At 52.9% G+C, this 71,057-nt stretch overlaps 1 protein-coding gene and 2 pseudogenes across 1 annotated transcript; all 3 read right to left on the bottom strand.

Annotated features, from left to right (window-relative positions):
* Positions 1-14,887: 14,887 nt before the first annotated feature.
* Positions 14,888-15,875, bottom strand: LOC135975814 (immunoglobulin lambda variable 5-39-like; annotated as a pseudogene).
* An 8,166-nt stretch (positions 15,876-24,041) lies between these two features.
* LOC135975840 (immunoglobulin lambda-1 light chain-like) lies at positions 24,042-30,459 on the bottom strand (annotated as a pseudogene).
* A 2,520-nt stretch (positions 30,460-32,979) lies between these two features.
* On the bottom strand, positions 32,980-42,268 carry LOC135975838 (immunoglobulin lambda-1 light chain-like). Its single transcript, XM_065568524.1, has 4 exons — positions 42,223-42,268; positions 41,812-42,108; positions 33,359-33,738; positions 32,980-33,045 (listed from the first exon to the last, which is right to left on the bottom strand). The coding sequence occupies exons 1-4, from the start codon at positions 42,266-42,268 to the stop codon at positions 32,980-32,982; spliced, it is 789 nt and encodes a 262-aa protein (XP_065424596.1).
* Between the last annotated feature and the right edge of the window lie 28,789 nt (positions 42,269-71,057).

Below are 71,057 nucleotides of genomic sequence, written 5' to 3'. Positions count from 1 at the left end.
ACTTATCAGGTATGCCCATAGCAGGACTGGCGCGAGTGGTGGGGTCTTTACTACTTGGTTGCTCTCAATGTCCCCACCAGGGGGAGCCCCTTCTGTGTCTTGTTTACCCTGGTCATTTTGCAGGCTCGGTTGCTCCTCGTGGTGCTGTTCATATCATGGGCAGGATCTGTTCCTTTCCTACCCTGGCTTTGTTCTTGTGTGTGAAATGCCTGGGCTCTGGGATCTAACACCCAGCTGTTCGGGCTCTGAATCTCACTGGGTTGGCACTGCAGGGTGAGCTGGCATTTAACAGACAGGTGTCTCTCCTCCCATGGCATGCATTTGGGAACGGGACATTGGAGTGTTTTAGGGGGATTATCGCTGGATCTGGGTACCGCAGTGAGGCTCCATAAGGGGTCTAACCCTGGTCCCATGGACAGTGAATGGCAAAATGCCCAATGGGTCAACGGGCCCAAGATTTGGCCTTCAATGTCCAGACCCTGATAATCCTTAGTAGTGCCCCTCACTGGTGACTGGAATGTGCCTAGTTAAATCCCAACACGTCTGCGTGGAGGAGCGTCACACCCAGACCCACACACAGACTGGAGCCACGCGCCGTACGGGCTGCTGGAACACAAGGGTTTTGTCTAAGTTCTCCGTCTGGCTGCATCACTGTGCAGCATCCCACTCCCTGTGCCACAGAAATAACCAGCTCGTCTAAGCAGTACCCATCTTGTAACGGGGCTGGGACATGAGGCCAGTCTCTGCCTACAATTACAGGCTAGGGGAGGTCTCTTGATTGACTGACCCTCCACTTGTTCATCTCACCTTGTATTTCTATGTCTAGCTCCACGGCTGGGCACACTCCTGTCTCTCCATGTGCACAAAAAACGTGCACCAGCAAATGCCAATCTAGTCTGACAGCTGGGAGTCTGCACCCGCGAACTAGCGCCTGCCCGCACCTGGAGTCAATCAGTTCTCTCATTTCACGGCCAGCCACGTTAGCAGTGGAGTGCGCCCCCTACCGAGGGAACATCCCAAGCCACAGACTTGGCTGTGATAGCAATGCAAATACCCGAACCCCAGGAGTGGACAGTCCTTTCTTAGCCGACCCGTCTGACCATACTGGAAACAAACAACTGTGTTCTCCTGACTGATCCCTGGGCTTGTCCCATGATAACTGAGATGCTGCTACCTCCTCCGGTTTGTTAGGTACGGGATTGCCTAAGAATTTCTCTCCCCATATGTTCCCCTCATCTGCCCTTCCTGCTGCATTCGCTACCCTCTCAAAACACCTCTGAGTTGTCACCTGCGCCTAATTTTGCCCGGCCGGGCACTGGTCTGGCAGAATTTTCTTCTCCCAAAACTACCTGGGTCCCTGAGGTCCACGTCCCTCGGTATGGCAGGAAATGTTCCTGCTGAGCCTGTCGCACGTCTCACTGTTGTTGCTGCCGTGTTGGGCGGCCAGCGTGGGGACTACACCCTCCATGTTCCCCAAAGGAGAAACAGAGCCTGAGTCTGTCTGTCTCCCGCCCCCCCCCCACGAGGCAGTATGCCCCTTCCTCAGAGGGGGGTCCTCACAACCCCATTTCTGCCACCAATATGTGGTGGGGCGCACTCATCCTTGGAGTGCCCCTTGCGTTCAGGTGCAACATTGCTGGTTTCTTTGGCTCCCGGGCCGCCTTCTGCCTGTTTGCCTCTGGCCCGGACCTGCTGTGGCTCAGGCCTCCGGCCAAGTCACAAAGTTCAAACCCCTCCCGGGGTATCATGAACATGTGCAAATGAAACTGCCTAATTCCTCTGCCCCCTCAGGCTCCTTCAAAAACCCAATCTCAGGGCTGCCCCTGTAAGAGCCAACCCTGCCCCTGGAGCTGCTTCCCTCCTTTATCCTCCAGTTAAACCCTGGCTCTGGGCTTCTCCCTGCCAGAGACCTACCTCCTCTGCTGTTTCCTTTGCAACTGAGCCCCTTCAGTCTGCTTCTTATGGCTTAGCTCCACCCCCTCAGCCCGGGAGCCAATTGGCTGCTCACCTGCCCACGTGCAGAGCGTGACTCGCTGGGTGCATTCGCTCGCCTTGCAGGTGATGGGGGTGAAGCCCATCACAGTGGACATGCACTTTGCAATGCACTGTGGGGCTGGTTTGCTATCTGACTGGGGGGATGCTGCATTTGGACATGGCTGATGCTTCGTGTGAGGGACGCCAGGAGTGCTCTGGCTGAGAACACGCCCTGCATGAATTGAAGACTAGCTCTGGTCATGGGCACTCAGATCACACCTCCCAGGGCTGAGTGTGAGAAGAAAGGTCACTTGGCAGCTTGATTTCTGGCTTCTGAGGAGGAACATGCTGTGAGTGCTCTGCTGCCCATCTCAGTGCTCAGAACATCCCGTCTGCCAGCTCCAAAGACCTTCACATCCTGTTGCCCAGATGCTCTTCTCTGCTGCTGTGGTCTTCAGTGACCACAGCACATGCCTCTCCCCTGGTACCACTACGATAGCTACATTCCCGCCTCCCCTCATTTACTGGGATGGGAACCAGAGCCCACCTGGACATATATGCAAGGGAAGACGTTTTCCTCTGCCTCAGTTGTAAACCAGACTCTGCAGAGCATCGGTGCCAGAATGCAGGCTGAGGGAAGGGAGGTTTTTGTCTCAGTTCCCCATCTGACTCTATCACTGTGAGTTACGCTACCACTGCTGTACCACATGCTACAGTAATAATCAGCATCGTCTTCTGCTTGGGCATTGGTGATGGTTAAATAACCAACATTGCCAGAGGTGGAACCAGTGAACCGATCTGGGATCCCATCGCCTCTGCTGGTGGTACCGTACAGCACAAAGCGAGGGGCTTGCCCAGGTTTCTGTTGGATCCAGGCTATGGTGTTCATGCTACTGCTGACGGTGCAGGAGAGTTTCACGGTGTTTCCCGGAGACACTGACGCTGATGATGGTTGAGTCAGGGTGGGCTGTGAGTTGGACCCTGTAATGAGAATAAATGACTATAAATTACCTGTGCACACAAGACCGGTTAGCTGCTACTGAAGTCCCACCGTGCTGACAAACTGAAGAGCTGTTCCTGTGCATGATTTGGAAGAAAACACCTACTGCTATTTGTTCCGAAACTTCGGAATGTAATAGTGTCTCACCGGAGCAGTAAGTGAGCAGCGCGAGGAGCAGAGGGGCCCAGGCCATGGTGGGAATCCAGACGAGCTCGGCTTCCAAACGGGTCTGTGGTTGGAACCCTCCGATTCGCTCTTAAACCCCCAGTGCTGGAGATCAGCCCCTTCATGCAAATCTGCTCCCTGGCTGCTGCTAGCACCTCCCTCCCGCTATGCGAGGGGCAGAGGCACAGGGAGAACCTCTCTGTATAAATCACCCTCTGTCCAGAAGCAGGGGGGGGGACTGGGTTTCTTTTTACCTGCGGCGTGGAATGCACAGAGCCCCAGAGATGAGGCGCTCTGGCTGAGCAATCAGGAACATTTACTATTTATTTATCGGCAGCAATGGGCTGGCTGCTGAACGGGTCCCGGATGCAGAGACACTCTCCCCTTTGAAGAGCCTCCCGTAAGGTTGGTCTGCACTGCACAGTGAACTCCGGGGATCTGTACTCCGGGAGCGCCTGGCTGAGAACAGACACTGCAAAGTAACACTGGACTCACTGCCAGCCTAGGCCGAGCTGCTACATCTGCCCTGGAGCTGCAGTCACTGTGTGTGGTGCTGAGACTTCTGGGGACGTCCCAGGGGCCTTAGCGCTGCTCTGTTCATTCTATCCCAGTGCATTGTGGGAGAATTTGTCTGTCCTTTCTGGGCACGGGGTGGAAGTGGTGTGAACATGGCAAAGCATTCAGGGAATTGCCTCCTGGCTGGGCACAGACAGAGAGGGTCACGTCACGTTGGGGGACACACAGGAGCGGGTGGGGAAGGAGCTGGGAAATCATTGCATACCTAGACTGAGGGCAGCAGGGAGTCGGCTCGGAGACAGATGTCGGAGTTGTGGCTAGTGTCACTGGCAAAACAAAAGGGGGGATGGGAGACAGGTTGGACGTGTCGGCTGCAGCAGAGGTGGGCAGGAACAGGTCAGCCTGACACAAAGCTCCTGTGGGATCCCCGGGGGCAGAGGGGGCTGGTGACGGCATTAGAAGAGAAGAGTGATGGGGTTGAAGTCTCAGGAAGGAGGGATGAGTTCAGTATCTGCACTTCGCATCGACTCCAGGTGCGGGACGTCGGAGTCAGGGCGGCCAAAGCAGAGGATGTCACAGGACTCAAGGCGACGGCGGATCAGGGCTGGGTCCCATGTTTTAGCCACTGGGACATGTCTCATATACCGTGTGTTGGGTAAGAACAGGAGGAGATTCCATGTCTCCAAAATTAAACCGGCTCTTCGCTCAGAGAACTAGTTACAGAGACGCTGCAGCTGCTGCTGACGGTTCCAATCATGTGCCCACAGACTGGCCTCCCGGTGCCTCCTCCAAACTCTTCCTCCTGCAGCCTGAGCTCCCCCCTCCAGCTTCCCTGCAGGTTGCTCCAGGACAGGCAGGAAGCATCTGATTGTCTATGTGCTGCGGAGTAAGAGGTGGCGACATGTGATGAGGCTGAATGAGCAGAGGAGCAGGAGGTGGTGGTGGGGAGGCAGGAGTCCGAGATGACCCCCACATGGTTGCTGGCATTGGAGAAGGCAGGAAGTGGAGGGGGCTGAGGAGTTACAATGAGAAGTTTAGGCTTGGCTGTGCGTAGCTGGAGCTGGCAATGAGCCGCCCAAGCGAAGAGTCAGAGACAGCCACGTGCGTGGTGCTGGCTGGAGGGGGGACGAGTCACACGTGGGAAGGGAGATTTGTGAGTCCCGAGCACAGAAATGACATGTGAGGCAATGGGGCTGGGTCGCACACGCAGGGAATGGGGTGGGGGGTGGGGAAGAGGCAGGAACGAGGCCAGAGCCCTGTGGAGTCCCACAGAGAGGGGGAGTGGGGAGGAGACATTGCTGAGGGAGCAGAGAGAAATGGGAGGACAACTAGTCCCCTGTGTCTGCGCTAATGTTCATCGGGAAATCTCCTGCCGTTACACCCCACTGGTGCTAGCAGTAATGGGAACCCTAGTGCAGACAGTGTTTTACCCCCATGTCACCTCACCCTGCTCAGAGCAGGGGGCAGGGCACTGCTGGGCAGGGCTGCCCAGACGGAGGAGCAAGTGGGGCAATTTGCCCCAGGCCCCAGACCCCGCAGGGGCTCCCACGAGAGTTTTCAGGGGCCCCCATGAGAGTTTTCGGAGGGTTTTCAGCGGTAGGTCCTTCAGTGCCGCCGAACACACCCGGATTGAGTTAAGGACCCGCTGCCGAATTCCCGGAGCTCCTTCCACTCAGACCCAGTGCGGAAGGACTTCCGCCGCCAAAGACCCCAGGCCCCCAAATCCTCTGGGCAGCCCTGCTGCTGAGGGGTTATGGAAGGTGCTAGTATCAGGCCAGGCTCTAGCGGATGGGGGTCAGGGAGGAGGGGGAGCTTTGGGACACAGCCACCAACACTCCTGCTTTGGCTAGGACAGCCCCGGCCTTTCCTGCAGCGGGACACTGACTCTGCAGCCAGCAGATGAACTTTTCTATTGAGGTTCTTATGCCGCACCCGTCACTGCGGTACCTGAACACCGAGACTGGCCCACGGGGAACTGGACATGGCCACAGGCCTGTGGCTTGCTGGGCTGCAGGGGCCAGGAGGAGCAGGGGCCATGGAGGCACTAATGAACTTCTGGAGGAGACCAGGGAAGCTGCAAAGCAGCTGGGATGGGGCCAGGGAGCAGGTTCTCGGGAGGAGGGATTTTGATATAATCTATTATCTGATACACCCTGTGTCTGGAGACTTCATCCAACCCTGGCAACTAGAATAGACTAAAGGATCTGATAGATCTTTCCTACATTTCCTCTAACTTCCAGGCCATTCAGTGTGTTGTCCACCTTGTGGGGTAATACAGGGGAACTGGGTCAGGGGAGACGTGTCTCTGTACCCCAGGAGCACGTGGCCATCTGCTCCCAGTTCGGGGATCTATAAGGCAGGAAAAGCTGCTCCTTGTAAAGAGACTGAGTGGAAAACATAGGAGTAGCTGACATCTTCCCCAGGGAGAGTGAATGGGCAGTGCATGGAGCAGCGCCCCCTGCTGACAGGAAGTTGCTTAAATTCCAAAGAAGGAACAATCAGTGTCTGATGTATTGAAGGGAGGAAGCAAATTGTGCAGCCAGTGCAGAGCCCAGGCTGGAGGAGATGAAGACAGGGGAGGTTTTTGTCTCAGTTCCCCATCTGGCTGGATCACTGTGATTCACACTACCAGTTGCCACAGCACAGTAATAGTCAGCCTCATCCTCTGCCTGGACACCGGTGATGGTCAGGGCAGCGTTGTTGCCGGATATGGACCCAGAGAACCGGGCAGGGATCCCGGAGGGTCTGTTGTTAGTTTCATATATAAGCTGCCGAGGAGCAGAGCCTGGTTTCTGCTGGAACCAGGCTGGATAGTTGCTGGTGGTGATGGCTCCAGTGTTCAGACTGCAGGACAGAGTGACAGCCCCTCCTGGGGTCACCGACATCGAGGGCTCCTGAGTCACCACGGGCTGCGAACTGACCCCTGAAATCAACATTACAAACACACTCAGCACAAGGACTCTGGATCCTCACAGACAAACCTCCTCACCTGCAAGTGTCCTTCATATTTTTGTCACTGAAGAAACAATTCCCTCACCTGAGCAGTAAGTGAGCAGTGTGAGCAGCAGAGGGGCCCAGGCCATGGTGGGAATCCAGATGAGCTCGACTTCCTGAGGCAAACGGGTCTGTGGCTGGGACCCTCCGATTCTCTCTTAAACCCCCAGAGCTGGAGAACGGCCCCTTCATGCAAATCTGCTCCCTGTACATTGGCTGCAGGTTTTTAAAAAATCTTAATCCTCAGTTTTAACAACAAAGACACTCACATTTCAAATATAACTTCCAGATTAGTCTTTATTTTAAATAAGATTTGTTATTTTTTTAAAAAAGTACCTCCCTATAAATTTGTACATTTTCAATGATTATTTCAAGTTCAAATTGAAACAGGTTTTGCTAGTATAATTTATTGTAAGGGGTCCTTACTTTAACCTACTCCTTAAATAATATTTAACACAACCAGATGGTGCCATCATACAGACTCACAAGTTCTCTCTAACTGCCTGTGCAGGGAGCTGGATCTCGGAGAAATGTTTATTGTTAGTTATTGGGAAACACACTTTTAAAAGCTGCGCATGTAGCAGAGAAAATCTGATCACTACTCAGGCCTGGTCTATACTACCCGCCTGAATCGGCGGGTAGAAATCGACCTCTCGGGGATCGATTTATCGCGTCCCGTTGGGACGCGACAATCGATCCCCGAATCGGTGCTCTAACTCCACCAGCGGAGGTGGTAGTAAGCGCCGCCGACAAAAAGCGGCAGAAGTCGATTTTGCCGCCGTCCTCACAACGGGGTAAGTCGGCTGTAATACGTCGAATTCAGCTACGCTATTCACGTAGCTGAATTTGCGTATCTTAAATCGACTCCCCGCTGTAGTGTAGATGTACCCTTAGACTCCCTGACCAATTTCTTAGTCTGTAGGCAGCAGTTGCAACTACCTGCATGGATGCAAACATCAATATTACCTGGTGCCAAACACTCTGTAGTGACTGATAGCTAGATCATCCCCTGAGATTGAACAGGAGCGCTGTAGGGCTGAACAGGAGCATCTATATCTTGAGCCAAAGGACTAAGGGGCAGATTTTTAAAGGTCCCTAGTTAAATCTTTATGCGTCAAAATCCCTTTACAAATTGGGTCCTAAGTCCTGTCCTTGGTATCTGCGCCATGTTCTGGACAGACGGGGAAGCGTGAGCCACACTGAATGGGGGGTGATGCTACAGCAGCTCCCTGTGCCCCCTTGTCGCTGGCTTTTCTAGCTACTCCCCTGTCCTCCTGGCCCCTCACAGTGACAGAGAAACAAACTTGGATCATTCCCGCGGAGTCGGCCTCACTGGGCCAAATCCAGCGGAGGGCGGAAGGGGATGTCAGTTCCATGTGGGTACAGCTAGGGGTGCTCAGCTCTGAATTTGGCCTTTACGCTGTGAACGGCCGTTACGGGGCTGCTGGGAGGGGTCGTTAGCATAACGTTAGCGCAGCACGTCTGACGTGTAGAGAACAATGGACGAGCTTTGCATCGCTGGGCACACAGATATTTTCTATCACGTGCACATGGAGAGGGGTCACTGCCGCCACCACTGCAGTGCAGCCGGGCCAGCGTCCCCCATGCTGCCCCTCATGCGTGGACATGTGCCGTGGACACCCCCAGAACTAACTCATTCCCCTCCTGCCAGCCTCCTTCCAGCTCCCCTTCGCCATGATGCCTACAAACATATTGCCAGCAGTCAGGCCATGGGTGCGCTGAGACTCTTCCCATCCCGCTGCCAGGATTGTCTCATTGCTGCCTTCTGCCACCCACAGGCCGGTCTGTCGCCCCGTGTTGTCTGTTGTCTCATACTGAGATTGTTCCCTCCTTAGCCATGACCATCTCTGTGTTCTGTGTTTGTACAGAGCCCAGCACAACCGGGACCTGGGCTGTGACCTGTCCTCCCAGGGGCTACAGAAATACAGATACGCAATAATCACAGTGATGCAGCCACCTCTGAAGGACATTCCAGGGCAACATTTTGCAGAGATGTTCAGCATTAAATGTAACGTTGGTTAAATTGCATGTAATGAAAAAAACACTTTGCAAAGAAATACCCAGCAACGCCATTGAGAAGTGGTTCATGAACCTAAATCAGTAAATTTGGGTGCCCCCGATTTTGTCTCACTCCTCCCCCACCACTCGGTCTGAATGAGGGATCTGAAAGGACGCAGCTGTTCAAACACCAGGGTATGTGCGCCAGACTCTTGAAGACAAATTTGTATTGCAAAGTTACTTTTTTCAATTAGAAACAGTTCAGGATACAAGTGTAAGGAGACAGCGCCCCCTGGAGCCCAGTCGTAACTGAATCACGTCGCCCATCTGCAGAACAGTAGATGGGGAAAATCCAGGTGCGTCTCAAATCACATTTTATTCTCTCCAGTCTCTGGTGCCCAGAGTCAGAGCTGCACCACATCACTGTCCTGCCCCACAGCAGCTGCCCCAGCTGCTTCTCGCATCCCACTGAATTCTCTCCAGTCTCTGGACTTTAAGGAGATTCATTACAGGTCCCAGCTACATCCAGCCCAGTTTGCCATTTGTGAGTGTGGCTGTGTGTTATTGTGTCCCTCCAACTCACCTCCTGGGCTAATATTTGCATGTAGGAATAGCTAGGACTGGGGAACCCCTGAGACTCCTTACATACACATACAGCAGGACTGGGGCGAGTGGTGGGGTCTTTACTGGGAGGTGGCTCTCAATGTGGCTTCTGAGTCTTGTTTCACCTGGTCATTTGGCAGGTTAACCCTTTCCTACCGGGGTTGTTTGTATCATGCCCAGAACCGTCCCTTTCCTACCCTGGCTCGGCTTGTGTGTGCAATGCCTGGGCTCTGGGATCTAACACCCAGCTCCGCAGGCTCTGAGTTTCACTGAAGAATGAGCTGGTATTTAATAGACACAAACTACCTCCTCTCACAGCATGGATCTGGGAACTGGATTTTAGAATGTTTCCTTTAGGATTATAACTGAATCTCATTGCTGCAGCCGGACTGCACTGGCGGGGAGTGGGGGGAGGGGGAGGGAGGATGTGGGGAGGTGTCAAATCCTGGTCCCACTGAAGGTGATGATAAAACTGTTGTTCAGTTCAGTGGGACAAACATTTTGCCTTAAATTTCCAGAACAAGTTAGTGAGCTGTAGTGTGACCAGATGTCCCTATTTTATAGGGACAGTCTCCATATTTGGGTCTTTTTTCTTCTACAGGTGCCTATTACCCCCCATCCCCTGTCCCAAATTTTCACCCTTACTGTCTGGTCACCCTAGTGAGCTGCCATCACAGGGGACTGGGACAGAGCATGGGGACACCTCAGTGCTTTCAGACTGGGTGAATGATCATAACTTAGGGCTGACACATGATGAACTCATACAGCATTGAAGGAGGAAGGGGAAGGTTTGTGTCTGAGCTCCCCATCTGGCTGTGTCACTGTGCAGCACTCCCAGACCACGCAGTACAGTAATAATCAGCCTCATCCTCTGCTTGGACGCTGGTGATGGTTAAGTAGCAGGTTGTATTAGAGGCGTCTTTGGAACCAGAAAAGCGACTGGGGACCCCAGAGCCCTGGTGTTTGTCAGACTCTTTGTTGTACCTCAGAAGGTATCTTGGGCTGTTCCCATCTTTCTGTTGGTACCAGGGGACACCTCCAAATGTGTATCCACTGCTGAGGGCACAGGAGAGTTTAACTGTGTTGCCAATGGACACTGACACTGAGGGCGGCTGAGTCAGAGTAAACTGGGAGAGGGAACTGGAAAGAAAGAGAAACTGCTGCATGATCGTCATGGCTTGGAGTTAACGCCTGCACATTTCCTGCTGAGCCAGGAGTCTGGAAATCAGCAATATGCAGGAATTCAGTCAAAAGTCACTTTAACTTAAATTGAGACCAGAAACCCTCCCCTTTACCAGAGCAGTAAGTGAGCAGCGTGAGGAGCAGAGGGGCCCAAGCCATGGTGGGAATCCAGACAAGCTCGGCTTTCTGAGGCAAACGGGTCTGTGACTGGGACCCTCCGATTCTCTCTTAAACCCCCAGAGCTGGAGAACGGCCCCTCCATGCAAATCTGCCCCCTGCTCACTGCCCGCTGCTGTAGAGTTTGTGTGCACCAGGGTGGTTCTCATTCGCGTTCTCAGCCTCCGCACTGCAAACACCTCCTGATCTGAGCGTTTCCTTCCTCCTATTGGACACTGCTGGCTAGTTACCTTCTGTTAAGCCCCTTTGAGTCCTGGGTTCTTTTCAGCCCTCTCCCTTTTGTGTTTTGGGCTAATATTTTGTAGACCCCACTAAACTGGGGCTTGAACACTACAAATAGGATGGGGCCAAACACAATGACTGACAGGGACAATCTCTAAAGGGACGACTCCTTTGGCTAATTTGCTCAGGTTTGTATCAGGTCTGTATCAAGCCAGCTTGGCATTTTTACTATAAGTTGCCATGGGTGTGGATTCCTTGTTTCCCAGCCCCTCAGCAGCAGCGGGACAGTGATTGTAGCTCCCCCGGCTAGGGAAGAGAGAGAACGTTTATGTGGTAACAGTTAGGGGTGAAAGGTCCTGGGGTGGTCGGGGTTTGTTCTGAATTCAGTGCTGCCGGCTGGGAGGACAAAACCCAGGGGGATGAGTCTGCTGAGCAGCCACGGGGCCCAGCTGAAGGGCGGGAGGTTCCATGGCAGACAGGCGGGAGGTTTGTGACGTGTGACGCACGGAGGACGGGGGGGCTGGGAGGAGTGTGACACTGGAGGCGGGTGTCAGGGGGGTTCTTGGGACCCACCAGGTGCTACAATCTACAAGACCTAGTAGCTGCAGCTCAGCGCCTGTCTCTGAGTCGTGGGCCACCTGGCTCCCATGTGCTGTCCCAGGAAAAGGGTTGGTTCTCACAGTGCTCCAGCCACCCCAGCAGGGGGCGACAATTACACTCGATTTACCTACAGAGAGTGACCTGTAGAACCTGCTCCTCAGCCATCAGACTGTCCTGAGTTAGTGCTGGGGGACAGGGGAGTTCAGTTTTCACGGCCATTTAACTGATACCAGTGGTGGTGTTATTAGAGTCACCAGATGGGCCTATCTCAGCGAGTACTACAAGTTCTGTTGAACTGACTGTTAGATCTCGGCATGGTTCTTTTGTAGCAGCTGATCCTATACCAGAAAAAACCTGTTCACTTCTTCCTCTCTGTAGAGCAAGACAGTAGAGCTCAGCATTATTACACAGAGACATTTTATACTAGCTATAAATGGCCAGGATTACTGCACCCACCACTGCAGTGCAGCCACCTCTGCAGAACATTCCTGGGCAACTTTTTCTTGCACAGTTTGACATTAAATGTACGTGTTAAAAAAATCTTTATAAATCAGTGTCCAGCAGCTACACCAGAGCAGTTATTTATAAATCTCCAACCTAACTCAATGCACTGGGGTTCCTTCAATGCTCTGTCTCACCTCTACCCCACCCAATCTGTCTGCACCAGGGATTGGACAGGAAGCAGCTGTTTGAACACCACAGACTGGTGCACACCCATGTGAAGATAAATATGTGTCAGTTACTTATTTCCATTGTAGACAGTTCACAGTGCAAATGCAGGGAGAGGTCGCCCTCTGGTGCAGAGTCGTAACCGATCCCCGTCACTGAGCTGCAGAAGAGTAGATGGGGAAAATCCAAGTACCTCCCAAATCCCATTGTTTTCTTTCCATCTCTGGAGTTTAAGGAGAGATTCATTGTAGTTCCCAGCTACAGACAGCCCAGATTGTCTTATGAATGTGGCTGTGTGTTAATATGTCCCTACAACTCCCCTCCCGTGCTACTATTTCACAAGTAGAGATAGCCCGGAGTTGGGAACACCCAGTGACTTGTCAGATAGGTGGATAGCAGGACTGAGGAGTGAAAGAGCTGGGGGGGCTTTACTACTCACTTGCTCTCAATGTGGCTTCTGTGTGTTGTGTAGCCTGATCATTTTGCAGGCTTGGCCCTTGGTAATGGGGCTGTTCTTATCAGGACCCTGTCTCTGTTCTTTTCCTGCCCTGGCTTTGTGTGTGTGAAATGCCTGGTCTCTGGGACCTAACCCCCGGCTGTTTGGGCTCTGAATCTCGCTGGGTTGGCACTGCAGGGTGACCTGGTATTTCACGGACAGGAGTCTCTCCTCCCACGGCATGTACTTGGGAAGGGGACATTGGAGGGTTTTCTTTGGGATTATCACTGGATCTGGGTACCACTGTGAGTTTTCATAAAGGGTCTCATCCTCATCCCATGGACAATAAATGACAAATGCCCATTGCGTCACGGGACCCAAGATTTGACCTTAAATGTGCAGATCTTGATAGTCCTTAGTAGTGCCCCTCACTGGTGATTGGAATGTGCCTAGTTAAACCCCAACACATCTGCGTGGAGGAGCATCGCGCCCAGACACACACAGACTGGAGCCATGCGCCGTACGGACTGCTGGAACACAAGGGTTTTGTGTAAGTTCTCGTCTGGCTGCATCACTGCGCTGCACCCCACTCCCTGTGCCACAGTAATAACCAGCCTCATCGTCTGCTTGGACATCGGTCATGGTGATGGTTGGGTTGCTGGTTGTATTAGTCGCATCTTTGGACCCGGAGAAGTGACTGGGGACCCAGTGCCCTGGTGCTTGGCAACATTGGATTTGTACCACAGAAGATATTTTCAGCTGGTGCCAGGTGGCGTGTGGGATCGGGTACCCACTGCTGATGGTGCAGGAGAGTTGAACAGTGCAGCTTGTTCCAGCTTGAGTTGCTGCCCACAGTCCTTTTCGTACCAGGTCTGGTCTTGTCTGAATCAGTTCTCGCTTTGGTTTTGCAGCCTCCTCTATTATTGTCTGGTATGAGGCTTTCACCTCCCCCAGCGCTCGGTTTGCCACCTGTAACTGTGTCTCCAGGGCCTGTATTCGACTTGGCATCTCTTGCCCAACTCTCTCAACCATCTGCCCCAGGCTGTCCAGTCCACGCACCTCGGCCCTGCCTCTGAGCCCCTGGCCCAAGAGCCCGTGTCCAAGTGAGGGTCGTCCTATGGTCAGCTCGTCCATGCAGTACCCATCTTGTAACAGGGCTGGGACATCACTTTAGGCCAGTCTCTATCTATAAATACAGGCCGGGGAGGTCTCTTACTAGCTGACCCTCCGCTTGTTCATCTGACCCTGTATTTCAATGTCTAGCTCCACTGCTGGGCACACTCCTGTCTCTCCATGGAGGGGAGGGGGAGCTTTGGGACATAGCTACCAACACTCCTGCTTTGGCTAGGACAGCCCCGGCCCTTCCCGCCGCAGGACACTGACTCTGCAGCCAGCAGATGAACTTTTCTATTGAGGTTCTTATGCCGCCCCCATCACTGCGGTACCTGAGCACTGAGACTGGCCCACAGGGAACTGGACATGGCCACGGGCCAGTGGCTTGCTGGGCTGCAGGAGCCAGGAGGAGCAGGGGCCAGGGAGGCACTAATGAACTTCTGGGGAGAATCAGAGAAGCTGCAAAGCCGCTGGGACAGGGCCAGGGAGGAGGTCCTAGGAAGGAGGCATTTTCATATCGTATATTATCTGTATCTGAACACTTTATACCATATCATATCAAACATTCTCTGCTACACCCTGTATCTGGACACTTCATGCAACCCCGGCAACTGGAATGGACTAAGGGATCTGATAGATCTTTCCTACATTTCCTCTAACTTCCAGGACATTCAGGGTGTGGTCCAGCTGGTGGGGTAACAAAGGAGAACTGTGCTAGGGGAGACGTGTCTCTTTACCCAAGGAGCATGTGGCCGTCTGCTCCCAGTTTGACCCAGGTAGTGGGTGTAACGCAGGGATCTATAAGGCAGGAATAGTTGTTCCTGCCAGACAGACCAAGCAATGAGCATAACAGTTGACCCCAAATGAATCAAAACCCCTCCATGACTCACTCTCCCATCTGTGAGGTGGGGGTGATGGGTTTTAGGGATGGGTGAGCTTCATGGAGTTCAAAGATTTGCAAACTACAGACAGACACCTTATTAGGGTTCACAAACGAGTCTGAGTTTGGGAATCTTTCCCCCTGATGGAATCTTATTCCTAGGGTATTTCCAGCTGTTTTCCAATGCTTTCATGCACAGAAGGCAGCCTGTGCAATGAATTAGGGACAGAAGAAACCCCTAACCACTAGCCTGGGACTGTGACTACCCAGTACTCTGTATAGACCATTCATTCAGTCATTAGACATTTCTTCTCCATCTCTCCGCTCTTCCCCTCACAGTTCCTCCCCTGCAGGGCATTAACACTGTCATTTTATGGAAGGGGCCAAATTTTCAAGCTCATGATATTTGAGTAGGGTTAAAATTACAGCACTTGTGCTTGCCCGTCTCTCGTATTTACCCTTCGCCCCAGGGAGCTGGGAGGCCGCACTGATGTTTGTCAAGTGCATTGAGACACTAGAGTGACAGATGCTGCGGAAGGGCAAATGTGCCTGTGAGTGAAGAGGGACTGGGGAAGAGTTGTTCCTCCTGCTGAGAGACAGAGAGGATGGATGGGGGAGGGAAGGGCTTTCCTTCGCTCAGCAGCTGAAATCCCTAGCATAGAGCGATCACTTGTGTAATTTGCTCCAGAAGATCCCAGGTTCTGCAACCTGAACACTCCTTAACAGGGCACAGGCTGAGGTTTTTGTCTCAGTTCCCCATCTCCCTGCATCACTGTGGTTACCGCCAGGTGCTACCACTGCCAAAACCTCCAGCACAGTAATAATCAGCCTCGTCCTCTGCCTGGATCCCGGTGATGGTTAAGTAGCCAGTTGTATTAGAGGCGTCTTTAGAACCAACAAAGTGACTGGGGACCCCAGAGCCTTGGTACTTGTCCGAGTCAGTGTTGTACCTCAGAAGGTACCTTGGGCTGTTCCCATCTTTCTGCTGGTACCAGGCGACACTTCCAAATGTGTATCCACTGCTGTGGGCACAGGAGAGTTTAACTGTGTTGCCAATGGACACTGACACTGAGGGCGGCTGAGTCAGAGTCAGAGTAACCTGGGAGAGGGAACCGGGAAAGAAATAAAAACTGCTGCATGATCGTCATGGCTTGGAGTTAACGCCTGCACATTTCCTGCTGAGCCAGGAGTCTGGGAATCAGGAATATGGAGAAATTCAGTGAAACGCTCCCCCTTACCAGAGCAGTAAGTGAGCAGCGTGAGGAGCAGAGGGGCCCAGGCCATGGTGGATCCAGACGAGTTCGGCTACCTGAGATAAGCGGGTCTCTGGCTGGGACCCTCCGATTCTCTCTTAAACCCCCAGAGCTGGAGAACGGCCCCTTCATGCAAATCTGCCCCCTGCTCACTGGCTGCTGCTGTAGAGTTTGTGTGCACCAGGGTGGTTCTCATTCGCGTTCTCAGCCTCCGCACTGCAAACACCTCCTGATCCGAGTGTGTCCTTCCTCCTATTGGTCACTGCTGGCTAGTTACCTTCTGTTAAGCCCCGTTGAGTCCTGGGTTCTTTTCAGCCCTCTCCCTTTTGTGTTTTGGGCTAATATTTTGTAGACCCCACTAAACTGGGGCTTGAACACTTCAAATAGGATGGGGCCAAATACAAAGACTGACACAGACAGTCTCTAAAGGGACGACTCCTGTTGCTAATTTGCTCAGGTTTGTATCAGGTCTGTATCAAGCCAGCTTGGCATTTTTCCTATAAGTTGCCATGGGTGTGGATTCCTTGTTCTCCAGCCCCTCAGCAGCAGTGGGACAGTGATTGTAGCTCCCCCGGCTAGGGAAGAGAGAGAACGTTTATGTGGTAACAGTTAGAGGTGAAAGGGTCCAGGACGGTAGAGGTTTGTTCTGAATTCAGTGCTGCCGGCTGCCGGCTGGGAGAACAAAACCCAGGGGGTGAGTCTGCTGAGCAGCCGCGGGGCCCAGCTGAAGGGCGGGAGGTTCCATGGCAGACAGGCGGGAGGTTTGTGACGTGTGACGCACGGGGGCTGGGTGGGGGGCTGGGAGGAGTGTGACCCTGGAGGCGGGTGTCAGGGGGGTTCTTGGGACCCAGAAGGTGCTACAATCTACAAGACCTAGTAGCTGCAGCTCAGCGCCTGTCTCTGAGTCGTGGGCCACCTGGCTCCCATGTGCTGTCCCAGGAAAAGGGTTGGTTCTCACAGTGCTCCAGCCACCCCAGCAGGGGGCGACAATTACACTCGATTTACTTACAGAGAGTGACCCACAGAACCTGCTCTTCAGCCATCAGACCTTCCTGGGTTAGCTCTGGGCGGGGCGGCTCCAGGCACCAGCGCACCAAGCGCATGCTGGGGGCGGCCTGCTGGTCGCTGTGAGGGTGGCAGTCAGGCTGCCTTCGGCAGCTTGCCTGCGGGAGGTCCGCCGGTCCCGCGGTTTCGGCGGCAATTTGGTGTCAGGTACACCGAAGTTGCGGGACCGACAGACCTCCCGTGGGCAAGCCGCCGAATCCACGTTACCAGCGGACCTCTCGCAGGCGCGCCGCCGAAGGCTGCCTGACTGCCGTGCTTGGGGCGGCAAAATACATAGAGCAGCCGCTGACTTTGGGTTACAGGGGAGTTCAGTTTTTACGGCCATTTAACTGATACCAGTGGTGGTGTTATTAGAGTTATTATCCTATCTCAGCGAGTGGTACAAGTTCTGTTGAACTGACTGTTAGATCTCAGCCTGGTTCTTTTGTAGCAGCTGATCCTATACCAGAAAAAATCTGTTCACTTCTTAGTGTCTGTAGAGCAAGACAGAAGAGCTCAGCATTATTACACAGAGACATTTTATACTAGCTTTAAATGGGCAGGATTACTTCACCCACCACTGCAGTGCAGCCACCTCTGCAGAACATTCCTGGGCAACTTTTTGTTGCACAGTTGGACATTAAATGTACATGTTAAAAAAAAATCTTTATAAATCAGTGTCCAGCAGCTACACCAGAGCAGTTCTTTATAAATCTCCAACTTAACTCAATGCATTGGGGTTCCTTCAATGCTCTGTCTCACCTCTACCCCACCCAATCTGTCTGCACCAGGGATTGGACAGGAAGCAGCTGTTTGAACACCACAGTCTGGCGCACACACAGGTGAAGATAAATATGTGTCAGTTACTTAATTCCATTGTAGGCAGTTCACAGTGCAAATGCAGGGAGACGTCACCCTCTGGTGCCCAGTCATAACTGATCCCCGTCACTGAGCTGCAGAAGAGTAGATGGGAAAATCGAAGTACCTCCCAAATCCCATTTTTTTTCTTTCCATCTCTGGAGTTTAAGGAGAGATTCATTGTAGTTCCCAGCTACAGACAGCCCAGTTTGTCCTATGAATGTGGCTATGTGTTAATATGTCCCTTCAACTCCCCTCCTGTGCTACTATTTCAGATGCAGAGATAGCCCGGACTTGGGAACACCCGGTGATGTGTCAGGTACGTGGATAGCAGGACTGAGGAGTGAAAGTGCTGGGGGGGCTTTACTACTCATTTGCTCTCAATGTGGCTTCTGTGTGTTGTGTAGCTTGATCATTTTGCAGACTCGGCCTTTAGTAATGGTGCTGTTCTCATTAGGGCCCAGGGTCTGTTCTTTTCCTGCCCTGGCTTTGTTTGTGTGAAATGCCTGGACTCTGGGACCTAACACCCGGCTGTTTGGGCTCTGAATCTCGCTGGGTTGGCACTGCAGGATGAGCTGGTATTTCACGGACAGGAGTGTCTCCTCCCATGGCATGTACTTGGGTTTTGTCTAAATTCTCTGTCTGGCTGCATTACTGTGCAGCATCCCACTCCCTGTGCCACAGAAACAACCAGCCTCATCGTCTGCTTGGAGAGTTGAACAGTGCCGCTAGTTCCCGCTCGAGTTGCTGACAACAGTCATTTTCGTACCAGGTCTCGTCTTGTCTGAATCAGTTCTCGCTTTGGTTTTACAGCCTCCTCCATTATTGTCTGTCATGAGGCTTTCACCTCCCCCAGATATAATATTTTGCCTCCTGTAACTGTGTCTCCAGAGCCTGTAGTCATTGGCGTCTCTTGCCCAACTCTCTGGACCCACTGCCCCAGGCTGTCCAGTCCACACACCTCAGTCTAGCCTCTGGCCCAAGAGCCCATGTCAAAGCGAGGATCGTCCTATGGCCAGCTCGTCCAAGCAGTACCCGTCTTGTAACAGGGCTGGGACATCACTTTAGGCCAGTCTCTGCCTACAAACAGGCCAGGGAGGTCTCTTAGTAGCAGGGCCGGCTCCAGGCACCAGCTTAACAAGCACGTGCTTGGGGCGGCCAAGAGAGAGGGGCGGCACGTGCGGCAATTCGGGGGCGGCAGGTCCCTCACTCCCTCTGGAGCCGATCGTGGCTTTTTTTTTTTTGCTTGGGGCGGCAGAAATGCTGGAGCCGGCCCTGCTTAGTAGGCTGACCCTGCGCTTGTTCATCTGACCTTGTATTTCAATGTCTAGCTCCACTGCTGGGCACACTCCTGTCTCTCCATGGAGAGCAGGGGAGCTTTGGGACACAGCCACCAACACTCCTGCTTTGGCTAGGACAGCCCCGGCCTTTCCTGCAGCGGGACACTGACTCTGCAGCCAGCAGATGAACTTTTCTATTGAGGTTCTTATGCTGCACCCATCACTGCAGTACCTGAGCACCGAGACTGGCCCACAGGGAACTGGACATGGCCACAGGCCAATGGCTTGCTGGATTGCAGGGGCCAGGAGGAACAGAGACCATGGAGAAACTAATGAACTTCTGGAGAGGACCAGGGAAGCTGCAAAGCAGCTGGGATGAGGCCAGGGAGGATATCATATGTTATCTGATAAACACTGTATCTGGACACTTCATCTAGCCCTGGCAACTGGAATGGACTAAGGGATCTGATAGGTCCTTCCTAAGTTACCTCTAACTTCCAGGACACTCAGGGTGTTGTCCAGCCGGTGAGGTAACACAGGGGAACTGGTTAGGGGAGACATGTCTGTTTACCCAAGGAGCATGTGGCCGTCTGATCCCAGTTTGACCCAGGTAGTGGTGGGTCTGTAACTAGGGTGACCAAATGTCCCGATTTTATAGGGACAGTCCGATTTGTGGAGCTTTTTCTTACATAGGCACCTATTATTCCCTACCCCTTGTCCCGATTTTTCACACTTGCAGTTTGGTCACCCTATCTGTAACGCAGGGATCTATAAGGCAGGAATGGTTGTTCCTGCCAGACAGGCCAAGCAATGAGCATAACAGTGGCTGACATCGCCCCCAGAGGGAGAGAATGGGGAGTGGGTGGAGCAGCGCCCCCTGCTGACAGCAAAAGCTGAAATTTTTAAAAACGAGGAATGAGTGTCTGATGTATTGAAGGGAGGAAACAAACTGTGCAGCCAGTGCCGAGCACAAGCTGGAGCAGGGGATGAAGACAGGGGAGGTTTTTGTCTCAGTTCCCCATCTGGCTGGATCACTGTGATTCGCATTACCAGTATTTACAGCACAGTAATAGTCAGCCTCATCCTCTGCCTGGACACCGGTGATGGTCAGGGCAGCGTTGTTACCGGATATGGACCCAGAGAACCGGGCAGGGATCCCGGAGGGTCTGCTATTGGTGTTGTATATAAGCATCTGAGGAGCAGAGCCTGGTTTCTGCTGGTACCAGGAGGGATAGTTGCCGGTGCTGATGGCTCCAGTGCTCAGGCTGCAGGACAGAGTGACAGCCCCTCCTGGGGTCACCGACATCGAGGGCTCCTGAGTCACCACGGGCTGCGAACTGACCCCTGAAATCAACATTACAAACACACTCAGCACAAGGACTCTGGATCCTCACAGACAAACCTCCCCACCTGCAAGTTCCTTTAATGTTCTTGTCACTGAAGGAAACAATTCCCTCACCTGAGCAGTACGTGAGCAGCGCGAGGAGCAGAGGGGCCCAGGCCATGGTGGGGAATCCAGACGAGCTCGGCTTCCTGAGGCAAACGGGTCTGTGGCTGGGACCCTCTGATTCTCTCTTAAACCCCCAGTGCTGGAGAACGGCCCCTTCATGCAAATCTGCCTGATGCTGGTGGTTTCTCATATCGAAGCTGAGCCCTGCAGATTGCCTGGGCAGAATCGCTCTCTAAGGTCCCATGTGACAGAAGGAAGAAAGGCCCCTCTGCTTTATCATTTGCTCAGGGGAAGCCAATGTGATCCCAGTGCGGAGAACTCCGACCGGGAAATGTGCTGTCGTCACTCATTTACCTGTACAAAGTACATGGATTATGATGGGTTTTCATAACCACCCCCTCCCACACAGACACACACTGGCACTGAATTAGCAGGGAGCGATTCTGGTCCCAGTAACTCTGGGTAAAGTGTCGCATCCCTCTCCTGCGTGTCCTGTGGGGATGCGCTGGACTGACTGGTTCAGGCTCTAGGGCACAGGATACAGCTCTGGTGACTGACACCTGGGGAAGGAGGTGGAGATGGGACGGGAGGAGGGAAGTTGGTGGGGTCCCAGCTGGAAAATCTCTTGCTGGGAGCTCGTGTTCCTGCTCTGATCTCTGTTCAGATCCCAGCAGAGGGACAGGTCAGTGTCACCCCCAAGAATGACACGTGTTGGGTCCCAGGAGAACTTTGAATTAAACTGTTGCTGCAAAAGTCGCTTGGCTTTTAGCTTCATACCTGCTCTGGGCACATGCCCCATCTGCACTGGCCTGCCTGCTGCTCACCCCTGTCTGCCCCTTTCCCCCAAACCAGGAAACAGTGGGGTGCCTGGAATCTGAAGCAGTTTGGTGAGGGGACGGACCCTGGAGTGCAGAGGGTGGGGGGGATGCCTGTGGCTGGTTTCACACTATTGCAAATCGGAGATTTCTTTGTATAGATAAACACGCCCGAGAAGCCCAGAGAGGCTTCTGTATCCCAGCTGTTGGTAGCCTTATGCTCCTCTGGCCTGGACACTGGACATTGTAGATGAAGATCTCCCCCCGGTGGGGAAGGTCACATTTACAGCGGTTCCCAGCAGTTACTCTGAGCTGCAGAACTCAGTGCTTTATAAGAATTGTCTCTAACTCCACGGCTGCGTTGTGTGACCAGGATCTCTTGTCCCCTGGGATCTGGGCTCCTGGCAATTTATAACCCTGCTTATAACCCTGCCAGTGCTCAGGGCCTGACAGCTGCCCTCACTGCCGAGCTTTGGCATGGGAAGAAGGACAATTCTGCCTAATTCTACAATGATCAGCTGGGGAACCCAAGGGCTGAAGCAGCTGATGGTACCATTCCCTTCCCTCTCGAACTCCTCCCTTCCTGCCGAAACCTGCATTCTACTGTGCTCTGAGCCTCCCTCCACACTGCACAGCAGACAGCCAGGGGCGCTTTCAAAGGGGGTTTGGGCCCTGCTTTGCTTCTTCCTGCTGGATAACACGGGGCTGAAAGGTTTGTAGCTAAGCCCAGACCCGACTCCCTGAGCTACGGGAGAATGGATCTGTGTTAGCACCGCAGGGCCTGTGAGACAGCGGGAAAGTTAGCTGGGAAATTCCCAGGTCTCACGGGCAGCGTTTGTGCCACCAGGGTTAGGAGCAGGGCCGCCTAGAGGATTCAGGGTGTCTGAGGCAAAGCAATTTCAGGGGCCCCTTCCATAAAAAAAAGTTGCAATACTATAGTAACATGTATTTGGAAATGTAAAAAATAACCAGTGAAATACATTCAAAATAATTTTTAATAACATTATTTAAGAACATTAAATGCTTTAATGGTATGTATACATTTGCAATTACATAATGGGCTGTCGCTGGGTAATGGTGATGGTTGGTGCCAATGGGCTGTCGCTGCCTTGGGGTGGCGCAGCTGTTGCCCAGGGCTGGGTGGGGAGCTGGGCTCTGGGTTGGGGGGTTCCCGGCTTACAGGGGCTGGGCTCAGAGCTAGGGGTCAGGGCAGTGGGGGGCTGGGGTCAGGGGGTTCCCATCTCAGAGGGGCTGGGCTCAGAGCTGGGGGTCAGGGCTGTGGGGGGCTGGGGCTGGGGGGTGCCCACCTCAGAGGGGCTGGGCTCAGAGCTGGGGATCAGGGCTGTGGGGGGATGGGGCCGGGGGGTGCCCAACTCAGAGGGGCTGGGCTCAGAGCTGGTGGTCAGGGCTGTGGGGATATGGGGTCGGGTGGTGGGGTCCAGTTCAGAGGGGCTGGGCTTGGAGCTGGTGGTCAGGGCTGTGGGGGGATGGGGTTGGGTCAGGGGGTCCAGCTCAGAGGGGCTGGGCTCGGAGCTGGGTGTCAGGGCTGTGGGGGGATGGGGTCGGGTGGGGGGGTCCGGCTCAGAGGGGCTGGGCTCGGAGCTGGGGGTGGGGGGTGTCCGGCTCAGAGGGGCTTACCATGCCACTTCTTACCCCCACCTCCCCCATCTCCCGGAGCCCAGGGAGCTGCGTCCAGGCACAGCCCCGGACAGCGCTGCTGCGGTGTAATTCCAGCAGGGCCTGAGCTCCCTCCGCTCGGCCGCAGCTCGCAGCCCCGTCCCCTCACCCGCAGCTCCGAGCACTGGGAGCTCAGGCCCTGCTGGAGCTACACCGCGGCAGCGCTGTCCAGAGCTGTGCCTAGACACGGCTCGCTGGGCTCCGGGAGAGGGGAGAGGGGGGAAGGTGGAGGCAGGGGGGAGCCTCCGACATTCTAGTGGAGGCTCCTGCGAGGCCTGAGGCAAATTGCCCCACTTGCCCCCCCACTGGGCGGCCCTGGTTAGGAGTGGGGGGTCTGTGACCCGAGATGGTCTTGAACTGTGTCCTCAGCTTTCTCAAGCTCTGCTGCCCCCATGTGTGTCTAAGGTTGCCAACTTTCTACTCACACAAAACCGCACACTCTCGCCCCACCCCCTGCCCTTTCCCTCTTCTGAGGCCCCACCCCCGCTCACTCCCTGCCCCCCTCCATCTCTTGATCGCTCTCCCCACCGTCACTCACTCACTCATGTTCACTGGGCTGGCTCAGGGGGTTGGGGTGCAGAAGGGCGTGTGGACTCCCGAGTGTTGCCAGAAATGAGGAGTTCAGGGTGTGGAAGGGGACTCAAGGCTGAGACAGTGGGTTGGGATGTGAGAGGGGGTGAGGGCTGCGGCTGGGGTGGGGCCAGAAATGAGGGGTTCAGGGTGTGGGTGGGGGCTCTGGGGTGTGGCTGAGGATTAGAGGTTTGGGGTGTGGGAGGGTGCTCCGGGCTGGGACTGAAGGGTTCAGAGGGCAGGAGGGGGATCAGGGCTGGGGCACAGGGTTGGGGTGCAGGAGAGGGTCAGTAGTACAGGTGCTTACCTCTAGCGACTCCTGGAAGCAGCAGCATGTCCCCCCCCTCTGGCTTCTACGTGGATGCATGGCCAGGCGGCCCTTCATGCTTCCCTGTCCGCAGGCGCCGTCCCCGCAGCTCCCATTGGCCACCAATCCCGGCCAATGGGAGTTGCAGAGCTGGTGCTTCGGGCAGGGGCAGCGTGGGGAGCCCCCTGGCTGCCCCTATGCATTAGAGCCAGAGGGGGGGACATGCCGCTGCTTCCGGGAGCCATGCGGAGCCACGGCAGGTAGGGAGCCTGCCTTAGCCCCACTTAGCTGTCAAAACCTGGACACCTGGCAGCCCTGTGTGTGTTGCTCCAATGGCTGGGACAGGGCTGCAGGTCTGTGGCCCTGGGCAATCCCCAAAGCTCCTGGGTCTAACTTTTGGCTAAGAACAAATGGGACTGTGATATAATCTATTTTCTGATACATCCTATAACTGGACACTTCATCCAGGCATGGGAACGGGGACCCATAAAGTGATCTCCTACATCTTTCCTCTCACTTTCAGGCCATTCCAGGTATTATTCAGTTGATGGGGTAACATAGGGGAACTGTGTTAGCGGAGAGGTGTCTCTTTACCCAAAGAACATGTGGCCGTCTGCTCCTAGTTTGAACCACGTTGTGGTGGATCTGTAACACAGGGATCTATAACGCAGCAAAAGCTGTGGATGCTAGACAGACCAAGCAGAGAGCATAAGAGCGGCTGACATGTCCTTCAGAGGGAGTGAATGGGGAGGGGTGGAGCAGCGCCCCCTGCTGATTTCAAGGGCTGGTGGCAGAAATTCCTAAGGAGGAGCAATCAGTGTCTCATCTCTTGCAGGCAGGAACCAAACTGTGCAGCCAGTGCAGAGCCCAGGCTGGAGGGGATCAGGGGAGAAGACAGGGGAGGTTTTTGTCTCAGTTCCCCATCTGGCTGGAGCACTGTGATATGTATTACTACTGCTACCCGTATACACAACACAGTAATAGTCAGCCTCATCCTCTGCCTGGACACCGGTGATGGTCAGGGCAGCGTTGTTACCGGATATGGACCCAGAGAACCGGGCAGGGATCCCGGAGGGTCTGCTATTGGTGTTGTATATAAGCTGCCGAGGAGCAGAGCCTGTTTTCTGCTGGTACCAGGAGGGATAGTTGCTGGTGGTGATGGCTCCAGAGCTCAGACTGCAGGACAGAGTGACAGCCCCTCCTGGGGTCACCGACATCGAGGGCTCCTGAGTCACCACGGGCTGCGAACTGACCCCTGAAATCAACATTACAAACACACTCAGCACAAGGACTCCGGATCCTCACAGACAAACCTCCTCACCTGCAAGTGTCCTTCATAGTTCTGTGTTTGTACAGCGCCCAGCACAATGGGGACCTGGGCCGTGACCTGTCCTCCCAGGGGCTACAGAAATACAGATACGCAATAATCACAGTGATGCAGCCACCTCTGATGGACATTCCTGGGCAACATTCTGCAGAGATGTTCAGCATTAAATGTAATATCAGTTAATTGAAATGTAATTAAAAAAAACACATTGCAATTAAATACCCAGCAATTACAATGAGAAGTGGTTCATAAATCTACAACCTAAATCAGTACATTTGGGTGCCTTGGACCGCCTGTCTCTCCTCCTCCCCCACCACTCGGTCTCAATGAGCGATCTGAAAGGATGCAGCTGTTCAAACACCACGGTCTGTGCACCAGACTCCTGACGACACATTTGTACTGACCATTTACTTTATTCCATTGTAAACAATTCATGATACAAGTGCAGGGAGACAGCGCCCCCTGGTGCCCAGTCATAACTGAACTATGGTGACATGTGCAGAAGAGTAGACGGGGAAAATCCAGGTGCATCTCAAATCACATTTTATTCTCTCTAGTCTCTGGAGTTTAAGGAGAGATTCATGACAGGTCCCAACTACCTACTGCTCAGTTTGTCATTTATGAGTGTGGCTGCATGTTATTGCGTCCCTCCAATTAGTCCCTCTGGGCTCATATCCACTTGAGGAATAGTTAGGACTTAGGTACTCCCATGACTTGTCAGATACGCCAATAGCAGGACTGGCGCGAGTGGTGGGGTCTTTACTACTCGATTGCTCTCAATATCCCCACCAGGGGGAGCCCCTTCTGTGTCTTGTTTATCCTGGTCATTTCGCAGGCTCGTTTGATCCTCATGGTGCTGTTCGATCATGGCCAGGATCTGTTCCTTTCCTACCCTGGCTTTGCTCTTGTGTGTGAAATGCCTGGGCTCTGGGATCTAACACCCAGCTGTTTGGGCTCTGAGTTTCACTTGGATTTCACTGAAGAATCGGCTAGTATTTAATAAACACAAACTACCTCTTCTCACAGCATGTATCTGGGAACTGGATTTAGGAATGTTTCTTTTAGGATTATAACTGAATCTCATTGCTGCCAGAACACTGCATTGTAGGGCTCAAACCCTGGTCCCTTTGAAGAAATGTTAAAACTGCTGTTCAGTTCCCTGGGACAAAGTCTTTGCCTTAAATTTCCAGATCAAGTCAGTGAGCTGTCATCACAGGGGAGTGGGACAGCGCGTGGGGACACACTTCACTGCTTTCAGACTGGGTGAATGATCATAACTTAGCGCTGACACATGATGAACTCATGCAGCGTTGGAAGAGGGAAGAGCAGGTTTGTGTCTGAGTTCCCCATCTGGCTGTGTCACTGTGCAACACCACCACCCCCTGTGCCACAGTAATAATCAGCCTCATCCTCTGCCTGGACGCTGGTGATGGTTAAGTAGCAGTTTCTATTAGAGGCGTCTTTGGAACCAGCAAAGCGACTGGGGACCCCAGAGCCCTGTTGTTTGTTAGTCTCTTTGTTGTACCTCAGAAGGTATCTTGGACTCTTCCCATCTTTCTGCTGGTACCAGGCGACATCTCCAAATGTGTATCCACTGTCGATGGCACAGGAGAGTTTAACTGTGTTGCCAATGGACATGGACACCGAGGGTGGCTGAGTCAGAGTATATTGGGAGAGGGAACCTGGAAAGAAATAGAAACTGCTGCATGATCGTCATGGCTTGGAGTTAACACCTGCACATTTCCTGCTGAGCCAGGAGTCTGGGAATCAGGAATATGGAGGAATTCATGAAAAAGTCCTTTCAAATAAATCTGAGATCAGAAACGCTCCCCCTTACCTGAGCAGTAAGCAAACAGCCCAAGGAGCAGAGGGGCCCAGGCCATGGTGGGAATCCAGACGAGCTCAGCTTCCTGAGGCAAACGGGTCTCTGGCTGGGACCCTCCGATTCTCTCTTAAACCCTCAGAGCTGGAGAACGGCCCCTTCATGCAAATCTGCTCCCTGCTCACTGGCTGCTGCTGTAGAGTCTGTGTGCACCAGGGGGGTTCTCATTGGGCGTTCTCTGCCTTCCCACTGCAAACACCTCCTGATCTGAGTGTGTCCTTCCTCCTATTGGTCACTGCTGACTAGTTACTTTCTGCTAAGCCCCTTTAAGTCCTGTGTTCTTTTCAGCCCTCTCCCTTTTGTGTTTTGGGCTAATATTTTCTAGACCCCAATAATATGGGGCTTGAACACTTCCAATAGGATGGGCCCAAACACAATGACTGACAGGGACAATCTCTAAAGGGACGAGTCCTGTTGCTAATTTGCTCAGGTTTGTATCAGGTCTGTATCAAGCCAACCTGGCATTTTTTCTAGATTATCCCCAGGGATCGAACAGGAGAACTCTAGATCTAAAGCAGGAGCCTGAATATCTTGAGCCAAAGCACAACGGGGACCTGGGCCGTGACCTGTCCTCCCAGGGGCTACAGAAATACAGATACGTAATAATCACAGTGATGCAGCCACCTCTGATGGACATTCCTGGGCAACATTTTGCAGAGATGTTCGGCATTAAATGTAATGTCAATTAAATTACATATAAATAAAAAAACACTTTGCAAATACATGTAACCCCTTTGGGGTTTAGAGAGCATGGCCCTTTAAATTTTTTTCCTAAGGGGGAGGGGGAAAGTAAGAAAAAGGAGGGAAACTCCAGGAGGCAGCGCTGGAGATCGAAGGAGAGGGGGAGGCAGCCTGCAGGCTCTGGAAAAGAAAAGCAGCAGAGAACCTGCCTGAGGCCTGAGACGGACAAGGCCGATCAGGGACACCCAGGACAGGAGCCAGGAGGAGCACTGTGCCAGGGAGGAATTGCCGAGAAGGACAGGCTGGAGCTGGACCCAGTATCACGGCTGCCCAGAGCTGCATGGGTAGGGTTACCATACGTCCTCTTTTTCCCGGACATGTCCGGCTTTTCGGCACTCAAACCCCCGTCTGGGGGGAATTGCCAAAAAGCTGAACATGTCCGGGAAAATGGCAGCTCTGCTCCTCCCCTGACTCTTCGGCTCTGTTCAAGAGTCGAGCTGCCCGAGCGCTATGGGCTTCAGGCAGCCCCTTTGCCTCCGGACCCCAGCCGCCGGCCGGGCACTTCCCCTCCTGGGCTCCAGCGGCGCAGGGTCCGGAGGCATGGGGGCTGCCCGAAGCCGGTAGCGCTGGGGCAGCCCTTTCCGCGTGGCTGGGAGTGGGAGGGAGGAGGGGGCGGAGTTAGGGCGGGGAAGGGGCGGAGTTGGGGCGGGACTGGGGGTGGGGAAATGAGCGGGGCCAGGGCCCGTGGAGGGTCCTCTTTTTTTATTTATTTATTTTATTTATTATTTATATGGTAACCCTATGCATGGGGCTGTGAGTACTGGGGCTTGTGACTCTGCATTGGGAACAAGGAGGGAGGCTGTAGCTAGTTAAGTGGAGAGGTGGTCGCTCTGTGTGGCTTTGCAGAGAGCGGCAGAAGAGGGCACCGGAAGGGTTTGTTGGGGGAAAGTTCACTGGCGCCAAAGACGACCAGGAGCACCCAAGACTCACCACTGGACTGGAACTTTGCTCAGGACTCCTGAACTCTGTATGCAGACACACTGCTCAGTGTCTGCCCTTCCAGACTGTGCTACCACTGGGCCTGTGGGGCCTTGGCTTGGAGGCAGCCCTGTTCTACTGCTCCCCCTATATTTCCCCTTGTTGTTTTTCTCCTCTCATCCCTCTGTAAATAAATATTTCCCTTGTTACATCCACTGTACTTTTCCTGTGGGTGTGTGTGTTCACTCTGGGGGGTTTGGAACAGGTGCCCCTGGGGTGGAAGGGATTTCTCCTGCTGCATTCCTGCACACGCCTTCTCTTGGCCAGAGCTGCCTGCAGAGCAGACTCCATCTTGGCCATGAGGGTGCTAAAGTTACATACATATCCAGCAATTACAGTGAGAGGTAGTTCATAATTCTGCAACCTAAATCAGTACATTTGGGTGCCTCAGACCTCTTGTTTCTCCTCCTCCCCCACCACTCGGTCTGAATGAGGGATCTGAAAGGACGCAGCTGTTCAAACACTGCGGTCTGTGTACCAGACTCTGACTCTGCAGCCAGCAGATGAACTTTGCTATTGAGGTTCTTATGCCGCACCCATCACTGAGGTACCTGAGCACTGAGACTGGCCCATGGGGAACTAGACAGGGCCACGGGCCAGTGGCTTGCTGGACTGCAGGGGCCAGGAGAAGCAGGGGCCATGGAGACACTAATGAACTTCTGGAGAGGACTGGGGAAGCTGCAAAGCAGCTGGGATGGGTCCAGGGAGCAGGTTCTAGGGAGGAGGGATTTTGATTATAATCTATTATCTGATACACCCTGTGTCTGGAGACTTCATCCAGCCCCGGCAACTGGAATGGACTAAGGGATCTGATAGATCTTTCCTACGTTTCCTCTAACTTCCAGGCCATTCAGGGTGTTGTCCAGCTTGTGGGGTAATACAGGGGAACTGGGTTAGGGGAGAGGTGTCTCTTTACCCCAGGAGCATGTGGCCGTCTGCTCCCAGTTTGACCCCGGCAGTGGTGGGTCTGTGACACAGGGATCTATAAGGCAGGAAAAGCTGCTCCTTGTAAAGAGACTGAGTGGAAAACATAGGAGTAGCTGACATCTCCCCCAGGGAGCGTGAATGGGGGGGCAGTGCATGGAGCAGCGCCCCCTGCTGACAGGAAGTTGCTTAAATTCCAAAGAAGGAACAATCAGTGTCTGATGTATTGAAGGGAGGAAGCAAACTGTGCAGCCAGTGCAGAGCCCAGGCTGGAGGAGATGAGGGGGGAAGACAGGGGAGGTTTTTGTCTCAGTTCCCCATCTGGCTGGATCACTGTGATTCACACGACCAGTCCACACAGCACAGTAATAGTCAGCCTCATCCTCTGCCTGGACACCGGTGATGGTCAGGGCAGCGTTGTTACCGGATATGGACCCAGAGAACCGGGCAGGGATCCCGGAGGGTCTGCTATTGGTGTTGTATATAAGCTGTGAGGAGCAGAGCCTGGTTTCTGCTGGAACCAGGCTGGATAGTTGCCGGTGGTGACGGCTCCAGTGCTCAGGCTGCAGGACAGAGTGACAGCCCCTCCTGGGGTCACCGACATCGAGGGCTCCTGAGTCACCACGGGCTGCGAACTGACCCCTGAAATCAACATTACAAACACACTCAGCACAAGGACTCTGGATCCTCACAGACAAACCTCCTCACCTGCAAGTGCCCTTCATATTTTTACCACTAAAGCAAACAATTCACTCACCTGAGCAGTAAGTGAGCAGCGTGAGGAGCAGAGGGGCCCAGGCCATGGTGGGGAATCCAGACGAGCTCGGCTTCCTGAGGCAAACGGGTCTGTGGCTGGGACCCTCCGATTCTCTCTTAAACTCCCAGCGCTGGAGAACGGCCCCTTCATGCAAATCCACTCCCTGTACATTCCCTGCAGGTTTTTAAAAAATCTTAATCCTCAGTTTTAACAACAAAGACACTCACATTTCAAATATAACTTCTAGATTAGGCTTTATTTTAAATAAGATTTGTTATTTTTTTTAAAAAGTACCTCCCTATAAATTTGTACATTTTCAATGATTATTTCAAGTTCTAATTGAAATAGGTTTTGCTAGTATAATTTATTATAAGGGGTCCTTACTTTAACCTACTCTTAAATAATATTTAACACAACCAGATGGTGCCATCACACAGACTCACAAGTTCTCTCTAACTGCCTGTGCAGGGAACGAGATCTCAGAGAAATGTTTATTGTTAGTTATGGGGAATCACAGTTTTACAAACTGCGCATGTAGCAGAGTAAATCTGATCACTACTTAGACTCTCTGACCAAATAATTTCTTAGTCTGTAGGCAGCAGTTGCAACTACCTGCATGGATGCAAACATCAATATTACCTGGTGCCAAACACTCTGTAGTGACTGATAGCTAGATCATCCCCTGAGATCGAACAGGAGCGCTGTAGGGCTGAACAGGAGCATCTATATCTTGAGCCAAAGGACTAAGGAGCAGATTTTTAAAGGTCCCTAGTTAAATCTTTATGTGTCTAAATCCCTTTAGAAGTCCGGTCCTAAGTCCTGGCCTTGGTATCTGCGCTATGTTCTGGACAGACGGGGAAGCGTGAGCCACCCTAAATGGAGGGTGATGCTACAGCAGCTCCCTGTGCCCCCTTGTCGCTGGCTTTTCTAGCTACTCCCCTGTCCTCCTGACCCCTCACAGTGACAGTGAAACAAACTTGGATTATTCCCGCAGAGTCAGCTTCACTGGGCCAAATCCAGCGGGGGGCGGAAGGGGATGTCAGTTCCATGTGGGTACAGCTAGGGGTGCTCAGCTCTGAATTTGGCCTTTACTCTGTGAACGGCCGTTACGGGGCTGCTGGGAGGGGTCGTTAGCGTAACGTTAGCGCAGCACGTCTGACGTGTAGAGAGCAATGGACGAGCTTTGCATTGCTGGGCACACAGATATTTTCTATCACATGCACATGAAGAGGGGTCACTGCCGCCACCACTGCAGTGCAGCCGGGCCAGCGTCCCCCATGCTGCCCCTCATGCATGGACACGTGCCCTGGGGACACCCCCAGAACTAACTCATTCCCCTCCTGCCACCCTCCCTCCAACTCCCTTTTGCCATGATGCCTACGAACAAACTGACAGCAGTGAGGCCATGGGTGTGCTGAGACCCTTCCCATCCCGCTGCCAGGATTGTCTCATTGCTGCCTTCTGCCACCCACAGGCCGGTCTGTTGCCCCCTGTTGTCTCTTGTCTCATACTGAGATTGTTCGCTCCTTAGCTGGGACCGTCTCTGTGTTCTGTGTTTGTACAGCGCCCAGCACAACGGGGACCTGTGCCGTGACCTGTCCTCCCAGGGGCCACAGAAATACAGATATGTAATAATCACAGTGATGCAGCCACCTCTGAAGGACATTCCAGGGCAACATTTTGCAGAGATGTTCAGCATTAAATGTAATGTTGGTTAAATTGCATGTAATGAAAAAACACTTTGCAAAGAAATACCCAGCAACGCCATTGAGAAGTGGTTCATGAACCTAAATCAGTAAATTTTGGTGCCCCCGATTTTGTCTCACTCCTCCCCCACCACTCGGTCTGAATGAGGGATCTGAAAGGACGCAGCTGTTCAAACACCGCGGTCTGTGTACCAGACTCTGACTCTGCAGCCAGCAGATGAGCTTTTCTATTGAGGTTCTTATGCCGCACCCATCACTGCGGTACCTGAGCACTGAGACTGGCCCACAGGGAACTGGACATGGCCACGGGCCAGTGGCTTGCTGGGCTGCAGGGGCCAGGAGGAGCAGGGGCCAGGGAGGCACTAATGAACTTCTGGGGAGAACCAGAGAAGCTGCAAAGCTGCTGGGACAGGGACAGGGCCAGGGAGGAGGTCCTAGGAAGGAGGCATTTTCATATCAAATATTATCTGAATCACACTTACTTCTTATCAAACTGTCTGTACTGGGCTATCTTGATTATCACTTCAAAAGTTTTTTTCTCTTACTTAATTGGCCTCTCAGAGTTGGTAAGACAACTCCCACCTGTTCATGCTCTCTGTATGTGTGTATATATTTCTCCTCAATATATGTTTCACTCTATATGAATCCGAAGAAGTGGGCTGTAGCCCACGAAAGCTTATGCTCTAATAAATGTGTTAGTCTCTAAGGTGCCACAAGTACTCCTGTTCTTTTTGAGGATACAGACTAACACGGCTGCTACCCTGAAACCTATCTGAATCTGAACACTTCATATCATATCAAACATTCTCTGCTACACCCTGTATCTGGACACTTCATGCAACCGCGGCAACTGGAATGGACTAAGGGATCTGATAGATCTTTCCTACATTTCCTCTAACTTCCAGGACATTCAGGGTGTGGTGCAGCTGGTGCGATAACAAAGGAGAACTGTGCTACGGGAGACGTGTCTCTTTACCCAAGGAGCATGTGGCCGTCTGCTCTCAGTTTGACCCAGGTAGTGGGTGTAACGCAGGGATCTATAAGGCAGGAATGGTTGTTCCTGCCAGACAGACCAAGCAATGAGCATAACAGTGGCTGACATCGCCCCCAGACAGAGTGAATGGGGAGTGGGTGGAGCAGCGCCACCTGCTGACAGCAAACAGCTGAAATTCTTAAGAAGAAGCAATCAGTGTCTGATGTATTGAAGGGAGGAAGCAAATTGTGCAGCCAGTGCAGAGCCCAGGCTGGAGGGGATGACGAGGGGAAGACAGGGAAGGTTTTTGTCTCAGTTCCCCATCTGGCTGGATCACTGTGATTCACACTACCAGTCCACAGAATACAGTAATAGTCAGCCTCATCCTCTGCCTGGACACCGGTGATGGTCAGGGCAGCGTTGTTACCGGATATGGACCCAGAGAACCGGGCAGGGATCCCGGAGGGTCTGCTATTGGTGCTGTATATAAGTGTCTGAGGAGCAGAGCCTGGTTTCTGCTGGTACCAGGAGGGATAGTTGCTGGTGGTGATGGCTCCAGTGCTCGGGCTGCAGGACAGAGTGACAGCCCCTCCTGGGGTCACCGACATCGAGGGCTCCTGAGTCACCACGGGCTGCGAACTGACCCCTGAAATCAACATTACAAACACACTCAGCACAAGGACTCCGGATCCTCACGGACAAACCTCCTCACCAGCAAGTTCCTTTAATGTTCTTGACACTGAATCAAAGAATTCCCTCACCTGAGCAATACGTGAGCAGCGTGAGGAGCAGAGGGGCCCAGACCATGGTGGGAATCCAGACGAGCTCGGCTTCCTGAGGCAAACGGGTCTGTGGCTGGGACCCTCCGATTCCTTCTTAAACCCCCAGAGCTGGAGAACGGCCCCTTCATGCAAATCTGCTCCCTGTTCATTGGCTGCAGGTCTTTTGAAAATCTAAATCCTATGAACAAGTACATAGACACTCAAGTTTCAAATTTAACCTCAAATTCATTTTAAATAATGTTTTTTCTTAAAAAAAAGTAACTCCCCATAAAACTGTACATTTTCATGTATTATTTCAAGTTCAAGTTGAAACAGGGTTTTGCTGTTATTAATTTAACACAAGGAGCTTTACTTAAACCTACTTCCTGAATAATATTTAGAACAAGTAGGTGGTGCTAGCACACAGACTGACCAGTTCTGTCTAACTGTCTGTGCAGGGAGTTAGATCTAGGAGAAATGTTTATTTTTAGTTATGGGGAATCACATGTTTACAAGCTACACATGTAGCAGAGTAAATGTGGTCACGACTTTGTCTCTCTGACCAAATAATTTCTTAGCTGCAGCTGCTGCTTACAGCCTGTCTACATGGAAGCAAACATATAAATGTTACATGGTGCCAAACACGCTGTAACGATTGTCGTCTCGATTATCACCAGGGACTGAACAGGAGAACGCGAGAGCTAAAGCAGGAGCCTCAATATCTTGAGCCAAAGGAGAACGGGGCAGATTTATAAAGGTGCCGAGCTACATCTTTGTGCATCTAAATCCCTTTACGCGGGCAGAAGGGGATGTCAGTTCCATGGGGGTACAGCTAGGGGTGCTCAGCTCTGAATTTGGCCTTAGTCTGTGAACGGCCGTTACGGGGCTGCTGGGAGGGGTCGTTAGCATAACGTTAGCGCAGCACGTCTGACATGTAGAGATCAATGGACGAGCTTTGCATCGCTGGGCACACAGATATTTTCTATCACATGCACATGGAGAGGGGTCACTGCCGCCCCCACTGCAGTGCAGCCGGGCCAGCGTCCCCCATGCTGCCCCTCACACGTGGACACGCGCCCTGGGAACACCCCAGAACTAACTCATTCCCCTCCTGCCACCCTCCTTCCAGCTCCCCTTTGTCGTGATGCCTACAAACAAACTGACAGCAGTGAGGCCATGGGTGTGCTGAGACCCTTCCCATCCTGCTGCCAGGATTGTCTCATTGCTTCCTTCTGCCACCCACAGGCCGGTCTGTCGCCCCCTGTTGTCTCTTGTCTCATACTGAGATTGTTCCCTCCAATTAAATCAGTACATTTGGGTGTCTCTGATTTTGTGTCTCACTCCTCCCCCCCACTCGGTCTGAATGAGGGATCTGAAAGGACGCAGCTGTTCAAACACCACGGTCTGTGCACCAGGCTCTTTAAAAGTGTGTATTGAACAGTTACTTTATTCCATTGTAAACAATTCATGATAGAAATGCAGGGAGACAGCGCCCCCTACTGCCCAGTCATAACTGAACTATGTCACCCATCTGCAGAAGAGTAAACGGGGAAAATCCAGGTGTATCCCAAATCCCATTTTATTCTTTTCAGCCCTTGGCTACACTTGCGAGTTATAGCGCTGTAAAGCCGCCCCCAGCGCTGTAACTCCCTCCCCGTCCACACTGGCAAGGCATTTGCAGCGATGTATCTCCGTGGCTGCAGCGTTGCATGTACTCCACGTCCCCGAGAGGAATAGCATGTATTGCGCTGCCGCTGCAGCGCTGCGGTGCCAGTGTGGCCGCCCTATGCATTGTGACTGGCCTCCAGAAGTATTCGGCAGTATCCCACAATGCCTGTTCTAGCCACTCTGGTCATCAGTTCAAACTCTACTGCACTGGCCTCAGGTAACCAACCATGTGACCCACCCTTTACATTCCCCGGGAATTTTAAAAATCCCCTTCCTGTTTGCTCAGCCCGGCGTGGGGTGGAGTGCTAACAGCGAATCTTTCCAGGTGACCATACCTCCACGCACCAAGCGAGCCCCAGCGTGGAGCAATGGCGAGTTGCTGGACCTCATCAGTGTTTGGGGGGAGGAAGCTGTCCAGTCCCCGCTGCACTCCAGCCATAGGAATTATGATACCTTCGGGAAGGTATTAAAGGACATGATGGAAAGGGGCCATGACCGGGACGCCCTGCAGTTCAGGATTAAAGTGAAGGAGCTGCGGAGTGCCTACCGCAAAGCCCGCGATGCAAACGGCTGCTCGGGTGCTCCCCCCACGACCTGCCGATTCTACAAAGAGCTGGATGCGATACTTGGGGTTAACCCCACCTCCACTCTGAGCACCACCATGGACACTTCAGAGCCGGTGTGGGGGGGGGGGAGGAGGAAGAGGAGGAGGAGGAGGAAAACGGGAGTGAGGGTGGTGGGCCAGATGGAGACACCCCGGAATCCCTGGAGCCATGCAGCCAGGAGCTCTTCTCGAGCCAGGAGGAAGGTAGCCAGTCAGAGCGACTGGTACTTGGTGGAAGACAAACAGAAGAGCAGGTTCCTGGTAAGTGGTTTTTTTTTGGGAAGGAATTTTTTCGGTGCGGGCTCTTTGGGAGAGGAGGGTTAGGCATGTATGCCTAGATGCAAAATAGTGCATTGATGTGGTTTATCACATCGCGGTAATGGGACTCGGTAATCTCCTCGAATGTCTCATCCAGAACGTGTGCAATGCGCTTGCGCAGGTTTATCGGGAGAGCCACTGTGGTCCTTGTCCCAGCCAGGCTAACGTGTCCGCGCCACTGTGCCGCGATGGGACCTCTGCTGCACACAGGCAAGCTGCATACAGGCCAGGGCAGAAGCCGCATTGCAGTAGAAGACCCTCCCTTGCTTCCCAAGTCACCCTCAGCAGCGAGATATCGTCCAGGACGAACTCCTGTGGAAAATATTGGGACAGTGTTCAGTGTAGGTGCCCCCTGAAGCTGTTGGCTCTCCCCAAGGCACAGAAACCCAGAGGACAGTGCAGCCCTGAAACAATCAGTCCCCCTTAATCACCATTTTGAGGCTCCCGTGGGATGTGCGCACTCTGTTTCGGACGGGAAAATTATGCTATTGTGTAGACCCTGTGTGTTTTCTACTCCTTAAGTGCGGGGGAATCATTACTCTGTCTGGTATAAACAATGCTGCCTCTGTTAAATGTTGCATTTTGCCTATACAGCTGCATCAACCTTGAGACCTCAGCCGTCCCTCTTATCGCCTGTTCAGAGACTGCAAAGACTCAGGAAGAGACCGCGAAAAAGCAAAGAAGACATGCTGCAAGAAGTGATGCGCCAATCTATTAAAGAGAATGAGAAAGCACAGAACTGGAGGAAGAGAGAAAGCAGGATCCGCCAGGAAAACGCAGCGCAGGGGCAGCGAAGCACGAAGCACCGGCAGCAAAGCATGGATCGGCCCATAAGCATACTGGAGCGCCAAGCAGACGCTATCCAGGAGCAGTACCTCAAACGCAAACGCCACCCCCCCTACAGCCCTTGTCCCAAAACTCTTTCCGTTATGCCCCACTGTCACCTCCAACCCACTTTCCCCAACTTCCGTGTTCTTCACGCCACCAGCTGTACCCACCAATACCAGTATCTTCACCATCCGGCCCTGAAAACCACGACCCTTACCCTCTGCACTCAACCCCCATCACCATGCAGTATAGCTGTCCTGAAGTGCAGCACTCACTGCACAGCACACCAGACAGGACATACGCGAATCTGTGATTGTACTGTTCCCCACTCCAAACCTTTGTTTCTGTTCAATAAATGGATTTTTTGGCTTTGAAAACATTCTTTATTATTGCATAAAGTAAAAGACTCCTTAGCCCAGGAAATAAACAGGCACTGCAAGTCTGCTTGTCTGCTTAGCAAACACTGATTCCTAAAGATTGGAACTACTGCACTTCACTCCCGTGCAGGGCACCAGATATCACTGCTGGTTTTCAGCCTCAAATTGCTCCCTCAAGGCATCCCTAATCCTTGCAGCCCCGGGCTGGGCCCCTCTAATAGCCCTGCTCTCTGGCTGTGCAAATTCAGCCTCCAGGTGTTGAACCTCAGAGGTCCATGCCTGAGTGAAGCTTTCACCCTTCCCTTCACAAATATTATGGAGGGCGCAGCACGCGGATATAACCGCGGGGATGCTGTTTTCGGCCAAGTCCAACTTCCCATACAGAGATCGCCAGCGGGCCTTTAAATGGCCAAAGGCACACTCCACAATCATTCGGCACTGGCTCAGCCTGTAGCTGAACCGTTCCTTGCTGCTGTCAATGCTCCCTGTGTAGGGTTTCATGAGCCACGGCATTAACGGGTAAGCTGGGTCTCCAAGGATCACAATGGGCATTTCGACTTCCCCTGCCATGATGTTCCGCTCTGGGAAAAAAGTCCCGGCCTGCATCTTCCTGAACAGCCAAGTGTTCCGAAAGATGCGTGCGTCATGCACCTTTCCGGGCCAGCCCGTGTTAATGTCAATGAAACGCCCACGGTGATCCACAAATGCCTGGAGAACCATAGAGAAATACCCCTTCCGATTAACGTACTCGGATCCTAGGTGGGGTGGTGCCAGAATAGGAATGTGCGTCCCATCTATCGCCCCTCCACAGTTAGGGAACCCCATTTGTGCAAAGCCATCCACTATGTCCTGCAGGTTACCCAGAGTCACGGTTCTTCTGAGTAGGATGCGATTAATGGCCCTGCAAACTTGCATCAACACGATTCCAACGGTCGACTTTCCCACTCCAAACTGGTTTGCAACCAACCGGTAGCTGTCTGGAGTTGCTAGCTTCCAGATTGCAATAGCCACCCGCTTCTCCACTGGCAGGGCAGCTCTCAATCTCGTGTCCTTGCGCCGCAGGGTGGGGGCGAGCTCCTCACACAGTCCCAAGAAAGTGGCTTTTCTCATCCGAAAGTTCTGCAGCCACTGCTCTTCATCCCAGACTTCCATGACGATGTGAACCCACCACTCGGTGCTTGTTTCCCGAGCCCAAAAGCGGCGTTCCACGGTGCTGAGCATGTCCGTGAATGCCACAAGCAATTTCATGTCGTACGTGTTACGCGTCTCGATAGCATCGTCGGACTCCTCACTCTCAGTGTCACTTTGGATCTTGAGGAATAGTTCAACAGCCAAACGTGACGTGCTGGCGAGATAAGTCAGCATACGCCTCAGCAGTTCAGGCTCCATTTCCCGCAGACAGATCGCATTGCAAAGAAACTGTTGAAAGATGGGGCCAAAGGTGGACGGAAACAAAGAGATTTCTGTGATGCGAAGCGATGCAACATGGGGTGTTGGGACAGGATCCAGAATGCCCCGCACCCACGCCCCCTTCCCGCAACTCACAGCGCCAGAATGGGAAGAGGTGCTCTGTGGGATAGCTGCCCATAATGCACCACTCCCAATGGCGTAGCAAATGCTGCAAATGTGGCCACGACTGTGCGCTGGGCAGCTGTCAGTGTGGACAGACTGCAGAGCTTTCCCTATTCAGCTGTACGAAGTCAGGTTAAACTCACAGTGTTGTACATCTGCAAGTGTAGCCAAGGCCTCAGTCTCTGGAGTTTAAGGAGAGATTCATGACAAGTCCCAGCTACCTACAGCCCAGTTTGCCATTCATGAGTGTGGCTGCGTCTTATTGTGTCCATCCAATTGGTCCAATTGGTCCCTCTGGGCTAATATTTACTTTAGGAATAGCTAGGACTTGGGTACTCCCATGACTTGTCAGATATGCCTATAATAGGACTGGCGCGAGTGGTGGGGTCTTTACTACTTGGTTGCTCTCAATGTCCCCACCATGGGGAGCCCCTTCTGTGTCTTGTTTATCCTGGTCATTTCGCAGGCTCGGCCGTTCCTCATGGTACTGTTCGTACCATGGGCAGGATCTGTTCCTTTGCTACCCTGGCTTTGTTCTTGTGTGTGAAATGCCTGGGTTCTGGGATCTAACACCCAGCTGTTCGGGCTCTGAATCTCACTGGGTTGGCACTGCAGGGTGAGCTGGAATTTAACGGACAGGAGTCTCTCCTCCCACGGCATGCATTTGGGAACGGGACATTGCAGTGTTTTGGGGGGATTATCACTGGGTCTGGGAACCACAGTGAGGCTCCATAAAGGGTCTAATCCTGGTCCCATGGACAACGAACGGCAAAATGCCCAATGGGTCAAGGGACCCAAGATTTGGCCTTCAATGTCCAGACCCTGATAGTCCTTAGTAGTGCCCCTCACTGGTGATTGGAATGTGCCTAGTTAAACCCCAACACATCTGTGTGGAGGAGCGTCGCGCCCAGACACACACAGACTGGAGCCATGCGCCGTACGGGCTGCTGGAACACAAGGGTTTTGTGTAAGTTCTCAGTCTGGCTGCATCACTGTGCAGCAACCCACTCCATGTGCCACAGTAATAACCAGCCTCATCGTCTGCTTGGACATCGGTCATGGTGATGGTTGGGTTGCTAGTTGTATTAGTCGCATCTTTGGACCCAGAGAAGTGACTGGGGACCCAGTGCCCTGGTGCTTGGCAGCATTGGATTTGTACCACAGAAGATATTTTCGGCTGGTGCCAGGTGGCGTGTGGGATCGGGTACCCACTGCTGATGGTGCAGGAGAGTTGAACAGTGCAGCTTGTTCCAGCTTGAGTTGCTGCCCACAGTCCTTTTCGTACCAGGTCTGGTCTTGTGTGAATCAGTTCTCGCTTTGGTTTTGCAGCCTCCTCTATTATTGTCTGGCATGAGGCTTTCACCTCCCCCAGCGCTCGGTTTGCCGCCTGTAACTGTGTCTCCAGGGCCTGTATTCGACTTGGCATCTCTTGCCCAACTCTCTCAACCATCTGCCCCAGGCTGTCCAGTCCACGCACCTCAGCCCTGCCTCTGAGCCCCTGGCCCAAGAGCCCGTGTCCAAGTGAGGGTCGTCCTATGGTCAGCTCGTCCATGCAGTACCCATCTTGTAACAGGGCTGGGACATCACAGTAGGCCAGTCTCTATCTATAAATACAGGCCGGGGAGGTCTCTTAGTAGATGACCCTCCGCTTGTTCATCTGACCCTGTATTTCAATGTCTAGCTCCACTGCTGGGCACACTCCTGTCTCTCCATGGAGGGGAGGGGGAGCTTTGGGACACAGCCACCATCACTCCTGCTTTAGCTAGGACAGCCCCGGCCCTTCCTGCAGCCAGCAGATGAACTTTTCTATTGAGGTTCTTATGCCGCCCCCATCACTGCGGTACCTGAGCACCGAGACTGGCCTACAGGGAACTGGACATGGCCACGGGCCTGTGGCTTGCTGGGCTGCAGGGTCAGGAGGAGAAGGGGCCAGGGAGGCACTAATGAACTTCTGCGGAGAATCAGAGAAGCTGCAAAGCCGCTGGGACATGGCCAGGGAGGAGGTCCTAGGAAGGAGGCATTTTCATATCGTATATTATCTGTATCTGAACACTTTATATCATATCAAACATTCTCTGCTACACCCTGTATCTGGACACTTCATGCAACCCCGGCAACTGGAATGGACTAAGGGATCTGATAGATCTTTCCTACATTTCCTCTAACTTCCAGGACATTCAGGGTGTGGTCCAGCTGGTGGGGTAACAAAGGAGAACTGTGGTAGGGGAGATGTGTCTCTTTACCCAAGGAGCATGTGGCCGTCTGCTCCCAGTTTCACCCAGGTAGTGGGTGTAACGCAGGGATCTATAAGGCAGGAATAGTTGTTCCTGCCAGACAGACCAAGCAATGAGCATAACAGTGGCTGACATCGCCCCCAGAGGGAGAGAATGGGGAGTGGGTGGAGCAGCGACCCCTGCTGACAGCAAACGGCTGTAATTCTTAAAAAGGAGCAATCAGTGTGTGATGTATTGAAGGGAGGAACCAAACTGTGCAGCCAGTGCAGAGCCCAGGCAGAAGGAGATGACGGGGGAAGACAGGGGAGGTTTTTGTCTCAGTTCCCCATCTGGCTGGATCACTGTGAGTCCAACTACCACTGCCGGTAAACACAGCACAGTAATAGTCAGCCTCATCCTCTGCCTGGACACCGGTGATGGTCAGGGCAGCGTTGTTACCGGATATGGACCCAGAGAACCGGGCAGGGATCCCGGAGGGTCTGCTATTGGTGTATATAAGTGTCCGAGGAGCAGAGCCTGGTTTCTGCTGGTACCAGGCTGGATAGTTGCCGGTGGTGACGGCTCCAGTGCTCAGGCTGCAGGACAGAGTGACAGCCCCTCCTGGGGTCACCGACATCGAGGGCTCCTGACTCACCACGGGCTGCGAACTGACCCCTGAAATCAACATTACAAACACACTCAGCACAAGGACTCCGGATCCTCACAGACAAACCTCCTCACCTGCAAGTGTCCTTCATATTTTTGTCACTGAAGAAACAATTCCCTCACCAGAGCAGTACGTGAGCAGCGTGAGGAGCAGAGGGGCCCAGGCCATGGTGGGAATCCAGACGAGCTCGGCTCCCTGAGGCAAACGGGTCTGTAGCTGGGACCCTCCGATTCTCTCTTAAACCCCCAGCGCTGGAGAACGGCCCCTTCATGCAAATCTGCTCTATGTTCATTGGCTGCAGGTCTTTTGAAAATCTAAATCCTATTAATAAGTACATAGACACTCAAGTTTCAAATTTAACCTCAAATTCATTTTAAATAATGTTTTTTCTTAAAAAAAAGTAACTCCCCATAAAACTGTACATTTTCATGTATTATTTCAAGTTCAAGTTGAAACAGGGTTTTGCTGTTATTAATTTAATACAAAGGGCTTTACTTAAATCTACTTCCTGAATAATATTTAGAACAAGTAGGTGGTGCTAGCACGCAGACTGACCAGTTCTGTCTAACTGTCTGTGCAGGGAGTTAGATCTAGGAAAATGTTTATTTTTAGTTATAGGGAATCACATGTTTACAAGCTACACATATAGCAGAGTAAATCTGGTCACTACTTTGTCTCTCTGACCAAATAATTTCTTAGCTGCAGCTGCTGCTTACAGCCTATCTACATGGAAGCAAACATATAAATGTTTCATGGTGCCAAACACGCTGTAACGATTGTCGTCTCGATTATCACCAGGGACTGAACAGGAGAACGCGAGAGCTAAAGCAGGAGCCGCAATATCTTGAGCCAAAGGAGAACGGGGCAGATTTATGAAGGTGCCGAGCTACATCTTTGTGCATCTAAATCCCTTTACGCGGGCAGAAGGGGGTGTCAGTTCCATGTGGGTACAGCTAGGGGTGCTCAGCTCTGAATTTGGCCTTAGTCTGTGAACGGCCGTTACGGGGCTGCTGGGAGGGGTCGTTAGCGTAACGTTAGCGCAGAACGTCTGACGTGTAGAGAGCAATGGACAAGCTTTGCATCGCTGGGCACACAGATATTTTCTATCACATGCACATGGAGAGGAGTCACTGTCACCACCACTGCAGTGCAGCCGGGCCAGCTTCCCCCATGCTGCCCCTCACGCGTGGACACGTGCCCTGGATACCTCCCACCCCAGAACTAACTCATTCCCCTCCTGCCAGCCTCCTTCCAGCTCCCCTTTGCCGTGATGCCTACAAACAAACTGACAGCAGTGAGGCCATGGGTGTGCTGTGACCCTTCCCATCCCGCTGCCAGGATTGTCTCATTGCTGCCTTCTGCCACCCACAGGCCGGTCTGTCGCCCCCTGTTGTCTCTTGTCTCATACTGAGATTGTTCCCTCCAACTAAATCAGTACATTTGGGTGCCTCTAATTTTGTGTCTCAATCCTCCCCCCCACTCGGTCTGAATGAGGGATCTGAAAGGACGCAGCTGTTCAAACACCACGGTCTGTGCACCAGGCTCTTTAAAAATGTGTATTGAACAGTTACTTTATTCCATTGTAAACAATTTGTGATAGAAAATGCAGGGAGACAGCGCCCCCTACTGCCCAGTCCTAACTGAACTATGTCACCCATCTGCAGAAGAGTAAACGGGGAAAATCCAGGTGTATCCCAAATCCCATTTTATTCTTTTCAGCCCTTGGCTACACTTGGGAGTTATAGCGCTGTAAAGTCGCCCCCAGCGCTGTAACTCACTCTCCATCCACACTGGCAAGGCATTTGCAGCGCTGTATCTCCGTGGCTGCAGCGTTGCATGTACTCCATGTCCCCGAGAGGAATAGCGTGTATTGCGCTGCCGCTGCAGCGCTGCGGTGCCAGTGTGGCCACCCTATGCGCTGTGACTGGCCTCCAGAAGTATTCGGCAGTATCCCACAATTCCTGTTCTAGCCACTGTGGTCATCAGTTCAAACTCTACTGCACTGGCCTCAGGTAACCAACCATGTGACCCACCCTTTACATTCCCCGGGAATTTTAAAAATCCCCTTCCTGTTTGCTCAGCCCAGCGTGGCGTGGAGTGCTAACAGCGAATCTTTCCAGGTGACCATACCTCCACGCACCAAGCGAGCCCCAGCGTGGAGCAATGGCGAGTTGCTGGACCTCATCAGTGTTTGGGGGGGGAGGAAGCTGTCCAGTCCCAGTTGCACTCCAGCCATAGGAATTACGATACCTTCGGGAAGGTATCAAAGGACATGATGAAAAGGGGCCATGACCGGGACACCCTGCAGTGCAGGATTAAAGTGAAGGAGCTGCGGAGTGCCTACCGCAAAGCCCGCAATGCAAACAGCCGCTCGGGTGCTCCCCCCGTGACCTGCCGATTCTACAAAGAGCTGGATGCGATACTTGGGGTTAACCCCACCTCCACTCTGAGCACCACCATGGACACTTCAGAGCCGGTGTGGGCGGGGGAGGAGGAAAACGGGAGTGAGGGTGGTGGGCCGGATGGAGACACCCCGGAATCCCTGGAGCCATGCAGCCAGGAGCTCTTCTCGAGCCAGGAGGAAGGTAGCCAGTCACAGCGACCGGTACTTGGTGGAGGACAAACAGAAGAGCAGGTTCCCGGTAAGTGGGGTTTTTTTTCGGGAAGGAATTTTTTCAGTGCAGATTCTTTGGGAGAGGAGGGTTAGGCATGCATGCCTAGATGCGGAATAGTGCATTGATGTGGTTTATCACATCGCAGTAATCGGTGTTGCTAATCTCCTCGAATGTCTCATCCAGAACGTGTGCAATGTGCTTGTGCATGTTTATCAGGAGAGACACTGTGGTCCTTGTCCCAGCCAGGCTAACGTGTCCGCGCCACTGTGCCGCAAGGGGCGGGGGGACCATTGCTGCACACAGGCAAGCAGCATATGGGCCCGGGTGGAAACTGCATTGCAGTAGAAGACCCTCCCTTGCTTCCCAGGTCACCCTCAGCAGCGAGATATCGTCCAGGAGGAACGTGTTCAGTGTAGGTGCCCCCTGAAGCTGTTGGCTCTCCCCAAGGCACAGAAACCCAGAGGACAGTGCAGCCCTGAAACAATCAGTCCCCCTTAATCACCATTTGGAGGCTCCCGTGGGATGTGTCTGCTCTGTTTCGGACGGGAAAATTATGCAATTGTGTAGACCCTGTGTGTTTTCTACTCCTTAAGTGCGGGGGAATCATTACTCTGTCTGGTATAAACAATGCTACCTTTGTTAAATGTTGCATTTTGCCTATACAGCTGCATCAACCTTGAGACTGCAGCCGTCCCTCTTATCACCTGCTCAGAGACTGCAAAGACTCAGGAAGAGACCACGAAAAAGCAAAGAAGACATGCTGCAAGAAGTGATGCGGCAATCTATTAAAGAGAATGAGAAAGCACAGAACTGGAGGGAGAGAGAAAGCAGGATCCGCCAGGAAAACGCAGCGCACCGGCAGCAAAGCACGGAGCACCAGCAGCAAAGCATGGATCGTTCCATAAGCATCCTGGAGTGCCAAGCAGACACTATCCAGGAGCTCGTAGCCATGCAGAAGGAGCAGTACAGCAAATGCAAACGCCACCCTCCCCACCACAGCCCTTGTCCCAAAACTCTTTCCGTTGTGCCCCACTGTCACCTCCAACCCACTTTCCTCAACTTCCGTGTTCTTCATGCCACCAGCTGCCTCCAATACCAGTATCTTCACCATCCAGCCCTGAAAACCACGACCCTTACCCTCTGCACTCAACCCCCAACACCATGCAGTATAGCTGTCCTGACACGTTACGCATCTCAATAGCATCGTCGGACTCCTCACCTTCACTCTCACTGTCACTTTGGATCTTAAGGAATAGTTCGACAGCCAAACGTGACGTGCTGGCGAGATAAGTCAGCATACGCCTGAGCAGTTCGAGCTCCATTTCCCGCAGACAGATCGCGCTGCCCAGAAACCGTTGAAAGATGGCGCCAAAGGTGGACAGATTTCTGGGATGCGAAGCAATGCATCACAGGGCGTTGGGACAGGACCCAGAATGCCCCGCACCTACGCCCCCTTCCCACAATCCATGGCACCAGAATGAGAAGAGGTGCTCTGTGGGATAGCTGCCCATAATGCACCACTCCCAATGGCACAGCAAATGCTGCAAATGTGGCCACGACGGTGCGCTGGGCAGCTGTCAGTGTGGACAGACTGCAGCACTTTCCCTACTCAGCTGTACGAAATCAGGTTAAACTCACAGCGCTGTACATCTGCAAGTGTAGCCAAGGCCTCAGTCTCTGGAGTTTAAGGAGAGATTCATGACAGGTCCCAGCTACCTACAGCCCAGTTTGCCATTCATGAGGGTGGCTGCGTGTTATTGTGTCCATCCAATTTGTTTATCGGTGAGCAGTAAGTGAGCAGCGCGAGGAGCAGAGGGGCCCAGGCCATGGTGGGAATCCAGACGAGCTCGGCTCCCTGAGGCAAACGGGTCTCTGGCTGGGACCCTCCGATTCTCTCTTAAACCCCCAGCGCTGGGGAACGGCCCCTTCATGCAAATCTGCTCTATGTTCATTGGCTGCAGGTCTTTTGAAAATCTAAATCCTGACTATTAACAAGTACATAGACAATCAAGTTTCAAATTTAACCTCAAAGACGCTCAGATTTCAAATATAACTTCCGGTTTAGGCTTTATTTTAAATAAGATTTTTTATTTAAAAAAAAAAGCACCTCCCTATAAATTTGTACATTTTCAATTATTATTTCAAGTTCAAATTGAAACAGATTTTCCTACTATTAATTATTATAAGGGGTCCTTAGTTTAACCTACTCCTTAAATAATATTTAACACAACCAGATGGTGGCATCACACAGACTGACCAGTTCTCTCTAACTGCCTGTGCAGAGAGCTGGATCTCAGAGAAATGTTTATTGTTAGTTATGGGGAATCACAGTTTTACAAGCTGCGCATGGAGCAGAGTAAATCTGATCACTACTTAGTCTCTCTGACCAAATAATTTCTTAGTCTGTAGGCAGCAGTTGCAACTACCTGCATGGATGCAAACATCAATATTACCTGGTGCCAAACACTCTGGAGTGACTGTCAGCTAGATTAGCACCAGGGATTGAACAGGAGCACTCTAGAGCTGAACAGGAGATGCTCTATCTTGAGCCAAAGGACTAAGGGGCAGATTTTTAAAGGGCCCTAGTTACATCTTGTAGGCGTCTCAATCCCTTTAGAAATCCGGTCGTAAGTCGTGTCCTTGGTATCTGCGCCATGTTCTGGACAGACGGGGAAGCATGATCCACACTGAATAGAGGGTGATGTTACAACACCTCCCTGTGGCCGCTTGTCCCTGGCTTTTCTAGCTACTCCCCTGTCCTCCTGGCCCCTCACAGTGACAGAGAAACAAACTTGGATCATTCCCGTGGAGTCAGCCTCACTGGGCCAAATCCAGCGGGGGGCGGAAGGGGATGTCAGTTCCATGTGGGTACAGCTAGGGGTGCTCAGCTCTGAATCTGGCCTTTTCTCTGTGAATGGCCGTTACAGGGCTGCTGAGAGGAGTCGTTACCGTAATGTTAGCGCAGCACGTCTAACGTGTAGAGAGCAATGGACGAGCTTTGCATCGCTTGGCACACAGATATTTCCTATCACGTACACATGGAGAGGGGTCACTGCCGCCACCTCTGCAGTGCAGCCGGGCCAGCGTCCCCCATGCTGCCCTTCACGCATGGACACGCGCCCTGGGAACACCCCAGAACTAACTCATTCCCCTCCTGCCACCCTCCCTCCAGCTCCCCTTTGCCGTGATGCCTACGAATAAACTGACAGCAGTGAGGCCATGGGTGTGCTGAGACCCTTCCCATCCCGCTGCCAGGATTGTCTCATTGCTGCCTTCTGCCACCCACAGGCCGGTCTGTCACCCCCTGTTGTCTCTTGTCTCAAACTGAGATTGTTCCCTCCTTAGCCGGGACCGTCTCTGAGTTCTGTGTTTGTACAGCGCCCAGCACAATGGGGACCTGGGCCGTGACCTGTCCTCCCAGGGGCCACAGAAACACAGATACGTAATAATCACAGTGATTCAGCCACCTCTGAAGGACATTCCTGGGCCACATTTTTGTAATATAGGCATTAAATGTAATATCAGTTAATTGAATTGTAATTAAAAAAAAACCTCATTCCAAATAAATACCCAACAATTATAATGAGAAGTGGTTCATAAATCTACAACTATATCAGTACATTTGGGTGCCTCTAATTTTGTGTCTCACTCCTTCCCCACCACCGGTCTGAATGAGGGATCTGAAAGGACGCAGCTGTTCAAACACCACGGTCTGTGCACCAGGCTCTTTAAAAATGTGTATTGAACAGTTACTTTATTCCATTGTAAACAATTCATGATACAAGTGCAGGGAGACAGCGCCCCCTGCTGCCCAGTCAAAACTGAACTATGTCACCCATCTACAGAAGAGTAAACGGGAAAAATCCAGGTGTATTCCAAATCCCATTTTATTCTTTTCAGTCTCTGGAGTTTAAGGAGAGATCCATGACAGGTCCCAGCTACCTACAGCCCCGTTTGCCATTTATGAGTGTGGCTGTGTGTTATTGTGTCCATCCAATTGGTCCCTCTGGGCTAATATTTACTTTAAGAATAGCTAGGACTTGGGAACTCCCATGACTTATCAGGTATGCCTATAGCAGGACTGTCGCGAGTGGTGAGGTCTTTACTACTTGGTTGCTCTCAATGTCCCCACCATGGGGAGCCCCTTCTGTGTCTTGTTTACCCTGGTCATTTTGCAGGCTCGGTTGCTCCTCGTGGTGCTGTTCATATCATGGGCAGGATCTGTTCCTTTCCTACCCTGGCTTTGTTCTTGTGTGTGAAATGCCTGGGCTCTGGGATCTAACACCCAGCTGTTCGGGCTCTGAATCTCACTGGGTTGGCACTGCAGGGTGAGCTGGCATTTAACAGATAGGTGTCTCTCCTCCCATGGCATGCATTTGGGAACGGGACATTGGAGTGTTTTAGGGGGATTATCACTGGATCTGAGTACCGCAGTGAGGCTCCATAAGGGGTCTAACCCTGGTCCCATGGACAGTGAATGGCAAAATGCCCAATGGGTCAACGGGCCCAAGATTTGGCCTTCAATGTCCAGACCCTGATAATCCTTAGTAGTGCCCCTCACTGGTGACTGGAATGTGCCTAGTTAAATCCCAACACGTCTGCGTGGAGGAGCGTCACACCCAGACCCACACACAGACTGGAGCCACGCGCCGTACGGGTTGCTGGAACACAAGGGGTTTGTCTAAGTTCTCCATCTGGCTGCATCACTGTGCAGCATCCCACTCCCTGTGCCACAGAAATAACCAGCTCGTCTAAGCAGTACCCATCTTGTAACGGGGCTGGGACATGAGGCCAGTCTCTGCCTACAATTACAGGCTAGGGGAGGTCTCTTGATTGACTGACCCTCCACTTGTTCATCTCACCTTGTATTTCTATGTCTAGCTCCACGGCTGGGCACACTCCTGTCTCTCCATGTGCACAAAAAACGTGCACCAGCAAATGCCAATCTAGTCTGACAGCTGGGAGTCTGCACCCGCGAACTAGCGCCTGCCCGCACCTGGAGTCAATCAGTTCTCTCATTTCACGGCCAGCCACGTTAGCAGTGGAGTGCGCCCCCTACCGAGGGAACATCCCAAGCCACAGACTTGGCTGTGATAGCAATGCAAATACCCGAACCCCAGGAGTGGACAGTCCTTTCTTAGCCGACCCGTCTGACCACACTGGAAACACACAACTGTGTTCTCCTGACTGATTTCTGGGCTTGTCCCGTGATAATTGAGATGCTGCTACCTCCTCCGGTTTATTCGGTACGGGATTGCCTAAGAATTTCTCTCCCCATATGTTCCCCTCATCTGCCCTTCCTGCTGCATTCGCTACCCTCTCAAAACGCCTCTGAGTTGTCACCTGCGCCTAATTTTGCCCGGCCGGGCACTGGTCTGGCAGAATTTTCTTCTCCCAAAACTACCTGGGTCCCTGAGGTCCACGTCCCTGGGTATGGCAGGAAATGTTCCTGCTGAGCCTGTCGCACGTCTCACTGTTGTTGCTGCCGTGTTGGGCGGCCAGCGTGGGGACTACACCCTCCATGTTCCCCAAAGGAGAAACAGAGCCTGAGTCTGTCTGTCTCCCGCCCCCCCCCCCACGAGGCAGTATGCCCCTTCCTCAGAGGGGGGTCCTCACAACCCCATTTCTGCCACCAATATGTGGTGGGGCACACTCATCCTTGGAGTGCCCCTTGCGTTCAGGTGCAACATTGCTGGTTTCTTTGGCTCCCGGGCCGCCTTCTGCCTGTTTGCCTCTGGCCCGGACCTGCTGTGGCTCAGGCCTCCGGCCAAGTCACAAAGTTCAAACCCCTCCCGGGGTATCATGAACATGTGCAAATGAAACTGCCTAATTCCTCTGCCCCCTCAGGCTCCTTCAAAAACCCAATCTCAGGGCTGCCCCTGTAAGAGCCAACCCTGCCCCTGGAGCTGCTTCCCTCCTTTATCCTCCAGTTAAACCCTGGCTCTGGGCTTCTCCCTGCCAGAGACCTACCTCCTCTGCTGTTTCCTTTGCAACTGAGCCCCTTCAGTCTGCTTCTTATGGCTTAGCTCCACCCCCTCAGCCTGGGAGCCAATTGGCTGCTCACCTGCCCAGGTGCAGAGCGTGACTCGCTGGGTGCATTCGCTCGCCTTGCAGGTGATGGGGGTGAAGCCCATCACAGTGGACATGCACTTTGCAATGCACTGTGGGGCTGGTTTGCTATCTGACTGGGGGGATGCTGCATTTGGACATGGCTGATGCTTCGTGTGAGGGACGCCAGGAGTGCTCTGGCTGAGAACACGCCCTGCATGAATTGAAGACTAGCTCTGGTCATGGGCACACTCAGATCACACCTCCCAAGGCTGAGTGTGAGAAGAAAGGTCACTTGGCAGCTTGATTTCTGGCTTCTGAGGAGGAACATGCTGTGAGTGCTCTGCTGCCCATCTCAGTGCTCAGAACATCCCGTCTGCCAGCTCCAAAGACCTTCACATCCTGTTGCCCAGGTGCTCTTCTCTGCTGCTGTGGTCTTCAGTGACCACAGCACATGCCTCTCCCCTGGTACCTCTACGATAGCTACATTCCCGCCTCCCCTCATTTACTGGGATGGGAACCAGAGCCCACCTGGACATACATGCAAGGGAAGACGTTCTCCTCTGCCTCAGTTGTAAACCAGACTCTGCAGAGCATCGGTGCCAGAATGCAGGCTGAGGGAAGGGAGGTTTTTGTCTCAGTTCCCCATCTGACTCTATCACTGTGAGCTACGCTACCACTGCTGTACCACATGCTACAGTAATAATCAGCATCGTCTTCTGCTTGGGCATTGGTGATGGTTAAATAACCCACATTGCCAGAGGTGGAACCAGTGAACCGATCTGGGATCCCATCGCCTCTGTTGGTGGTACCGTACAGCACAAAGCGAGGGGCTTGCCCAGGTTTCTGTTGGAACCAGGCTATGGTATTCATGCTACTGCTGACGGTACAGGAGAGTTTCACGGTGTTTCCCGGAGACACTGACGCTGATGATGGTTGAGTCAGGGTGGGCTGTGAGTTGGACCCTGTAATGAGAATAAATGACTATAAATTACCTGTGCACACAAGACCGGTTAGCTGCTACTGAAGTCCCACCGTGCTGACAATCTGAAGAGCTCTTCCTGTGCATGATTTGGAAGAAAACATCTACTGCTATTTGTTCCGAAACTTCGGAATGTAATAGTGTCTCACCGGAGCAGTAAGTGAGCAGCGCGAGGAGCAGAGGGGCCCAGGCCATGGTGGGAATCCAGACGAGCTCGGCTTCCAAACGGGTCTGTGGCTGGGACCCTCCGATTCGCTCTTAAACCCCCAGCGCTGGAGATGGGCCCCTTCATGCAAATCTGCTCCCTGGCTGCTGCTAGCACCTCCCTCCTGCTATGCGAGGGGCAGAGGCACAGGGAGAACCTCTCTGTATAAATCACCCTCTGTCCAGAAGCAGGGGGGGGACTGGGTTTCTTTTTACCTGCGGCGTGGAATGCACAGAGCCCCAGAGATGAGGCGCTCTGGCTGAGCAATCAGGAACATTTACTATTTGTTTATCGGTGGCAATGGGCTCGCTGCTGAACGGGTCCCGGATGCAGAGACACTCTCCCCTTCGAAGAGCCTCCCGTAAGGTTGGTCTGCACTGCACAGTGAACTCCGGGGATCTGTACTCCGGGAGCGCCTGGCTGAGAACAGACACTGCAAAGTAACACTGGACTCACTGCCAGCCTAGGCCGAGCTGCTACATCTGCCCTGGAGCTGCAGTCACTATGTGTGGTGCTAAGACTTCTGGGGCACGTCCCAGGGGCCTTAGCGCTGCTCTGTTCATTCTATCCCAGTGCATTGTGGGAGAATTTGTCTGTCCTTTCTGGGCACGGGGTGGAAGTGGTGTGAACATGGCAAAGCATTCAGGGAATTGCCTCCTGGCTGGGCACAGACAGAGAGGGTCACGTCGCGTTGGAGGACACACAGGAGCGGGTGGGGAAGGAGCTGGGAAATCATTGCATACCTAGACTGAGGGCAGCAGGGAGTCGGCTCGGAGACAGATGTCGGAGTTGTGGCTAGTGTCACTGGCAAAACAAAAGGGGGGATGGGAGACAGGTTGGACGTGTCGGCTGCAGCAGAGGTGGGCAGGAACAGGTCAGCCTGACACAAAGCTCCTGTGGGATCCCCGGGGGCAGAGGGGGCTGGTGACGGCATTAGAAGAGAAGAGTGATGGGGTTGAAGTCTCAGGAAGGAGGGATGAGTTCAGTATCTGCACTTCGCATCGACTCCAGGTGCGGGACGTCGGAGTCAGGGCGGCCAAAGCAGAGGATGTCACAGGACTCAAGGCGACGGCGGATCAGGGCTGGGTCCCATGTTTTAGCCACTGGGACATGTCTCATGTACCGTGTGTTGGGTAAGAACAGGAGGAGATTCCATGTCTCCAAAATTAAACCGGCTCTTCGCTCAGAGAACTAGTTACAGAGACGCTGCAGCTGCTGCTGACGGTTCCAATCATGTGCCCACAGACTGGCCTCCCGGTGCCTCCTCCAAACTCTTCCTCCTGCAGCCTGAGCTCCCCCCTCCCGCTTCCCTGCAGGTTGCTCCAGGACAGGCAGGAAGCATCTGATTGTCTATGTGCTGCGGAGTAAGAGGTGGCGACATGTGATGAGGCTGAATGAGTAGAGGAGCAGGAGGTGGTGGTGGGGAGGCAGGAGTCCGAGATGACCCCCACATGGTTGCTGGCATTGGAGAAGGCAGGAAGTGGAGGGGGCTGAGGAGTTACAATGAGAAGTTTAGGCTTGGCTGTGCGTAGCTGGAGCTGGCAATGAGCCGCCCAAGCGAAGAGTCAGAGACAGCCACGTGCGTGGTGCTGGCTGGAGGGGGGACGAGTCACACGTGGGAAGGGAGATTTGTGAGTCCCGAGCACAGAAATGACATGTGAGGCAATGGGGCTGGGTCGCACACACAGGGAATGGGGTGGGGGGTGGGGAAGAGGCAGGAACGAGGCCAGAGCCCTGTGGAGTCCCACAGAGAGGGGGAGTGGGGAGGAGACATTGCTGAGGGAGCAGAGAGAAATGGGAGGACAACTAGTCCCCTGTGTCTACGCTAATGTTCATCGGGAAATCTCCTGCCGTTACACCCCACTGGTGCTAGCAGTAATGGGAACCCTAGTGCAGACAGTGTTTTACCCCCATGTCACCTCACCCTGCTCAGAGCAGGGGGCAGGGCACTGCTGGGCAGGGCTGCCCAGACGGAGGAGCAAGTGGGGCAATTTGCCCCAGGCCCCAGACCCCACAGGGGCTCCCACGAGAGTTTTCAGGGGCCCCCATGAGAGTTTTCGGAGGGTTTTCAGCGGTAGGTCCTTCAGTGCCGCCGAACACACCCGGATTGAGTTAAGGACCCGCTGCCGAATTCCCGGAGCTCCTTCCACTCAGACCCAGTGCGGAAGGACTTCCGCCGCCAAAGACCCCAGGCCCCCAAATCCTCTGGGCAGCCCTGCTGCTGAGGGGTTATGGAAGGTGCTAGTATCAGGCCAGGCTCTAGCGGATGGGGGTCAGGGAGGAGGGGGAGCTTTGGGACACAGCCACCAACACTCCTGCTTTGGCTAGGACAGCCCCGGCCTTTCCTGCAGCGGGACACTGACTCTGCAGCCAGCAGATGAACTTTTCTATTGAGGTTCTTATGCCGCACCCGTCACTGCGGTACCTGAACACCGAGACTGGCCCACGGGGAACTGGACATGGCCACAGGCCTGTGGCTTGCTGGGCTGCAGGGGCCAGGAGAAGCAGGAGCCATGGAGGCACTAATGAACTTCTGGAGGAGACCAGGGAAGCTGCAAAGCAGCTGGGATGGGGCCAGGGAGCAGGTTCTCGGGAGGAGGGATTTTGATATAATCTATTATCTGATACACCCTGTGTCTGGAGACTTCATCCAGCCCTGGCAACTAGAATAGACTAAAGGATCTGATAGATCTTTCCTACATTTCCTCTAATTTCCAGGCCATTCAGGGTGTTGTCCAGCTTGTGGGGTAATACAGGGGAACTGGGTCAGGGGAGACGTGTCTCTGTACCCCAGGAGCACGTGGCCATCTGCTCCCAGTTTGACCCCGGCAGTGGTGGGTCTGTAACACAGGGATCTATAAGGCAGGAAAAGCTGCTCCTTGTAAAGAGACTGAGTGGAAAACATAGGAGTAGCTGACATCTCCCCCAGGGAGAGTGAATGGGCAGTGCATGGAGCAGCGCCCCCTGCTGACAGGAAGTTGCTTAAATTCCAAAGAAGGAACAATCAGCGTCTGATGTATTGAAGGGAGGAAGCAAATTGTGCAGCCAGTGCAGAGCCCAGGCTGGAGGAAATGAAGACAGGGGAGGTTTTTGTCTCAGTTCCCCATCTGGCTGGATCACTGTGATTCACACTACTAGCCCACACAATACAGTAATAGTCAGCCTCATCCTCTGCCTGGACACCGGTGATGGTCAGGGCAGTGTTGTTACCGGATATGGACCCAGAGAACCGGGCAGGGATCCCGGAGGGTCTGCTATTGGTGCTGTATATAAGCGTCCGAGGAGCAGAGCCTGATTTCTGCTGGAACCAGCCTGGAGCATTGCTGCTGGTGATGGCTCCAGAGCTCAGGCTGCAGGACAGAGTGACAGCCCCTCCTGGGGTCACCGACATCGAGGGCTCCTGAGTCACCACGGGCTGCGAACTGACCCCTGAAATCAACATTACAAACACACTCAGCACAAGGACTCCGGATCCTCACAGACAAACCTCCTCACCTGCAAGTGCCCTTCATATTTTTGTCACTATAGCAAACAATTCCCTCACCTGAGCAGTACGTGAGCAGCGTGAGGAGCAGAGGGGCCCAGGCCATGGTGGGAATCCAGACGAGCTCGGCTCCCTGAGGCAAACGGGTCTGTGGCTGGGACCCTCCGATTCTCTCTTAACCCCCCAGCGCTGGAGAACGGCCCCTTCATGCAAATCCACTCCCTGTACATTGGCTGCAGGTTTTTAAAAAACCTTAATCCTCAGTTTTAACAACAAAGACACTCACATTTCAAATACAACTTCCAGATTAGGCTTTATTTTAAATAGGATTTGTTATTTTTTTTAAAAAGTACCTCCCTATAAATTTGTACATTTTCAATTATTATGTCAAGTTCAAATTGAAACAGGTTTTGCTAGTATTATTTATTGTAAGGGGTCCTTACTTTAACCTACTCCTTAAATAATATTTAACACAACCAGATGGTGCCATCACACAGACTGACCAGTTCTCTCTAACTGCCTGTGCAGAGAGCTGGATCTCAGAGAAATGTTTATTGTTAGTTATGGGGAAACACACTTTTAAAAGCTGCGCATGTAGCAGAGAAAATCTGATCACTACTTAGACTCCCTGACCAATTTCTTAGTCTGTAGGCAGCAGTTGCAACTACCTGCATGGATGCAAACATCAATATTACCTGGTGCCAAACACTCTGTAGTGACTGATAGCTAGATCATCCCCTGAGATCGAACAGGAGCGCTGTAGGGCTGAACAGGAGCATCTATATCTTGAGCCAAAGGACTAAGGAGCAGATTTTTAAAGGTCCCTAGTTAAATCTTTATGCGTCTAAATCCCTTTAGAAGTCCGGTCCTAAGTCCTGTCCTTGGTATCTGCGCTATGTTCTGGACAGACGGGGAAGCGCGAGCCACCCTGAATGGAGGGTGATGCTACAGCACCTCCCTGTGCCCCCTTGTCCCTGGCTTTTCTAGCTACTCCCCTGTCCTCCCGGCCCCTCACAGTGACAGTGAAACAAACTTGGATCATTCCCGCGGAGTCAGCCTCACTGGGCCAAATCCAGCGGGGGGCGGAAGGGGATGTCGGTTCCATGTGGGTACAGCTAGGGGTGCTCAGCTCTGAATTTGGCCTTTGGTCTATGAACGGCTGTTACGGGGCTGCTGGGAGGGGTCGTTAGCGTAACGTTAGCGCAGCACGTCTGACGTGTAGAGAGCAATGGACGAGCTTTGCATCGCTGGGCACACAGATATTTTCTATCACATGCACATGGAGAGGAGTCACTGTCACCACCACTGCAGTGCAGCCGGGCCAGCGTCCCCCATGCTGCCCCTCACGCGTGGACACGTGCCCTGGACACCCCCAGAACTAACTCATTCCCCTCCTGCCAGCCTCCTTCCAGCTCCCCTTTGCCGTGATGCCTACAAACATATTGCCAGCAGTCAGGCCATGGGTGTGCTAAGACTCTTCCCATCCCGCTGCCAGGATTGTCTCATTGCTGCCTTCTGCCACCCACAGGCCGGTCTGTCGCCCCCTGTTGTCTCTTGTCTCATACTGAGATTGTTCCCTCCTTAGCCATGACCATCTCTGTGTTCTGTGTTTGTACAGAGCCCAGCACAACCGGGACCTGGGCTGTGACCTGTCCTCCCAGGGGCTACAGAAATACAGATACGCAATAATCACAGTGATGCAGCCACCTCTGAAGGACATTCCAGGGCAACATTTTGCAGAGATGTTCAGCATTAAATGTAATGTTGGTTAAATTGCATGTAATGAAAAAAACACTTTGCAAAGAAATACCCAGCAACGCCATTGAGAAGTGGTTCATGAACCTAAATCAGTAAATTTGGGTGCCCCCGATTTTGTCTCACTCCTCCCCCACCACTCGGTCTGAATGAGGGATCTGAAAGGACGCAGCTGTTCAAACACTAGGGTCTGTGCGCCAGACTCTTGAAGACAAATTTGTATTGCAAAGTTACTTTTTTCAATTAGAAACAGTTCAGGATACAAGTGTAAGGAGACAGCGCCCCCTGGAGCCCAGTCGTAACTGAATCATGTCGCCCATCTGCAGAACAGTAGATGGGGAAAATCCAGGTGCACCTCAAATCACATTTTATTCTCTCCAGTCTCTGGTGCCAAGAGTCAGAGCTGCACCACATCACTATCCTGCCCCACAGCAGCTCGGGAAATCCAGCTGCTTCTCGCATCCCATTGAATTTTCTCCAATCTCTGGAGTTTAAGGAGAGATTCATTACAGGTCCCAGCTACATCCAGCTCAGTTTGCCATTTGTGAGTATGGCTGTGTGTTATTGTGTCCCTCCAACTCACCTCCTGGGCTCATATTTGCATGTAGGAATAGCTAGGACTGGGGAACCCTTGTGACTCCTCAGATACACGTACAGCAGGACTGGGGCGAGTGGTGGGGTCTTTACTGGGAGGTGGCTCTCAATGTGGCTTCTGAGTCTTGTTTCGCCTGGTCATTTGGCAGGTTAAGCCTTTCCTACCGGGGCAGATTGTATCATGGCCAGATCCGTCCCTTTCCTACCCTGGCTCGGCTTGTGTGTGCAATGCCTGGGCTCTGGGATCTAACACCTCGCTCCGCAGGCTCTGAGTTTCACTGAAGAATGAGCTGGTATTTAATAGACACAAACTACCTCCTCTCACAGCATGGATCTGGGAACTGGATTTTGGAACGTTTTCTTTAGGATTATAACTGAATCTCATTGCTGCAGCCAGACTGCACTGGCGGGGAGTGGGGGGGGGAGGGAGGATGTGGGGAGGTGTCAAATCCTGGTCCCACTGAAGGTGATGATAAAACTGTTGTTCAGTTCAGTGGGACAAACATTTTGCCTTAAATTTCCAGAACAAGTTAGTGAGCTGTAGTGTGACCAGATGTCCCTATTTTATAGGGACAGTCTCCATATTTGGGTCTTTTTTCTTCTACAGGTGCCTATTACCCCCCATCCCCTGTCCCAATTTTTCACCCTTACTGTCTGGTCACCCTAGTGAACAGTGATCACAGGGGACTGGGACAGAGCATGGGGACACCTCAGTGCTTTCAGACTGGGTGAATGATCATAACTTAGGGCTGACACATGATGAACTCATACAGCATTGAAGGAGGAAGGGGAAGGTTTGTGTCTGAGCTCCCCATCTGGCTGTGTCACTGTGCAGCACTCCCAGACCACGCAGCACAGTAATAATCAGCCTCATCCTCTGCTTGGACACTGGTGATGGTTAAGTAGCAGGTTGTATTAGAGGCGTCTTTGGAACCAGAAAAGCGACTGGGGACCCCCGAGCCCTGGTGTTTGTCTGACTCTTTGTTGTACCTCAGAAGGTATCTTGGGCTGTTCCCATCTTTCTGTTGGTACCAGACGACACTTCCAAATGTGGATCCACTGCTGAGGGCACAGGAGAGTTTAACTGTGTTGCCAATGGACACTGACACTGAGGGCGGCTGAGTCAGAGTAAACTGGGAGAGGGAACCTGGAAAGAAAGAGAAAATGCAGCATGATCGTCATGGCTTGGAGTTAACGCCTGCACATTTCCTGCTGAGCCAGGGGTCTGGGAATCAGCAATATGCAGGAATTCAGTCAAAAGTCACTTTAAATTACCAGAAACCCTCCCCTTTACCAGAGCAGTAAGTGAGCAGCGTGAGGAGCAGAGGGGCCCAGGCCATGGTGGATCCAGACAAGCTCGGCTTCCTGAGGTAAGCGGGTCTGTGGCTGGGACCCTCCGATTCTCTCTTAAACCCCCAGAGCTGGAGAACGGCCCCTCCATGCAAATCTGCTCCCTGCTCACTGGCTGCTGCTGTAGAGTTTGTGTGCACCAGGGGGGTTCTCATTCGCGTTCTCAGCCTCCGCACTGCAAACACCTCCTGATCCGAGTGTGTCCTTCCTCCTATTGGACACTGCTGGCTAGTTACCTTCTGTTAAGCCCCTTTGAGTCCTGGGTTCTTTTCAGCCCTCTCCCTTTTGTGTTTTGGGCTAATATTTTGTAGACCCCAATAAACTGGGGCTTGAACACTTCAAATAGGATGGGGCCAAACACAATGACTGACAGGGACAATCTCTAAAGGGACGACTCCTGTTGATAATTTGCTCAGGTTTGTATCAGGTCTGTATCAAGCCAGCTTGGCATTTTTACTATAAGTTGCCATGGGTGTGGATTCCTTGTTTCCCAGCCCCTCAGCAGCAGCGGGACAGTGATTGTAGCTCCCCCGGCTAGGGAAGAGAGAGAACGTTTATGTGGTAACAGTTAGGGGTGAAAGGTCCTGGGGTGGTCGGGGTTTGTTCTGAATTCAGTGCTGCCGGCTGCCGGCTGGGAGAACAAACCCCAGGGGGATGAGTCTGCTGAGCAGCCGCGGGGCCCAGCTGAAGGGCAGGAGGTTCCATGGCAGACAGGCGGGAGGTTTGTGACGTGTGACGCACGGGGGCTGGGGGGGGGCTGGGAGGAGTGTGACACTGGAGGCGGGTGTCAGAGCCGTTCTTGGGACCCACCAGGTGCTACAATCTACAAGACCTAGTAGCTGCAGCTCAGCGCCTGTCTCTGAGTCGTGGGCCACCTGGCTCCCATGTGCTGTCCCAGGAAAAGGGTTGGTTCTCACAGTGCTCCAGCCAGCCCAGCAGGGGGCGACAATTACACTCGATTTACGTACAGAGAGTGACCTGTAGAACCTGCTCCTCAGCCATCAGACTGTCCTGGGTTAGCTCTGGGTCACAGGGGAGTTCAGTTTTCACGGCCATTTAACTGATACCAGTGGAGGTGTTATTAGAGTCACCAGATGGGCCTATCTCAGCGAGTACTACAAGTTCTGTTGAACTGACTGTTAGATCTCGGCGGCATGGTTCTTTTGTAGCAGCTGATCCTATACCAGAAAAAAACTGTTCACTTCTTACTCTCTGTAGAGCAAGACAGTAGAGCTCAGCATTATTACACAGAGACATTTTATACTAGCTCTAAATGGGCAGGATTACTGCACCCACCACTGCAGTGCAGCCACCTCTGCAGAACATTCCTGGGCAACTTTTTCTTGCACAGTTTGACATTAAATGTACGTGTTAAAAAAATCTTTACAAATCAGTGTCCAGCAGCTACACCAGAGCAGTTATTTATAAATCTCCAACCTAACTCAATGCACTGGGGTTCCTTCAATGCTCTGTCTCACCTCTACCCCACCCAATCTTTCTGCACCAGGGATTGGACAGGAAGCAGCTGTTTGAACACCACAGACTGGTGCACACACAGGTGAAGATAAATATGTGTCAGTTACTTAATTCCATTGTAGACAGTTCACAGTGCAAATGCAGGGAGACGTCGCCCTCTGGTGCAGAGTCGTAACCGATCCCCGTCACTGAGCTGCAGAAGAGTAGATGGGGAAAATCCAAGTACCTCCCAAATCCCATTGTTTTCTTTCCATCTCTGGAGTTTAAGGAGAGATTCATTGTCGTTCCCAGCTACAGACAGCCCAGATTGTCTTATGAATGTGTCTGTGTGTTAATATGTCCCTACAACTCCCCTCCCGTGCTACTATTTCACAAGTAGAGATAGCCCGGACTTAGGAACACCCGGTGACTTGTCAGATACGTGGATAGCAGGACTGAGGAGTGAAAGTGCTGGGGGGCTTTACTACTCACTTGCTCTCAATGTGGCTTCTGTGTGTTGTGTAGCCTGATCATTTTGCAGGCTTGGCCCTTGGTAATGGGGCTGTTCTTATCAGGACCCTGTCTCTGTTCTTTTCCTGCCCTGGCTTTGTGTGTGTGAAATGCCTGGGCTCTGGGACCTAACATCCGGCTGTTTGGGCTCTGAATCTCGCTGGGTTGGCACTGCAGGGTGACCTGGTATTTCACGGACAGGAGTCTCTCCTCCCACGGCATGTACTTGGGAAGGGGACATTGGAGGGTTTTCTTTGGGATTATCACTGGATCTGGGTACCACTGTGAGTTTTCATAAAGGGTCTCATCCTCATCCCATGGACAATAAATGACAAATGCCCATTGCGTCACGGGACCCAAGATTTGACCTTAAATGTGCAGATCTTGATAGTCCTTAGTAGTGCCCCTCACTGGTGATTGGAATGTGCCTAGTTAAACCCCAACACATCTGCGTGGAGGAGCATCGCGCCCAGACACACACAGACTGGAGCCATGCGCCATACGGGCTGCTGGAACACAAGGGTTTTGTGTAAGTTCTTGTCTGGCTGCATCACTGCGCTGCACCCCACTCCCTGTGCCACAGTAATAACCAGCCTCATCGTCTGCTTGGACATCGGTCATGGTGATGGTTGGGTTGCTGGTTGTATTAGTCGCATCTTTGGACCCGGAGAAGTGACTGGGGACCCAGTGCCCTGGTGCTTGGCAACATTGGATTTGTACCACAGAAGATATTTTCAGCTGGTGCCAGGTGGCGTGTGGGATCGGGGACCCACTGCTGATGGTGCAGGAGAGTTGAACAGTGCAGCTTGTTCCAGCTTGAGTTGCTGCCCACAGTCCTTTTCGTACCAGGTCTGGTCTTGTCTGAATCAGTTCTCGCTTTGGTTTTGCAGCCTCCTCTATTATTGTCTGGCATGAGGCTTTCACCTCCCCCAGCGCTCGGTTTGCCGCCTGTAACTGTGTCTCCAGGGCCTGTATTCGACTTGGCGTCCCTTGCCCAACTCTCTCAACCATCTGCCCCAAGCTGTCCAGTCCACGGACCTCGGCCCTGCCTCTGAGCCCCTGGCCCAAGAGCCCGTGTCCAAGTGAGGGTCGTCCTATGGTCAGCTCGTCCATGCAGTACCCATCTTGTAACAGGGCTGGGACATCACATTAGGCCAGTCTCTATCTATAAATACAGGCCGGGGAGGTCTCTTAGTAGCTGACCCTCCGCTTGTTCATCTGACCCTGTATTTCAATGTCTAGCTCCACTGCTGGGCACACTCCTGTCTCTCCATGGAGGGGAGGGGGAGCTTTGGGACACAGCTACCAACACTCCTGCTTTGGCTAGGACAGCCCCGGCCCTTCCTGCCGCGGGACACTGACTCTGCAGCCAGCAGATGAACTTTTCTATTGAGGTTCTTATGCCGCCCCCATCACTGCGGTACCTGAGCACTGAGACTGGCCCACAGGGAACTGGACATGGCCACGGGCCAGTGGCTTGCTGGGCTGCAGGGGCCAGGAGGAGCAGGGGCCAGGGAGGCACTAATGAACTTCTGGGGAGAATCAGAGAAGCTGCAAAGCCGCTGGGACAGGGCCAGGGAGGAGGTCCTAGGAAGGAGGCATTTTCATATCGTATATTATCTGTATCTGAACACTTCATACCATATCATATCAAACATTCTCTGCTACACCCTGTATCTGGACACTTCATGCAACCCCGGCAACTGGAATGGACTAAGGGATCTGATAGATCTTTCCTACATTTCCTCTAACTTCCAGGACATTCAGGGTGTGGTCCAGCTGGTGGGGTAACAAAGGAGAACTGTGCTAGGGGAGACGTGTCTCTTTACCCAAGGAGCATGTGGCCGTCTGCTCCCAGTTTGACCCAGGTAGTGGGTGTAACGCAGGGATCTATAAGGCAGGAATAGTTGTTCCTGCCAGACAGACCAAGCAATGAGCATAACAGTGGCTGACATCGCCCCCAGAGGGAGAGAATGGGGAGTGGGTGGAGCAGCACCCCCTGCTGACAGCAAACGGCTGAAATTCTTAAGAAGAAGTAATCAGTGTGTGATGTACTGAAGGGAGGAAACAATTGTGCAGCCAGTGCAGAGCCCAGGCTGGAGGGGATGGCGGGGTGAAGACAGGGGAGGTTTTTGTCTCAGTTCCCCATCTGGCTGGATCACTGTGATATCTATTACTACTGCTACCTGTATGCACAGCACAGTAATAGTCAGCCTCATCCTCTGCCTGGACACCGGTGATGGTCAGGGCAGCGTTGTTACCGGATATGGACCCAGAGAACCGGGCAGGGATCCCGGAGGGTCTGGTATTGGTGTATATAAGTGTCCGAGGAGCAGAGCCTGGTTTCTGCTGGTACCAGGCTGGATAGTTGCCGGTGGTGACGGCTCCAGTGCTCAGGCTGCAGAACAGAGTGACAGCCCCTCCTGGGGTCACCGACATCGAGGGCTCCTGACTCACCACGGGCTGCGAACTGACCCCTGAAATCAACATTACAAACACACTCAGCACAAGGACTCCGGATCCTCACAGACAAACCTCCTCACCTGCAAGTGTCCTTCATATTTTTGTCACTGAAGAAACAATTCCCTCACCTGAGCAGTACGTGAGCAGCGCGAGGAGCAGAGGGGCCCAGGCCATGGTGGGAATCCAGACGAGCTCGGCTTCCTGAGGCAAACGGGTCTGTAGCTGGGACCCTCTGATTCTCTCTTAAACCCCCAGCGCTGGAGAACGGCCCCTTCATGCAAATCTGCTCTATGTTCATTGGCTGCAGGTCTTTTGAAAATCTAAATCGTATTAACAAGTACATAGACACTCAAGTTTCAAATTTAACCTCAAATTCATTTTAAATAATGTTTTTTCTTAAAAAAAAGTAACTCCCCATAAAACTGTACATTTTCATGTATTATTTCAAGTTCAAATTGAAACAGGGTTTTGCTGTTATTAATTTAATACAAAGGGCTTTACTTAAATCTACTTCCTGAATAATATTTAGAACAAGTAGGTGGTGCTAGCACACAGACTGACCAGTTCTGTCTAACTGCCTGTGCAGGGAGCTAGATCTAGGAGAAATGTTTATTTTTAGTTATGGGGAATCACATATTTACAAGCTACACATATAGCAGAGTAAATGTGGTCACTACTTCGTGTCTCTGACCAAATAATTTCTTAGCTGCAGCTGCTGCCTACAGCCTATCTACATGGAAGCAAACATATAAATGTTTCATGGGCCAAACACGCTGTAACGATTGTCGTCTCGATTATCACCAGGGACTGAACAGGAGAACGCGAGAGCTAAAGCAGGAGCCGCAATATCTTGAGCCAAAGGAGAACGGGGCAGATTTATGAAGGTGCCGAGCTACATCTTTGTGCATCTAAATCCCTTTACGCGGACAGAAGGGGGTGTCAGTTCCATGTGGGTACAGCTAGGGGTGCTCAGCTCTGAATCTGGCCTTTACTCTGTGAATGGCCGTTACAGGGCTGCTGAGAGGAGTCGTTACCGTAATGTTAGCGCAGCACGTCTAACGTGTAGAGAGCAATGGACGAGCTTTGCATCGCTTGGCACACAGATATTTCCTATCACGTGCACATGGAGAGGGGTCACTGCCGCCACCTCTGCAGTGCAGCCGTGCCAGCGTCCCCCATGCTGCCCTTCACGCATGGACACGCGCCCTGGGAACACCCCCAGAACTAACTCATTCCCCTCCTGCCACCCTCCCTCCAGCTTCCCTTTGCCGTGATGCCTACGAACAAACTGACAGCAGTGAGGCCATGGGTGTGCTGAGACCCTTCCCATCCCGCTGCCAGGATTGTCTCATTGCTGCCTTCTGCCACCCACAGGCCGGTCTGTCACCCCGTTGTCTCTTGTCTCAAACTGAGATTGTTCCCTCCTTAGCCGGGACCGTCTCTGTGTTCTGTGTTTGTACAGCGCCCAGCACAATGGGGACCTGGGCCGTGACCTGTCCTCCCAGGGGCCACAGAACTACAGATACGTAATAATCACAGTGATTCAGCCACCTCTGAAGGACATTCCTGGGCAACATTTTTGTAATATAGGCATTAAATGTAATATCAGTTAATTGAATTGTAATTAAAAAAAAACCTCATTCCAAATAAATACCCAACAATTATAATGAGAAGTGGTTCATAAATCTACAACTATATCAGTACATTTGGGTGTCTCTGATTTTGTGTCTCACTCCTTCCCCACCACTCGGTCTGAATGAGGGATCTGAAAGGACGCAGCTGTTCAAACACCACGGTCTGTGCACCAGACTCTTTAAAAATGTGTATTGAACAGTTACTTTATTCCATTGTAAACAATTAATGATACAAGTGCAGGGAGACAGCGCCCCCTGCTGCCCAGTCAAAACTGAACTATGTCACCCATCTGCAGAAGAGTAAACGGGAAAAATCCAGGTGTATCCCAAATCCCATTTTATTCTCTTCAGTCTCTGGAGTTTAAGGAGAGATCCATGACAGGTCCCAGCTACCTACAGCCCAGTTTGCCATTTATGAGTGTGGCTGTGTGTTATTGTGTCCATCCAATTAGTCCCTCTGGGCTAATATTTACTTTAAGAATAGCTAGGTCTTGGGAACTCCCATGACTTATCAGGTATGCCTACAGCAGGACTGGCGCGAGTGGTGGGGTCTTTACTACTTGGTTGCTCTCAATGTCCCCACCATGGGGAGCCCCTTCTGTGTCTTGTTTATCCTGGTCATTTTGCAGGCTCGGTTGCTCCTCGTGGTGCTGTTCATATCATGGGCAGGATCTGTTCCTTTCCTACCCTGGCTTTGTTCGTGTGTGAGAAATGCCTGGGCTCTGGGATCTAACACCCAGCTGTTCGGGCTCTGAATCTCACTGGGTTGGCACTGCAGGGTGAGCTGGCATTTAACAGATAGGTGTCTCTCCTCCCATGGCATGCATTTGGGAACGGGACATTGGAGTGTTTTAGGCGGATTATCACTGGATCTGGGTACCGCAGTGAGGCTCCATAAGGGGTCTAACCCTGGTCCCATGGACAGTGAATGGCAAAATGCCCAATGGGTCAACGGGCCCAAGATTTGGCCTTCAATGTCCAGACCCTGATAATCCTTAGTAGTGCCCCTCACTGGTGACTGGAATGTGCCTAGTTAAATCCCAACACGTCTGCGTGGAGGAGCGTCACACCCAGACCCACACAGACTGGAGCCACGTGCCGTACGGGCTGCTGGAACACAAGGGTTTTGTCTAAGTTCTCCGTCTGGCTGCATCACTGTGCAGCATCCCACTCCCTGTGCCACAGAAACAACCAGCTCGTCTAAGCAGTACCAATCTTGTAACGGGGCTGGGACATGAGGCCAGTCTCTGCCTACAATTACAGGCTAGGGGAGGTCTCTTGATTGACTGACCCTCCACTTGTTCATCTCACCTTGTATTTCTATGTCTAGCTCCACGGCTGGGCACACTCCTGTCTCTCCATGTGCACAAAAAACGTGCACCAGCAAATGCCAATCTAGTCTTACAGCTGGGAGTCTGCACCCGCGAACTAGCGCCTGCCCGCACCTGGAGTCAATCAGTCCTCTCAATTCACGGCCAGCCACGTTAGCAGTGGAGTGCGCCCCCTACCGAGGGAACATCCCAAGCCACAGACTTGGCTGTGGTAGCAATGCAAATACCCAAATCCCAGGAGTGGACAGTCCTTTCTTAGCCGACCCGTCTGACCACACTGGAAACAAACAACTGTGTTCTCCTGACTGATTTCTGGGCTTGTCCCATGATAACTGAGATGCTGCTACCTCCTCCGGTTTGTTAGGTACGGGATTGCCTAAGAATTTCTCTCCCCATATGTTCCCCTCATCTGCCCTTCCTGCTGCATTCGCTACCCTCTCAAAACACCTCTGAGTTGTCACCTGCGCCTAATTTTGCCCAGCCAGGCACTGGTCTGGCAGAATTTTCTTCTCCCAAAACTACCTGGGTCCCTGAGGTCCACGTCCCTGGACATGGCAGGAAATGTTCCTGCTGAGCCTGTCGCACGTCTCACTGTTGTTGCTGCCGTGTTGGGCGGCCAGCGTGGGGACTACACCCTCCATGTTCCCCAAAGGAGAAACAGAGCCTGAGTCTGTCTGTCTGCCCCCCCCCATGAGGCAGTCTGCCCCTTCCTCAGAGGCGGGTCCCCACAACCCCATTTCTGCCACCAATATGTGGTGGGGCGCACTCATCCTTGGAGTGCCCCCTGCATTCAGGTGCAACATGCTGGTTTCTTTGGCTCCCGGGCCGCCTTCTGCCTGTTTGCCTCTGACCCAGACCTGCTGTGGCTCAGGCCTCAGGCCTCCGGCCAAGTCACAAAGTTCAAACCCCTCCCGGGGTATCATGAACATGTGCAAATGAAACTGCCTAATTCCTCTGCCCCCTCAGGCTCCTTCAAAAACCCAATCTCAGGGCTGCCCCTGTAAGAGCCAACCCTGCCCCTGGAGCTGCTTCCCCCCTTTATCCTCCAGTTAAACCCTGGCTCTGGGCTTCTCCCTGCCAGAGACCTACCTCCTCTGCTGTTTCCTTTGCAACTGAGCCCCTTCAGTCTGCTTCTTATGGCTTAGCTCCACCCCCTCAGCCCGGGAGCCAATTGGCTGCTCACTTACCCAGGTGCAGAGCGTGACTCGCTGGGTGCATTCACTCACTTGCAGGTGATGGGGGTGAAACCCATCACAGTGGACATGCACTTTGCAATGCAGTGCGGTGCTGGTTTGCTATCTGACTGGGGGATGCTGCATTTGGACATGGCTGATGCTTCGTGTGAGGGACGCCAGGAGTGCTCTGGCTGAGAACACGCCCTGCATGAATTGAAGACTAGCTCTGGTCACGGGCACACTCAGATCACACCTCCCAGGGCTGAGTGTGAGAAGAAAGGTCACTTGGCAGCTTGATTTCTGGCTTCTGAGAAGGAACATGCTGTGAGTGCTCTGCTGGCCATCTCAGTGCTCAGAACATCCCGTCTGCCAGCTCCAAAGACCTTCACATCCTGTTGCCCAGGTGCTCTTCTCTGCTGCTGTGGTCTTCAGTGACCACAGCACATGCCTCTCCCCTGGTACCACTAAGATAGCTACATTCCTGCCTCCCCTCATTTACTGGGATGGGAACCAGAGCCCACCTGGACATACATGCAAGGGAAGACGTTCTCCTCTGCCTCAGTTGTAAACCAGACTCTGCAGAGCATCGGTGCCAGAATGCAGGCTGAGGGAAGGGAGGTTTTTGTCTCAGTTCCCCATCTGACTCTATCACTGTGAGCTATGCTACCACTGCTGTACCACATGCTACAGTAATAATCAGCATCGTCTTCTGCTTGGGCATTGGTGATGGTTAAATAACCAACATTGCCAGAGGTGGAACCAGTGAACCGATCTGGGATCCCATCGCCTCTGTTGGTGGTACCAGACAGCACAAAGCGAGGGGCTTGCCCAGGTTTCTGTTGGATCCAGGCTATGGTGTTCATGCTACTGCTGACGGTGCAGGAGAGTTTCACGGTGTTTCCTGGAGACACTGACGCTGATGATGGTTGAGTCAGGGTGGGCTGTGAGTTGGACCCTGTAATGAGAATAAATGACTATAAATTACCTGTGCGCACAAGACCGGTTAGCTGCTACTGAAGTCCCACCGTGCTGACAATCTGAAGAGCTGTTCCTGTGCATGATTTGGAAGAAAACACCTAATGCTATTTGTTCCGAAACTTCGGAATGTAATAGTGTCTCACCGGAGCAGTAAGCGAGCAGGGCGAGGAGTAGAGGGGCCCAGGCCATGGTGGGAATCCAGACGAGCTCGGCTTCCAAACGGGTCTGTGGTTGGAACCCTCCGATTCGCTCTTAAACCCCCAGCGCTGGAGATCAGCCCCTTCATGCAAATCTGCTCCCTGGCTGCTGCTAGCACCTCCCTCCAGCTATGCGAGGGGCAGAGGCACAGGGAGAACCTCTCTGTATAAATCACCCTCTGTCCAGAAGCAGGGGGGGACTGGGTTTCTTTTTACCTGCGGCGTGGAATGCACAGAGCCCCAGAGATGAGGCGCTCTGGCTGAGCAATCAGGAACATTTACTATTTATTTATCGGTGGCAATGGGCTGGCTGCTGAACGGGTCCCGGATGCAGAGACACTCTCCCCTTCGAAGAGCCTCCCGTAAGGTTGGTCTGCACTGCACAGTGAACTCCGGGGATCTGTACTCCGGGAGCGCCTGGCTGAGAACAGACACTGCAAAGTAACACTGGACTCACTGCCAGCCTAGGCCGAGCTGCTACATCTGCCCTGGAGCTGCAGTCACTATGTGTGGTGCTAAGACTTCTGGGGCACGTCCCAGGGGCCTTAGCGCTGCTCTGTTCATTCTATCCCAGTGCATTGTGGGAGAATTTGTCTGTCCTTTCTGGGCATGGGGTGGAAGTGGTGTGAACATGGCAAAGCATTCAGGGAAACCCCTTCCAGCTGGGCACAGACAGAGAGGGTCACGTCACGTTGGGGACACACAGGAGCGGGTAGGGAAGGAGCTGGGAAATCATTGCATACCTAGACTGAGGGCAGCAGGGAGTCGGCTCGGAGACAGATGTCGGAGTTGTGGCTAGTGTCACTGGCAAAACAAAAGGCGGGATGGGAGACAGGTTTGGACGTGTCGGCTGCAGCAGAGCTGGGCAGGAACAGGTCAGCCTGACACAAAGCTCCTGTGGGATCCCCGGGGGCAGAGGGGGCTGGTGACGGCATTAGAAGAGAAGAGTGATGGGGTTGAAGTCTCAGGAAGGAGGGATGAGTTCAGTATCTGCACTTTGCATCGACTCCAGGTGAGGGAGGTCGGAGTCAGGGCGGCCAAAGCAGAGGATGTCACAGGACTCAAGGCGACAGTGGATCAGGGCTGGGTCCCATATTTTAGCCACTGGGCCATGTCTCATGTACCGTGTGTTGGGTAAGAACAGGAGGAGATTCCATGTCTCCAAAATTAAACCGGCTCTTCACCCAGAGAACTAGTTACAGAGACGCTGCAGCTGCTGCTGACGTTCCAATCATGTGCCCACAGACTGGCCTCCCAGTGCCTCCTCCAAACTCTTCCTCCCGCAGCCTGAGCTCCCCCTCCCGCTTCCCTGCAGGTTGCTCCAGGACAGGCAGGAAGCATCTGATTGTCTATGTGCTGCGGAGTAAGAGGTGGCGACATGTGATGAGGCTGAATGAGCAGAGGAGCAGGAGGTGGTGGTGGGGAGGCAGGAGTCTGAGATGACCCCCACATGGTTGCTGGCATTTGAGAAGGCAGGAAGTGGAGGGGGCTGAGGAGTTACAATGAGAAGTTTGGGCTTGGCTGTGCGTAGCTGGAGCTGGCAATGAGCCGCCCAAGCGAAGAGTCAGAGACAGCCACGTGCGTGGTGCTGGCTGGAGGGGGGACGAGTCACACATGGGAAGGGAGATTTGTGAGTCCCGAGCACAGAAATGACGTGTGAGGCAATGGGGCCAGGTCGCACACACAGGGAATGGGGTGGGGGGTGGGGAAGAGGCAGGAACGAGGCCAGAGCCCTGTGGAGTCCCACAGAGAGGGGGAGTGGGGAGGAGACATTGCTGAGGGAGCAGAGAGAAATGGGAGGACAACTAGTCCCCTGTGTCTACGCTAATGTTCATCGGGAAATCTCCTGCCGTTACACCCCACTGGTGCTAGCAGTAATGGGAACCCTAGTGCAGACAGTGTTTTACCCCCATGTCACCTCACCCTGCTCAGAGCAGGGGGCAGGGCACTGCTGGGCAGGGCTGCCCAGACGGAGGAGCAAGTGGGGCAATTTGCCCCAGGCCCCAGACCCCGCAGGGGCTCCCACGAGAGTTTTCGGAGGGTTTTCAGCGGTAGGTCCTTCAGTGCCGCTGAACACACCCGGATTGAGTTAAGGACCCGCTGCCGAATTCCCGGAGCTCCTTCCACTCAGACCCAGTGCGGAAGGACCTCCGCCGCCAAAGACCCCAGGCCCCCAAATCC

This window comes from Chrysemys picta, chromosome 15, assembly GCF_011386835.1.
Source record: "Chrysemys picta bellii isolate R12L10 chromosome 15, ASM1138683v2, whole genome shotgun sequence".
In the NCBI taxonomy this organism is placed as follows: Eukaryota; Metazoa; Chordata; order Testudines; family Emydidae; genus Chrysemys; species Chrysemys picta.
Note: the sequence above shows the minus strand (reverse complement) of the source record. Positions and strands in the feature narration are given on the sequence as shown.

Coding starts and splice junctions, on each gene's coding strand:
- LOC135975838 (XM_065568524.1), bottom strand. CDS start 42,268: ATGGCCTGGGCCCCTCTGCTCCTCACGCTGCTCACGTACTGCTCTG. Junction 42,109..42,222: donor GCTGCTCACGTACTGCTCTG/GTGAGGGAATTG, acceptor TGTTGATTTCAG/GGGTCAGTTCGCAGCCCGTG. Junction 33,739..41,811: donor TGCTGTGTTTACCGGCAGTG/GTAGTTGGACTC, acceptor TGTTGATTTCAG/GGGTCAGTTCGCAGCCCGTG.